At 41.4% G+C, this 72,089-nt stretch overlaps 1 protein-coding gene across 1 annotated transcript; it reads right to left on the bottom strand.

Annotated features, from left to right (window-relative positions):
• Positions 1 to 31,766: 31,766 nt before the first annotated feature.
• FOXG1 (forkhead box G1) lies at positions 31,767 to 33,239 on the bottom strand (the record flags this gene model as incomplete). The annotated part of the gene is made up of 1 exon (XM_080706749.1): positions 31,767 to 33,239. One exon carries the CDS (start codon positions 33,237 to 33,239, stop codon positions 31,767 to 31,769), a length of 1,473 nt encoding a protein of 490 aa, XP_080562875.1.
• Positions 33,240 to 72,089: the final 38,850 nt, after the last annotated feature.

Raw genomic sequence — 72,089 nt, 5'->3', positions numbered from 1 at the left:
GCCCAGGCCTGTAATCCCAGCATTTGGGAGGTAAAGGTTCGCAGACAGCCTCGGCTACTTAGTGAGGACCTTTGCAACTCAGTGAGACTTTGCTTAAAATAAAGAATAAAAAACATGGCTGGGGGTGTAGCTAGGAGGTAGAATGCCCCTGGCATCAATCCCCAGTACCATAAAAATAAATAAATAAATAAATAAATAAATAAATAAATAAATAAATAAATGTATGTCAATTAGTTTACCATGATGTCAAAAACTTAAAGTAAAAAACAATTGTGAATTTACCAAGGGGTTCATATCACTTCTGTGTGTTTTCATGTGTGACTGATTTCTGTCACATATTTGCAATTCTGAACTATGTTAGCTCAACTTAATAAGATTAAAATAAGGAGAGGTAAATTCAACTGGATAATTAGGCATGCTATAATGTATATGATGATACATGTGTGTGTTTGTGTGTATATGTATAAGATATATAACTTTAAATATGTGATATGGATGTTTATTGGAAAGCCAAGGATTGATTTTATCTTTAAACTTCAAAATATAAAATAATAGACTTGCTGTAGTCACTCAAAGGACGATAGTGAAAGTCAATTTATTTTTACTAAGTTGTAGAAACAAATAAAAATAAAAAAGTAAGGCCTGACCTAATCAAAGCCATAAGCTGTTTGTTAAAACATGAATTGTTAGCATCTTAATTATCTCTATTTGTGTTTGTTTAGTTAGATAAACAGATGAAAAAATTCTGATCCAGATGTGACAATTTCTGTGCTGTCATTTACCTTTCAAGGATCATAGAAGTTTTGCTTTTAACACATTCCCTGGAGTACCTACATGTTTTCATTATAAACCAGTAGTTGAAAAAACATGTCAGGTGCTAAATTCAAAATTCACCATGCAGGAAACATGGAGAAATGTAACAACTGTTTTGGAAGAAAATGTCTTGAAGTCGACTTACATAAAATCTTAAATGATTTGCCAATGAATTTTAATTAGCATTTACGTTGCACTCAGCTTCAAATGCTGAATTATTTCTGCTTAAAAACTATAGGACTGAAACCATTTTTGCCAAATATGCATAAAACCTTAAGCTAAAATGTCTATGTTCTAGAATATAAAAGTTCAGGAATAAAAATGTGGAATTTGTAATATCAATTAAGAAATGAACAAAAGGAATAAAATAGTTTGTCTAGAGCACTTAAACTTTTTCAATACTTAATAAATTGCTGGAAATTTCATACAGAACATGTGACCCTCAAGTTAATAATTTCTCACATGAATATCCAAATACTTGTATGTCCAAGTAGACTGCAAACTTTAAAACTCAATAATAGGTTCATATTCACTACAATAAACGAAAATAAAAATTTGGGGGTGGTTGTGTAAAGGCTAAAACAGTTCAAATTGCTTTCTCATTAAATGATTTCACATTTTCACCAATTACTATTCTTAACTATCAAGGAAGTTATTTATATAATACAAGCAAAATAACTAATAAAAACTATATGTGATATTACATAATACAAAATGTTAAATCGGGCTTAGTGGCACACGCTTGTAACCCCAGCATTTGGGAGGCTGAGACAGGAGGATCGCGGTTCGCAGGCAGCCTCAGCTACTTAGTGAGGCCCTTTACAACTCAGTAAAGACCCTGTTTACAATTCAGTGAGACCCTGTTTCAAAATAAAGAATAAAAAATAGGGCTGAGAATGTAGCTCAGAGGTAGAATGCCCCTGGGTTCCATCCGTAGTACTGAAAAAAAAAGAAGAAAGGAAGAAAGGAAGAAAGAAAGGAAGGAAATAAAAGAAAGAAGAAAGAGAGAGAGAAAGAAAGAAACAAAGAAAGAAAGAGAGAGAGGAAAAAAGGAAGAGAGCTGGTTGGTATAGCTTGGAAGTAGACTGCCCCTGGCTTTCATCCCCAGTAGTGCAAATAATGATGATGATGATGATGATGATGATGATGATGATGATGATGATGATGAAACAAAATGTTGAGTTCATAATGTATAATGCCAAAAAATATCTCATTATGATTCTTATATGACCATCTACTTAATAATATATTTCCAGTTGATAAAATAGTTACAATGTTAATTTCTACTTTTTTTGTGGTACTGGGGTTCCTGGAAACCCTTCTACCTCCTGGCAACACTCTCAGACCTATTTTATACTTTTTAAATTTGGGAACAGAGTCTCTTAAGCCAGTGCGGCTGGCTTCGAACCTGCGCCATCCTCCTGTCTCCATCTCCCAAGCGCGGGGATTACAAGCGTGCGCCACCACGCCTGGCAATTTCTACTTTTTTTTATACTGGGGATTGAACCCAGGTGCATTCTATCTCTGAGTTACATCATCAGCCCTTTTTACTTTTTTAAATATACTTTTATCGGTACCTTGTATTTATACATAACAATGAAGGTCAAGGAGATAGAAACATGCATGCGCTCAGCACTTGGTGTGCTTCCCTCTGATCTGTCCCCACTCCCTCCCCTCTACATATCGCTGAGATTGCTATTGGTAACTTCATATTTGTACACAACATCATTTGAACTTTTTCTCTAAGCGACTCTTCCCCACCACCCTCTCCAAATCCTCTTCCAGTATTTTACTGGTATCTCTCCCCAATTATCTGAAGTTCCTTTTCTTTCCCACTTTCTGTCTTTCACATATGAGAGAAAAGGTATGACCCTTCGCTTTCTGAGACTGGCTAATTTCTACATGATATTCTCTACTTTCATCCATTTGCTTACCAATGACATAGTTTTGTTCTTCTTTAAGGCTGAGTGAAATTTCATTCTGTGTATACATCCCACTTTTGAAATCCATTTATGTGCTGATGGACACCTAATCTAGTTCCCTAATTTGGGGGTTGTGAATTGTGTTAAGCCTGCATTATGCATGTCTCATTGTAGTATTCTGACTTCAACTTCAATTCCTTTGCAAAGATCCCCAGGAGTGATCGATGACCCAATCTTCTGAGTAACCTTCATACTGCTTTCTCTAGCAGTTGTACTCTCTGCAACCCCACCAACAATGTCTAAGAGTTCCTATTTCCTCACATTCTTGCCAGCATTTATAATTAGTTGTGTTCTTGATGACTGCCATTCTTTCTTGAGTTAGAAAGAATCTAAATAAATTGGGTGCGGTGGCGCCAGTCTCAGCTACTTGTGAAGACCCCTGCAACTTAGTGAGACCTTGTTCAAAATAAAGAATAAAAATTAGGGCTGGTCTGTAGCTCAAAGGTAGAATGCCCCTGGGTTTGATCCCCAGTGCCTCACACACAAAAAGAATCTCAATGTAGTTTTAATTTTCATTTCCTGATTATACATTTATTGTCTATTTGTATTTCTCTTGAGAAGTGTCTGTTCAGTGCAATCACCCATTTTTTAATTTGGTTGACTTTTAGCGTTGTTTTTTTAATTATTTGTATATTCTAGATATTAATCTATCGAAGGATCTCCTTTTCATTTTGAAACAGCATCTTGCTAAGTTGCTGAGAATCTTGACAAGTTTGAGGCTGGCCTTGAACTTGAGATCCTTATGCCTCTGCCTCCCAAGTACTGAGATTACAAATGTGTACAACTGCATCCGGTTTAATTTCTGCTTTTTTAATTTTTAATTTTTTGCGGTACTAGGGATGGAACCCAGGGGCATTCTACCTCCGAGCTACACCCCATACACTATTTTTTATTCTTTATTTTAAAACAGGGTTTCACTGAGTTGCAGAGGGCTTCACTAAGTAGCTAAGGCTGTCCACGAACTGCGATCCTCTGGTCTCTGCCTCCCAAATGCTGGGATTATAAGTGTGTGCCACCACGCCTGGCTTTAATTTCTACTTTTAAAATACATATCTCTCACTGGGCGTGGTGGCGCACGCTTGTAATCCCTGTGCTTGGGAGGCTGAGACAGGAGGATCGCACAGGTTCGAAACCAGCCTCAGCTACTTAGTGAGGCTCTCAGCAACTTAGACCCTGTTTCCAAATAAAGTATAAAATAGGTCTGGGAGTATAGCCTGGAGGTAGAAAGCCTCTGGGTTCTACCCCCAGAACCACACACACACACAAAAAAAAAACATATCTCTCTAACATTTTCTTCCACAGAATTGTTCATTTAAATAATATGAATTTTCAATTATAGAACTGATGGACAAATAGACATTCAGTTTTTGACACTTATTTGTTTAATAAAGGGAAAAGATAAGCCAGGATAAAAACAAATATTATGATGTTATTTTTAACTTTCTAATTTTCCTTGTTTGCAAACAGGAAACTATATGACAAATTATAAAATGCACCAAAAAATGTAGTTGAAAAACAAATATGTAGATTAATATATAATCATCTAAAAATGTCAACCTTTAACTTTACTTAATAACTAAAATACCCATTTAAAAACATACCTTAGCTAAGTGTGGTGGCACATGCCTGAGTACTTGGGAAGCTGAGACAGAAGGATCTCAAGTTTGAGGTGAGCCTCAGCAATTTAGTGAGACCCTCAAAAACTTAGTGAGACTCTGTTTTAACATAAAACAAACAAACAAAAGGGACTGGGGGTGGAACTTGAAGGTGGAATGTCCCTGGGTTAATTCCTAATATCACAAACACCTTTTTTGACAAATAATGGATGAAGGATAGTTTGATTGCTAATAAAAATAGCAAAATGTAATATTGTTTTCACATATACATATTAATTATTAAAAATAATTTAAATATTTATTCCTTATAAAATAGTATGGATATGAACAAAAACACTGCTAGTGGAAAGGAAACTATTAATATACACAGTCTCCAATAGATTATTCATTGTGTGGAATGCTATTTATTATCATTTGTAGTTTATTGGGTAAAGTGTAAAATAAGCAGGAAATTTGAACCTATTTTCTTAGCCATGACTTCATAAAAACATTAGAAGTTTTAAGTTTGGAGAGACCCTGAGACTCTATATGCTGAGTGGGTTTTAATATAGAAAACTCTATCACTGGTGAAGTGGAACTCCTTTTAAAAGTAATATTTTGGAGTATCATAGCAAAGCTTCCACCGTGTGTAAAGTTTACCGTCAAAGCAATTCTTTTTAGAGAAAAAAATCTTAAATCTAAGGTTGTCAATCTGATTCTTTTTGAGCATTGTAGTCCCTTAGAAATAGCAGTTAACAAGGAAAAAAATTTCTTAAAAGCATTGACTTTTATACTTTATTCCAACAAAACAATTTGCTATTTACTTATTTTACAGTTAATCTCCATGCTAAATCTGAAAGTATGCTCTCAATAACAACTATAATAAAAGAATGTTGGGATAATGACACATGATGATAAAAGCAAGGAAAATGCTCATTTGAGGATATAATCTCTCGCATATATGAGCTTTATGTAGAAATGAAGTAGGATGAGTGCTTCACAGAAAGTTACCAAGAAAATTCCTATGGCACGGAAGCTTACAACAGGTGGTAGGAAGCCTTCCTAGACTCTAGTTCCTGGGGACAAAGGCTTTCTCATATGAGATATGTTGCCCTATCAAATGATGCACAAGTTAATTGTATCCAGGTGTTTCTTGCCATCTTTTACTGATTGATTAAAAATATAAAAAAGAATTATAAGACTTAGTTTACGTAGTGGCCATATTTGGTTGGTTGGCAAGACGGAGATAATTCTATGTAGTCAACAAATCTATTTCTTTCTAAGTACGCAGCTGAATGATACTCCCAAAACTTCCCTGCAATTTAATTGGGCAATGCAACTGACTTCAGCCTAATGAAATGAAAGAATTATCTTGCAGGAGCCTCTATAACCTTTCTTCCCTTCCTACCCAGGTAGAGTATAAGGATGGAATAGCCCAAGACCCTAAAGAGGGTGGAGCCTTTCTTTCATACCTCTATAGCTGAATGGAACAGAATGGAGCTAAGACCCACCCCCACTCTCCATCCAAACTATGATAGAATTAAGCAATTAAGACGGAGGAGGCTAGAAGATCATTCATTAATTAATTCCTCCAACATTGTGAATAGAAAAAAACTTTATTGGGGGTAAAAATAAAATCTGGGACTTCAGGAAAATGCAAAGGCGGTAATTGCACTGAATGTAAATATTAGAGTAGGGATAGTTTTTAGAAACTATATGATCTCAAGTATTCAATTGGTACCTGTCAAAGTCTTGCTTCTCCAATCATATCCTGAATCTATATCATCTTTTATGATAATATTATCACTCTTTGTGATAAATGCTTAATGGCATTATTTTCCATTGATCTCTTTTTCAACATATTTTTATTTTTAATTGACACATGGTAATGTTATAGCTATATGATGTACAGTGTGACATTTCAATACATGTATACAATGTGTAGTGATCAAATCAGGGTAATTGGCATATCCATCCCCTCAGAATTTATCATTTCTTTGTGTTGAGAACATTTAAAACCACCTCCCCTAGCTACTTGGAAACATACAATTAATTGTTGTCAATCACATTTATCTTACTGTGGTGAAATATGTATGTATATTAGGAGTTGTTTCTCCTAAACAACTGCACCCCTGAACCTGTTAACCAACCTCTTTTCAAGTTTTGGTAACCAATATTCTACTTTCTTGTTCTGTGAGATCAACTTTTTAGATTATATGTATAAGTGTTATTAAGTATACAGCATTTGTCTCTCTGTGCCTGACTTCTTTCCTTTTTTTTCTTTTGCGGTACTGGGGTTCCTGAAAGCCCTTCTACCTCCAGGCTACACTCCCCAGACCTATTTTATATTTTTATTTGGAAACAGGGTCTCTTAAGCCAGCGAGGCTGATTCCGAACCAGCGTGATCCTCCTGTCTCCGCCCCCCAAGCGCGGGGGGGGGGGGGGGATGACAAGCGTGTGCCACCACGCAGGGCGACGTATTTCCTTTTACTATAATGTTCTCTTGTTCTAAAGATGCCACTGCAAATGGCAGACTTTATTCTTTTCAGTGGCTGGAAAGTAAGTATTCCATTTATGCAGATAATGATAGAAAATAGATGATAGATCTGTGCACTTGTGTGCATATATGTGTGTGTGTGACATTTCCTTCATCCACTTAGCCATCAATAGAAACCAAGGTTGATTCAGTATCTTAGCCATCATGAATAATAATGCAAGAAACAGGTAAGTTCAGACATCTCTTCAACATACTGATTTCAGTTTTGGGGGGTATATATACTCAGTAGCTGGATCACGTGGCAGTTCTGTGTGAGTTTACCTTTCTCTGCACTTTTACTAGCATTTATTATCTTTTTAATTTTTTTGGTAACTGCCGTTTAAACTGGAGTAAAACTTTATCTCATGTGGCTTTCATTTGTATTTTTACCATACTCTGAGCACAGTACTAAGTACTTTTTGTGAATTATCTCATTTAATTTCCTGTATGGGAGTTTTAATAACATAACCATTATACAGAGGAGATTGCTGCCTATAAAAATTAAAATGATCTTATACCCAATGAGCTAATAAGTAGAGAATCCAAGATTCAAATGGATTTTTGGACTCCATGGCCATTTCTTAAGTATATAATATTGTACCTGGGGTAATATTTGGTCCATATAAGTTATTGTATGAGCAATGGTAAATTTATCTCAATTATTCTCCTTCCATAAATAGAATCATGTAGTGGTATATAAATTTTTTATGTCACAAGAAAGACCGACCGGAAGGGCCAAATTTGGCAAATGTAATCTTGGATCTGCCCCTCATACTGGATACTGCATACACTGATTTTATGGACTTGCCAGAACGTCATCCTTTTATAAACATAAATATATAATAAATAAATCACTAATGTTTTGACCAAAAAAATCATTTATGACAAACAATATAAATGAAAAAACTTCACCAAAGTTCCAACACATCGCTCAATTAAAGGTAGTTAACATTATATAAAGAATGTGAAATTTCTGTAGTGTACTTTCTAAGAAAGCCAAATAATAAGGCCGAGCGTGGTGGCGCACGCTTGTAATCTCCGCGCTTGGGAGGCTGAGACAGGAGGATTGCGCAGGTTCGAAGCCAGCTGGCTTAAGAGACCCTGTTTCCAAATTTAAAAAATATAAAATAGGTCTGGGAGTGTAGCCCTAAGGTAGAAGGGTTCCAGGAACCCCAGTACAACAACAACAAAAAAAGAAGAAGCCAAATAATAATCAGAATATTGCCTAAAACACCTGATTTTTGAATAAAAATGTTCATAGATACAATAATTAGTAGCATCAAGTTTAAATTGCCATTCACAATAGGATTGGTCTTTCCATTGTGACTGAAGTCAGGTGAAATTAAGTCCCCTCCTTCATGTCTGAACCATATTTGTATAGGTCTTTCCTACTTGCTTCTAACTTTCCTTTATCTGGCCTTCATAGATAATATATTTTCTGAGAATGTGTGAATACCTTCAATTAGCTTAACTCAAATCTGGCTGGAAAGGATTCAATTCATTCTCTTAGGATACCTGCATATGTTTGTGTTGATCTAGTTTGTGTTGATCTTAAAATTTAACAATTAGAAGACATCTCTTGTGCTCTCTCTTTCAAATTCCTCTCTGGAATCACCAAGAAATGAGAACTCATTCCAGAATAAGATAACACACACTGAAAAGGGCTATCTATGAGAAATGCGTGAGGGTAAATAACAGTTGTCTTCATTCTCTTTTGCTTAGGATAGAACTGGTATATCCACAGGATTCGGATGATCATCTTCATACACATCTTGATCGTGAGGATAAAGCTCTCCAAATCCCCATACAGAAGGTATCCTGCCTCATTGTAACACTACAAACCCTCAGAGTAAGCAAGAACTGTTACTTGGGAAAAAGGTGAGGCCCAGAATAAGTAAAGGCTGAAATACAATATCAGGTAAAGATGGCGTTGTGGTACTTGTGCCCTATCAATGAAAACCCCACATTTTCCCGGCTTTAGGTCAGCACAGAGCCTTGTGGAATACCAGTGTCAGAGCCCGTCCTGGTGTTCCTTTTTCTTACTAGGCAAATGTCAAGAGGAGTGTACGTGTGTGCGGGATGGTAAATATAACAGTAAGGTAATTCATGTACCAGGTGCTCCAAGACTGGAATGACTCACTGAGGCAGAAACAAACCACTTTTATTACTTTATTATCATTTATTTTTTTATCTGTGGAGTCAAACTGCAGGGGAGGGTGGGGTGACCAAGAAATCAGATGGCTGGGCAAGGTAGAAACCACCTGTGTAATCCCAGCTACTTGGGAGGCTGAGGCAGGAGGATAGCAAGTTTGAGGCCAGCCTGGGCAATGTAGTGATACCCTGTCTCAAAATAAAATAAACCAGATGTGGTGGTGCATGCTGTTAATCGTAGTACTTAGGTGGCTGAGACAGGAGGATTGCAGTTTGGAGGAGAGCCTCCGTAAGTAATGAGACTTTCATCAACCTAGTGAGACTGTGTTCCCAAATAAAAATTTAAAAATAGGGGTGGTGTGTGGATTGGAGGTAGATCGCCCCTGGGTTCTATCCTCAGGACCACAAAAATAAAAATAAAAATAAAAATAAAAATAAAAATAAAAATAAAAATAAAATGGGATGGCGGTATCATTTAAAGGTAGCATGAGGAAGGCCCAGGTACCCAGTACCGCCACCCCCCACACAAACACACAAATTCAGAGATGGAAGAATCTCCAGCTAGTAGCTTTAAGTCTAGAGGAGACTTTAAAAAAAGCAATTTTTTTTTTTTAGAAAGCTGATAGGTCTGGGGACATGGTTCAGTGGTCAAGTGCATGCATAAGGTCTTGGGTTCCATCCCCAGTATTGCAAAACAAGGAAACGCTGAAACCACTTTCTCTGGAAACACATAAGGAGAATGGTGAGTGCTGTTGGTTCAAGATGCCTTTCTGCTTGGAAACTTCCATTTGATATCAGCAATAGCGGGTAAATATCCTTCGACGAGAAGTGGATGATCACACCAATCTTCGTAGTACTGACCAATAAATAAGACTCTAAAAGAAAAATAACGGAAAGGAAACAGACAATCAGTACAGAAAAGGCAAGATCTCCTTATGAGAGATGAAGACATAAATAGATTATAAAAAGCAAAAATAAGGCCAGTGTGGTGGTGCATGCTTATAATCCCAGCATTTGGGAGGCTGAGACAGGAGGATCGCAGTTCACGGACAGCCTCAGCTACTTAGTGAGACCTTTGCAACTCAGTGAGACCCTGTTTCAAAATAAAAAATAATAAGAAAATAGGGCTGGGAATGTCCCTTGGAGGTAGAACGCCTCTGAGTTCCATCCCCAGTACTGAAAAAAAAAATCTAAGGTATGTTAATACTATATTTTCATATTATGTTATTTATTTATTGGATACTGGAGACTGGATTGAACCCAGGGCCATTTTACCTCTGAGCTACACCCCCAGCCTTATTTTTATTTGAAAACAGGGTCTCACTAGGTTGATAAGAGTCTCACTACTTGCTGAGGCTGTTCTTGAACCTGTAATCCTCCTAGCTCAGCCTCATAAGTTCTGGGATTATAGGCGTGCACCACCACATGTGACAGCAGAATTAATTTAATTGATAATAAATAAAGAACTTCCATTAAAATATATGACTATGGTGGCACTGCAAAACTTTGATGTGGTATGAATACTCAAGTTACTTAAGTAAAGCAAACAAGAACATGTATAAATAACCTGTTATGCATAACTGAGCATATGCAATGTTACCTCCTCTAACAATTAAAGAAGTTAAAGGAATTTAAAAGAAAATAATGCCAAATGAGTCATTTGGAGGAAGAATACTACAGATCTTAAAAGTGTCATTATCTTGCTCTATTCAGTTCTTAGCAATTGTGTAACTGCAAAAGAGATAGCAAACAAAACTCACATACTTGGCTTTGCACAGTAACAGTTTCTAATAATCAGCAACAGGATGAACCATATTAATGGAGAGAAATCAAGAGAAACAGAACATTTTGAAAAGAAAAAATACACATTCCAAAAAAAATGAAGAAACATCTAGTTAAGCACCCATATTTAAAGGTAATTATGGGCACCAATGTGGTAATGCACACCTGTAATCCTAGCACAGAGAAGCCGAAGGATCATAAGGTGAAAGCCAATCAGGGGAACTTAGCTAGACCCTGTCTCAAAACAGAAAATGAAAAGGTTGTGGATGTAGCTCAGTGGTAGAGTGCCTCTGAGTTCAATCTTCAGTGTTATAAAACAGAAAGTGTAGAAGGGGGCAAGAGAGAAAGAGAAAGAGAGAAGAGATAGAGAATGAATGATAATGAATGAATGAATTACTATGTGGCAAAACTAAGGAGCAGAGGGGAAAAAAAATCAGAGAAGAATGATTACTTCATTATGTCTCTACCACTACTGAGCAGCAGCTCCGGGTTCTGGTCCAAAGCTCAACTTTGGGACAATGATTTTTATCTAGAGGGTTTTTTCCAAACACTCTAACTTAATAGTGCGTGCCTAATAAATAAGTGATGGACCATTAAACTTTTCCTAAGACTTTTTAAAAAAAGATTATTTTCAAGAAATAATCTCAACTTGATTATAACAGTGAGGAGGTTTCCTTTTAGAGACTTCTTTGTTAGTCCTCACTCATTATATTCTGAGAGACAGGAGTTAACTTCCAAGTCCTAAGAAGTTATAGTCATGAAGCTCTATTTAAGACATATAACTGCAAATTAGATAAAGGCTTCATTTTCTAAAAATGGAGTCTGAAATAATGCAGGATTAGCCAAATTTACAATCTTTTCCTTTAAAGTTATGGGGTATAGGATACCTGTAGCTAAAATTCTAAGTGGGACAACTGCCTACAACAATTAAATGGAGGAATATACAAAGATGAAGGCCCCTTCAAGCTTTTGCATTTTTCAATATGAAAAAAAAATGCTTCCATCCTGAAAGTCACCTGTCCTGTTTCTCGGGAGCACCTGTACTGCTACCACACATCTGTGGAAGCACAGAATCAGCCAACTGTTAATCAAGGATCACTTCCCTTCAAAGTGACTGATGATCCAGTTAAAACAGCTCATAAAAATAACTTCTTCAAAAAAACAAAAAGTGCTTCAAGGGCTTCAGACACATCTTACCAGTCCTGCTATCTTAATGCACATTTGAAAGTTAATTTCTCATTAATATTTAAAAAAAGAAATGGCTTCAGAACAAAATTCCAATGATCCGTGATGTTTTAGAAATAAAATATTATTGGCATTATTTTCATTTTGATGACAAAGAATGATAATGTCCAAGATTGGCTTTTAAAACTGTTAATGAGTCCTGGCAATGTGAAAAAGATATGGATTAGGTAGATGTAATGAGATCTGATTAAAGGCTACAGGCACTGGAGGGTGTTGGAGAAATTCTTTTCAGAAAGAGTATAATTAGTGTCTGATAAAAGTACTTAGTAGATAAAATTTTTGAAGAAGAAAGGTTAAGATAAACATATACTTTCTGACAAACCTTCTTAATTTTTCCCCCTTTGGTTCTCTTACATACTCAATATTGTGGCGAAATTTCATACATAAATAATGTTTGTCGAATAGCTGATGTAATTCTACCAGACAATTAGAGTGTTTTAATTGCCAGACACGAAGAGCAGAAAATGTGTTGAAACATCTTATTCCATTTTCAGTGTACATTTCTTTGTTGATTTATGTAATGTAGCTAATAATATGCAACCTACCCTGGTTTTAAACAAACAAATGAACTTTTAGAGAGCTTTCCATAAGTTGCTAAGCAACTCCAAAGGCACATTTTATTAATTCAATAAATAACATTTAGATGACAAATCTTTACAGATGATTTCTAACTCCACTGCATAAGACACAGAAAAATCCAAGCAGGTGCCTTTCTGATCTTTCTGGTCCTAAGGCCTCAGGGTTGGGCAGAGATACTGGCATTTGGGAAGTTATATTTGACTCAGTAAGCAAAGCATTTTTCAATTGAAATTGTTACAAGAAAAGAAGTAATGTCTTGGGACTCATCATGTATAGCTCTCCAGAGCTAGAGATCATGCTTCATTCTTATAACAGAAGGGAGCTCAATCTTAGCACTACTGACATTTTGGACAGGATACCGTGAAGTTCTGTGGAGTGTGGGGGGGGGGGGCAGAGTTAAACCACCCACAGTTGAAGACCCCTACAACTGAATATGGGTAGATCTGCTCAACACAACAAGTATCTTGACTTAACAGGTAAGAAAGAATCCTTGAGGTTAGTCACCACCTGTCAATAGCTAACGTGCACTGTCAATAATGGAGAGAAGGGGCAGGACCAGTTCCTGTGGCACGGCATCACTTGCTGTCTCTTGCTCCCCTCAGGGTTCAACCCCACTCCATCCCTGCAATGTCATGCTCCTGCTCTGCGAATGGGGAAAGGGGGCCTAATGACAGCTCTCACTGTAAACTTTCCCTGCCAATATCATGTTTCAGAACTGCACTGAAATATTTCCTCCTACTCTTTCAATTTCCCCCATAGTCAGTAGCTAGCTAGAATCATTTAAAATATAAATTTCAGTCTTAATCATGGTGTCCTCTGCTCCCAGGGCCATCACAGGTCTCGAATACTTTTCCCATCAAACACAAACTCTTCTGCTGGGTCTTCAGGGTTTCCTACAATTTACCACCAAACTCCTTCTCCTCAAACATCTCTGTCATTTTCCCACTTAGGCCACCTTGATCCCTGAAGCACAAACAGTGTGCACAGTCTGATCTTTATATGTGACATATAAAGGACAAATTCATTTCCTCCATAAAAGTTTTCTTAATTAATCCTTCCTTTACTTATTAGTATTATATTTCTGTTAGAAGAACGACATGCCTGCAAATTAATGTGAGGCAATCATTGACTGAGTGTCTTCAATATGCCAGACACTGAACATTGCTTAGTAGCTGTTTCTTTCAATTTACATTTCATTATTTATGCCCAACTAGATTGTAAGTTCCCAGAGGATAGGAACAGGTTTTATTTGTATCCCTCTGGCACCTTTTAATAATGATGCTAATAAATATGCTTTACATTTGATGATTAGCAATTATAACATTTCAAATTACTTTCATGGTTGTTAGTTCATTGGTTATATAATTCCACTATTTTACCATCAATGAAAGTGGGATGTGAAATGCCCCAGGGAGGAGTCTATGGGTGACACAAGTGCCACTCAGTAGCATGTGCATTTAATATATGCTGACTGAATTCAGTTTTACAAGTTCATAACCCTGAAATTTCTCTCCTAGTGATAAAGAAAAGTTCTTATGGCACTTAAAAAAAAAGTTATTGTGGAGTACAAGAACTGCTGAAAGACACAACATAGAAGTGAATTAAGGTAGACAAAGGTGAATAATAAAGCAAAAGGAAAGTAAAAGAGAAAACTCTTAGTACTGCTTCAAATTGGCTCCAAGACATGAACTTCATTTCATAAGGCCTTGACCTCTTATTAGGAAAAAGAAAGGGAAAACCTTGGAGGAAGGTTATCTCCCAAATCCTAAAAAAATAAAATAAAATAAAATAAAATAAAAATTTAAAATCTCAGCATTTTGCCTCATAGGTAGGAATAAATTCAAGAAAGTATCTTCTTCAACAGTTCTTAGGGAGCCCCTCAGCCGTTTGGGGGACTCGAAATAACATCAAAGTGCCTGTGAAAAGCATTTATCAGCCTCTCCACAAAATTCAACAAACGCCACAAGTCCAGTCTGATTTGAGGACCCCCCCCCCACTCACCCCTGCAATGCTTGCGACAGTCTAGGAGTCACAAGGGCAGACAATTGGGGGGGGGGGGCTAAACTCAAGTTGCCGGTGCGAATCTGTACGGGGCGGGGAACGAGCAGGTGGTCTGAAAAGACAAGAAGAAAAAAAAAATCATTGGCCATGGGGGGATCTCTCTCTCTCTCTCTCTCTCTCTCTCTCTCTCTCTCTCTCTCTCTCTCTCTCTCTCCTCTCTCTTCTCTCTTGCCTTTACTGCCCTCCACCCCCAAACTTAAGGAATTTGAAGAAATCAAAGAAAATCCAAAATAAGGAGAAATCCAGAGAACATATCAAGCCCCCATCAGCCACCCAGAAGATGTGGCCGGGGCTCCAGGCCATCCCTCATCCACGTGGTGGGGCGTGGGCGTCCTAGCAGGAGGGAGGTTGGTTGGCTGCAGGGAGGGGGCTGGGAGCCCGGGGGCTCGGAAGGACAGTTCCCCTAGGGGGGCTGCAGGCTGGGCAGCGGGCGCAGGCTCCCGGCACCCGGGTGGTTCCGCGCGCTGGGCTGTGCACTGCCTCGACCTGGGGTTTGCAGCGGGGTCCAGGGCTCGGGGTGCAGCGTGCGGGACCCGCCTGGGATGAGCAGGGCGGGCGGGCTCAGCTGCCTCCTTCTCCGCTGGACCTCGAGGGCCGGGCGCAGGAAGGGCTCCGCCTGCCACTGAGCTCCCTTCACACCCCAGGAATAAGGGTGCCTCCAAGTTTTTGTTTTGTTTTTCTTGAAATCCAGGGTGTAGAAAAGAAGACGGAACTCCGGAATGTGAATCTGCCTTCCCTCGCCCCGCCCCGAATTAATCCTAAAACTCTAAACTGCCGGGCGCCGGCGGGCTGGAGCGGTGAGCGCCTCCTCTCCGGTCCCCCTCACCGAGCATCCCTGCTCCTCCCGCATCCCGCACGCGCCGGGTCGCCGCAGCCCCCTTCCAGACGCCACGGCGCACACCAGACCTCGAGCCACCGCGCTGGCAGCGTGACATCAGAATAGAGGCGGAGGTTCCGGCTGGTCTTAATATAATTAAGATTCGCCATCCTTGAGTGTCCCCGTTTGTTCGCAAAGACGTGGACGGGAAAGTGTTCGGACTTGGCCGCGAAGCACCGCGGGGTTTACGCGATCACTCTTAAGCTCTCCTCAGCCCCCGGCTACCGAGAATTTGGTGGTGCGAGAAAAAGCCTTTCCAGAGAATTTAGCTTGTTAAACCCAAGACTTTTTCTCACCCTCTATCCCATCTGCGTGTCCAAAGGTGAGGGAGAAACTCTACATTAATTTCCAAAGGTCAAAGGCCCTAACTCCTGGGGTTCTGTCCGCCGGCCCCCTACCATGCTGGGATCCTGGCTGCAGAACTGAGTTCCCGAAGGACTTAAGATTGTTGACTGGGGGGGTGGGGGGGTGGAGGAGAGAAATGGAGAGGAAAAGGGGGAAAATAAAAAACATTTGTGTTCATTTACACATTTCCTGTGCAGAACAAAAAAGTCCCACCATCAGCAAAAGAAGTCTCTTCCTCCAAAATAGCAGCCAAAGAGAGAAAATTAGAATATGCATAAATTTCTTCATTTTCATTCGCATGGTGCATGATTTCCGGCAGATTTGTATTTAAACTGCTCGATTAATCCCAATCTCTGAACAGCATTTTAGTTAGCATCTTCCCCAAACTCACCTAAAAAGTGTAACTCTCCTCCCACTACCCTATTTTGGAGCTTCCCTTTTTTCTATTCTCTCTCTGCCAATGAAAATTTCATTGATGAGACTAACTTTATTCTTCCTGTCCGTTGTTTTTCCTTTTTAAACCGGACTGCTACATTGAACCACACGATAGTGCGAGCTAGCTGCCTTCTGGGAAGCCGAGACTGCAAATGAGAGCCCTGCAGAAAGCGTACTTTTGAAATGTGTATGTAAAAGAGAATAAACAGGATAAGGCCAGTGGGCTTTGACAGAGCCTCCTGTCATAAAAACCTTTACTATTTTACGTCTTCCACCCACACCCACACACACCCGCACACTATTGCTTATACCTAAGGGGCTTGGATATATCTCCCCACCAACCCTTCCCCCCTCCTCTTTTTAAGGACTATGAAAAATCATTACCGCCCTGTTCAGAGGAATATTCATTCTTCACAAATACTCAGAGTGCCGGTCCATTAAATGACTTACAGCCCATCACAAAAAATATTTTGCTTTGCCCTTGCACAACAGAGCCGGTTGTATCTGTCCTTAAAAAAAAACAAAACAAAACAAAACAAAAAAAAACACCTCTTTGTTGGAAAATGCATTAGTGAACATTATTTGAAAACCATTCCTTTTCTGAAATGCCATATCTTGACTTGGACTCAGTTCTCCTGTGTTTGTAAATGTATACATATGTATACATTTCTTTTATTTAATGGTAGAAAGTGAACATTTCAAGAATGAGACTTCTATGTTTTGACCTATTGAAAAGGTTATATAGATCTTAAATCCAATCCTTACTCTGTCACCTCCCAGCACAGAAAATCTGTACTTGCTTCACAATGCACTTCTAAGCAAAATGCAATCCTGGCTTTCTTCCAGTATTAGCAGTTTATAAGTAAATCTCTATATATGGCTAAAAAGTTAGAAATGCTAATATTTGTTTAGCTTTTAGTTTCTATTAAAATAATATTTGAACCATATGCAGCATGGTATATATACTCTGTATGCAAAAGCATTTAAATACCTAGTTTACATTGGCTAAATATTTATTATTATGCTGGGCTATAAACCAAGCATGGTGGCACACACCTATCTATAATCTCTGTACTTGGGAGGCTGAGACAAGAGGATCTCAGGTTCAAGGGCAGCCTCAGTAAGTTAGTGAGACTCTCAGCAATCTAGCAAGACTGTTTCAAAATGAAAAATAAATAGTGGTCAGGGGTATAATTTGGAGGTAGAATGCCTCTGGATTCACTCCCCAGTAAGTACAAAAAAAAATTAGGCTATACAATCTACAAATTTTGCTAAATGGGTACATAAACTCTGCTTGCATGACTGGTACTACTCTGAAATAACTGCTCGCATTATTTATTTTTCTTTTCATCGAATATCCCCGTTAAAACGCATTAAATTTGGTTTCTTTTACTTCTGTATCTATTGTGTCAAATGTTCTGTTATATACAATTAAAACCAAATTGTTAAAAAATTAATTCTCAAAAGTACATGGAACAGGGTTGCGGGTCATTTTTACTGGCAATGCTAACTTTCAATTTTCCTATTGAAAATGATAGTTTCTTTAAAAAAGAAACTACCCAAACAAATAAACAATCCCAGTAACTGAGAATATTTTCCCTAACTGTCATTTCAGTTAGAATTAAATTACATATAGAAAGGTCCAGTTTAACTTCAGGTTACAGAACTATATTTCCAGAAGTGCTGGAGTGCATTTAGTCAGTGTATTATCAAACCCCAGGCCTGGAGAAACTCCAGGTGCATCCAGGTGGAGGAAAGATACACAGTTGTAGCCAGACCTTTCTCTTCTTTGTAGACTTAGAGAAAGTCCAGATAAGACTGAACATCACTTCAGTGAATTTGTCCTCAGAAGAGAAAGGTCCTCACTTTTTGCTGATCTTTAGTGGAATGATATTCTCATAAACTTGTTCCTATTTTAGAAATAAGAAAGAGAAATTTAAAAGGGTTGTCCAGCCTCCCTGCAGTGAAGGGTGAAGAGATAAAGCGCAGTACCAGAGTGAGGAAGTTGCATTTTTCCATTTCCCCGACCTATTTTCCTTAGACTACCACTTTGTTTTGTGTTATGGGCTATTCATATAAGTGAACTGGAAGACAATATCTAATAAAAATGTTTTACAAAGGGAAAACTGGCCATTGATTTTTATGCCTTTCTTTTGGTAATTTTTAAAGTATGCAGGCTGCGTGCTTTCATACATTTTCAGGGTTGTGTTAACTTGCAGGAAAAATGAGCAAAGCAAATGCATTTGGCAGTTGGTTGGTTCCTTCCCTTTCTCCAAACTGTCCTTGTTCCTTAGCTAGGGCCCCGCTCCCCTTAGAGCCAGGGCTGTGTCTCAGTTCTCCCTCCCACAACTGTCCTCAACTCCTCACACAGAGGAAAGCACTCACCAAACAATCTGCTTTGACCCTAACAGCTGCTTGATCAATACTGAATCGAATCCCCTCGCTGCCCATTCTTCTCCTTCAGTTTTTTTTTTTTTTTTTTTTTTCCCCCTGGGAGGGAGAGTGGAGTTGAGGAGATGGGGCAAACTTTGGGCTGAGAATTAGAGTGTTGGAAGTCCAGACTTACTGGCAGCTTCCTCCCAGCCAGGAACTGGAGACTCTTCTCTCACCTTGAACAATAAACCTTGGCAGGTTTACAATTTGCAGAAGCATGTCCTGCTCCCGAGGAAGTGAGCTTTGCTTACTTGCTAGACCACCACCAGTTACCAACAGCTCCCTCTTGGTCTCCTCCCTTCCCTCCATTGTCTTTACATCCCCCTCTCTCTAAAGGAATCAAAAGAGTTCATGGGGGTGGGGAGGGTCTCTACTTTTTTGTGGCTTGCTCTATGGCTGGATTTCCTTCTCAGGCTCCTTTGGGTTTGTGAACATGCCTTCCAAACATGACAACTTGCCTGCTCACCAGAGGAGCTCCAGCCAGGAGGTGCCCCATCCCTCTTCCCAAGCACCCCTTCACTTCTCTGATCTGCTCCCATTCCCTTCCAGAGTTCACAGACTTGGGAATGACATCATCAGGGGGACCCGTACACTGCAATGATGTGGAATGGGGACAAAAATCCTTAGTGCCATTAAGAAGACCCACCACGTTAACCAAAGGGATCTTTTGGAAACTTGAGTTGGGCTGAAAGGAATGGTCCTTTTAACCACCCAGACAAGAACTCAGGGGAATGCCCTGGCTTCAACTGTGAAACACAGATTTCAGACTGAAATGGCTTCTGTCCTCATCCTGTCAGCAGCATGGAAATTATTTTAAGGTGGTTTCTGCGACTGTTATTTGCATTATTATTATTAACCTTATATTTTGGTCATTATTGCTGCAGTTTGGTTATTTTATTTTTGTTGTTGCAGCTATTATACTTTCAACAGAAGTTTAGGAAGATTAGTCAGATTAATTAGTTTATTGGTAATTTAAAGCTGAAAATTAGTAATTAAGCCAAAAACTATAAATGATCAGGGATGATTCATACAAATGTAGGATTAGGGAAGAAGATAATCTAAATGTTGGATATAAAATTTGGCAACTGTAAAACAAATAAGACTTAGGAATTTTAAAAAATAACATGATAAGTGAAATGTTTTTAGTTATTCAACTACTCCCCCTCCCCCCAGTTCAGCTAAGAACATTATGTGTTTTGCTCAGTTGGAAGACAAAATATATATCTGATTCCCTTTTGCTGACAGAGAACAAAGATCCCATGTATGTTCTTCATGTTATTTGCACTTTCATATGAATTCTCTGTGCTCAGGACCATCCTAGCATCTAAGATCACTCCTCTCCAAGTCTCCTCCTTCATCTATTCTCTTTTGCTGGGACCTCTGAAAAGGGTGCATCTTATAAGACAGGTATACAATTTCATCCCCCTCAGACAGATTCCATGGAATATAAATTCAATAATGTAATTCTCTCCACAACAAGCTCTCTGCTCTTTCAAATATAATTAATGTTTTGATAGTGTAGTTCTTTAGCTACATATATACACACAAAAACAGACGCACCCTCTAGCTTTGCTATTTGTGCATCTAAAACAGAGATGGATACAACTCTTTCAGTGAGTCCTAAGATTCTTCAGCTCAGCCCATAGAGAAGAAATCTGCTTAGGTAATAATTGCACAGTTTACGGTGTGCCTAAAAATATTTTTAAACAATTAAATAATGCATGCTTCCATTTTTAATCATTTTTGTCAATTTTTTAGGAAATATAGTATAATCTCAAGTGATATTCTGATAAAGATATTCATGAGATAATACTCAAAAAACCACTATGCTAAACCTCTGCTTGTTTTTCCCAAGTTTTGGTAATAGAAACACAATTTTGATATCTTATATTTCACCTAAATGGGGCTAAATTAACATAGACAAAAACTAACAACCTTAATGACAAAGCTGCTATGACTTCCACAAAAAAAAAAAAAGTCTTACTCTGTTAAACACTTCAGCTCTATGTGTTAGGTGAATTCATCCACTTAATTGCTATGAGTTGTATATAGATAGATCTATATAGATAGATCTATTGATATGTGAAGTAGTTGGTCAAAAGACAGACACAGATATGTAGAAAATAATATAGCCAACATGAATTAAAGTGAGCAAATTCCGAATTTCTATATTCAAATGTCCTATATCCCTAACATCTCATCTCTCCAAACTGATTGCAATTTCAGGAGGACAAATGATCTTGCAGACCCAAGGGTATTCCCTGTCTTCTATCTTTAATAAAGAGAATATATAAGATTTAACCCAATAAAAAAGCTTTGTCTATGATGTTACTCAGTTGTAGACGCTACATACGTGGAACTAATACATTGATTTACCAACATCATGGCCATTTTGTTTGATATGTGAATTTCTATATAGTGCTGGCAGAGAAACATTTTACACATTTCTCTTTACAATTTTTTTAAGGGAGAATGTGTCAAAGAGGGTTGCATTTAAAAAAAAATTCCCTTGAAGTTTTACTTTCTTACCTCTTCATATTTAATGTTTGAAATTATGAAAAAAAATATTTTAAAAATAATAGCATGGAAGGGAGCATGTGTGCTGATTTTGAGCAGATCCTTTTGCTGAAAGGGAAACAAAAATATTTCCCCAGAGCAACTGTGCAAAGAGGAGGAGGATGTGATTCTTGAACAGCTCACCCATAATTTTTGTTATTGTTTTAGATGGTGGCCCATCAGGGTTCCTCGCTCATTACTTTCCTCCAAACTGTTTTCCTTGAAAGCGTTAGTGTGCAGCCAACTTATCCTTCCTTCTTTCACAGGCTAACATATACATGTCAAATATTCCAGTTAAATTTCCAATAGGTAAAGTCCTTACAGGCCCACGAATTCAATCTTAGTACAAGACTAAATTATCAACCCAGTTGTTTAAAAACAGATAACTACATACTTGCCTCTGGTGATCTCTGAACAAGGAGATAAAGGCAAGATTTTTACAATAATGCTCACCAATGATATGTGAGCCATAAAAAAGAAATTCTTCTTCAGGCTCTAAATAATGTTCTGATTTCTTTCTCTCTCGTGTTTCCTTTCTGTTTGTTTGAGACAGACACGACTAATTCTCTGATTCTCAAATGAGGTTTTGTTTGGCTCAGATTAATATTAAGGAAGATCACACACACGGTTTAAAAATATTGTTATTTTTCCTTAATGGGGAAAATTGGACTCCCGCGTGTCAGATCTGTGGATTTCCGAAAGGCAATGAAAATGGTACTGACATCACTTTGCACTTTAACAATCGGATTTGGTCAGGGTACAAGTTGTTTGTTTAACCCGACAGCTCGGTGCACCCCCGTCGCACGCTTTGCACACTCATTAAAACGATTATTCACGACCTGTCGAGTGTTTTTGGGTTCATTCATAGGAAAGGCTTGGAGCGGGCAAGAGCAATTCAAGTCAACACTGTCCACTACCCCGATGCACGTGAGGACGAGCTGGTGCTTGTGGGGGGAAGACTGAGGGAGGGGTGGTGAGCTAAAACTCCTGTCCACCCATGCCCTGGAATCTCAATGTCCAACAGAACCCCTAGAGTGCCTGGTCCTACTGGGCCATTTTGCTACGTTAACCTCAAGGGCACAGAATAGAAAAATAAAATCAAACAAATAAAGAACCAAACTCTCCCACTGCTTCTCCTTTCAACCTGCAGCAAAACTTTAAGTCTCAGGACTGGCCCACCTGCCTGTAGCCTGGAACCCCAACCCCACTTCTCACAGCCGGCAATGCGGGCCTAGCTCTGTAGTTTCAGGAACACTCCCCTGGGTGAGGCAAGTCATTCCGTTTCCATCTCCCAGGGCCTTTTTGTTTCTAAAAAGAATTTGGTTAATTTTCTCTTTCCTCTCTATGACTGGGGAGAGGAGGGGCATCTCAACCAATAGTAGGACCCTGAAACATATTTGGTAGATGTATTCCAAAACTGTTAGCATGGATACATTCATCCTCCGCCCTGGGAGAGAAGTCCCACAGAATGAAGATTAAATAGCCCTCAATAAATTTAGGCTGCTTTTGTTTATTCAATTTCAAGTAACCTTTCAATATTTTGTAGTGACAATAAGAGAAGCACAAACATAAAATTGTCTCAACCTCTCACTATTGCCTTGTACTTAAAGAACACTATATAGTCTTCAGTTTTCCTGTTTGTTCAAATGAGTCTGAAACCTTCATTCTGGTGAGTCTTAGCTCAAGAGAAATACCTGTCTTCATAAGATATAACAAATATATCACACTAGTCAACAGGATATATGAGTGTATATATGAATTTACTATATATTCAAAGACTTCAAAATGCCTCGTTCATCATAAGTACCCTTGTATCGATATTCAAATGATTGCTATTTGATTTTTCATTAACAGCATTAGTGAACACTACTGATGATCAGCTTATTGTTATGAGGATAACCTAGTCCTGCCAACTGAAAAAGATACCTACATCTCACTCCACCCTTTCATTTCATAATATCTGACATCATGAAATCATGTTTTACTATTTCACTGAAACACATCAATACAATGGGTGAAGAGAAAAGTGGAAGTTTTCAAGCAGCATGAGGTTTTAATCAGAAACAGTTTCCTAATTGCTAAAAAGCAAGTATGAATAAGTAATTTTGTAAACTCGTTGGGATGCTATAATTCACTATCAGGTTTACTTAAAATGGATCTGTCAAGTGTGTTTCGCTTCCAACATAAGCTCCTTCATTAAAAGCAACCCACGATAATAATCAAGAGGCAGATGCAGAAATATGTAAGTAAATAACTGAAAGCCTCTGCATAAATAAACACAAATCAATGTAGTAATAGACAACACTATTGATGCAGGAATGATCGATTTTAGTTCCCAACCTGCAATCAGAGCTTGCAATGTATAATTAAAAGTATATTTTTCAACTCCACTAATACTATACTATTGAAAAAATAGATAAATAAATAAATAAACAATACCTGCTGCCAGTTCTACCTGATTCTACTTTACTTTTTCTAGAGTATTTTTGACGGGGTGGGAGGAGTGCTCTGTTTTTTTTTTTTTTTAAGAAAGCTTTGCCAGCCTTTAAAACGACATCATTAATTATCAAAATTATTAAAGTATCAAATAATACAATTACCACCTTATTCTTGCTCTAAAATTTTCAACCTTCATCCCAGCCTCTAATTATTCATTCAGCACATTTTAATTGGAAAAATACACAATGGTGCTCATTATTTTTAAGGATTTTTCAACTACTGTAGTACCTTTAGGTTTAAAGATTCTTTGGGCCTTTTGTTAAAATAAATGAGAAATATGTCATTTCCTCAGCATACCGTGAAAGCTTTCTTACCTATGCCTCAATATGCAAACATCACAAAATAAGCAAGGGGGGGAAATCTACCTTATTCAAAATTGTTTTAAATAATTACTGCAGAAAAAAACCCGTAAGTGTCTGCTTCAAAGAAATAAATATTTTAGATTCCTAGAAATTCACATAATCTAAAACAATGGTCCAGGTTCTGCTAAGAGTAAAAGTGTTTTTTTTTTATTAAAAAAAGATTATTTATCCCTGGAGGGCAGAATTTATTTAGATTAGTAAGTACAAGAGTATGAGCTTGAGTATTTAGGTTCTGGAGAATATTGAAAACTGTGTTCATATTCTTTCTTCATCCACAGAGATGCTTATTAACATTCACCCTTGAGACTACATTTCTCAAGCACAATTCTTTGAAAGAATTTCCTATTGATGAAATTCAGTCACGTTGGAAGTGACTGTGCATTCTATGTAATATCGCCACGCATAAATATCGATTTGGATTATCTTTATAAAAGTGCATGGCCAAGCATTCTCCTTGACTCTTCTCTTCCCCATCCAGGGCCAAGAATTCAAGGGCAACCAGACCCCAAAGGAAAATATCAGTTATTGTTTAGGGCTAATTTAACAGATAATTTAACTTCAAACAACAACGATCAGGTCATTACATTTCAGAGCAATGAGAAAATGAAAGAACTGAGGGACACCTCTCCCTAACCCCATTACAGTTTGGAGTCTCCCTGCTCAATCAACGAAATAAAAAATGCCTGCGGAGGAAGACTCGCTCGCTCTTCACCCGCACTGATTCGAAGCCTCAGACAATGGGAGGAGAGGCAGAGGGGGACTAGCACTGGAGACGACTCCGAAGCTTAAGTAAGCGCTAGCTAGCGGTGTAGGAAAATTCAACCGCAGCCAGAAAAGGAATTTCCAAGCACTTCTGTCTGAACACGCCCTTTGGTTCTGACAGCAACCTCCAGACCTCGCGCTTCCCCCCTTGCGGCTTTTCCGCGAGGCCCAAGACCCGCAAAAGGCTCCGGAGTAGTAGGCAACCCTTCTCAAAACGTGACCTTCACTCACAGAATTTTGACAATTATTTGTTATGACTGCAAGTGTCTTTTCTGATCACAATTTCAGAAATTCTGCCTACCTTAAGTTTTGATAGATGACCGAGTGGGTATGGCGATGAGGCTGAGAAATCGGGTATGACAGACGAGGGAGGGGAGTGAGAGCGGAGTCGGAGGCCCCGAGCTGGGGCTGCATCGCCGGGTGATCTGCCCACCCGAACCCCGGCCTGCGTCTCCCCAACCCGGGCCCCCGCTTAGCGCTGCCCAGGGGCGTCCTACCCCGGGCCACTTCTTATCTGTCCTCTGACACACCTCGCCTGGGCCACAGGCCTGGGCCACACCAACAAAGTGGGGTAGAAAGCCATAGGTGGGAGAACCGAGAAAAGACATCCATGGGGGAGAAAACAGTGTCATCCACCAGCAGATGTAGTGCCGAGATCTGAAACGGCGCCCGCTCAACAGAAAGCTGCAACTTTCAGGAGCAGAAAGGGAGGGAAACAGAGGAGACTACGAAGAAAAGGGAAGGGCAGGGCGCCGCCAGCAGGTTCGGGGCCGGGCTCCCGGCGGGGCCGCTTGTCCTGGGCAAGAGCGCCCTCGCGTTGCGGGCCCCGCGCAGCGCTCGCCTCCGCCGCGGGCTCGGGCGCCGCGTCCGGCCGCCGTCCTCCCCGGCTCTGCAGCCGGAGGAGCTCGGGTGCCCGGGTCCCCGGCCCGAGCGAGCGGGCGCCCCGGGAGCCGGCAGGGCGCGCTGCCAGCCTGGGCCAGCCCAGCTCTCCAGCGTGCGCCGCCTTCGCCTAAGTGTGCATTAACAATCAATTATTTGCCTGAGATTTCCGAAGCCGGGAGCGGAGATATTCCCAGCTGGGACGCCGCGGAGCCCAGAGCGGTGCTCTTTTCCCGAGTGTTTGGAAGAGACGCTGCAGAGAGACCCGAGCCCGCCGGGCGCGACCCGGGGCGGGCAACTCGCCCGACTCCGGCCAGGGAGCTGGGGACCGAGGCCAGCTCTGGGAGAGACTGGCGGTGCGGGTGCGAAAAATAGGCAAGGTGGGGGGGAGCTTAAAAAAGGACTTTACGAAAATTTAAAAAAAAAAAAAAAAAGGACTTTACAGAGGCAGGTTCTGGGCTTTGGAGCAAAGAGCTTTATCTCATAGGCAGAGCGAATAATTCCGGGCTTGAACGTAATGAAAGCCCGCGTTTCCCTCTGCAGCCTCAACGACTCAGAATTTGTACTTCCATGAAATAAAATACTTTACACTTTAGGGCCTACTGCAGTCACCCACTGCTTTCTCCACATAAATACTTGTCTTCTCTCCCTTCTTTAGGCTGTCTATATCCCCCTCTACCCGCCGATCTACTGTGTGCTCTGTCAACGTGGATGAAAAAAAAAAATCATGCATTCTTTCTCCTATGGCTGTGGAGAGCGCACTCGCTAGGGACATTTTCCAAGAACAGAGGAACACTTAAAGCTCTGGAACTCACAGTCGCTTTGTCAAAGCAGACAGTCCGACCGACCCCACCTCCCCCGTCCTCCCCAGGAAGGCGCTTTCACTTACCAGCCTTTGGGTAGGAGCGCTGTAGTCCTCCAAGCTTTTTTTCCTCCGCATCTTGCGGACAGCCTCAGGCGGGGCCTTGGATGGTTGGAAGAAAAAAAAAAATACAAGACAGAAATCGGGTGGGAGAAAAAAGAGACACAAAACACCCCACTGCACTACATATTCCCGGGCCCCAACCCCCCCCACCACCACCACCACCGGCCTACATCCCCGAGGCCCAGGTCCCCAGGAGCTGACCGCTGGGATGGGGAAAGTGGCAGTTTAGGGGCCTCGAACCTAGAGATGGAGGTAGTTTGGATGCGGGCCCTGAAGGGAGGGTGGGGAAGAATGACTGGAGTGCGGAAAAGAAACCCTCTTTAGAAAAAATACTCAAGCAAAAGAAAAGCGAGGATGAAGCGCCGAGAGATCGCTAGCGCCGTTTAACTCCTACAGGTAGGTGGTTCTTAGGAAGAACGCAGACCTGTGTGAGTGTGAAAAGAGAGAATCTAGATGACCCCCATTCTTTCCATATCTCCAGGATCTGGCCTGGAGTAGATACATAAAGAAGAGGGGGGGGATTTTAATTCAAGTTTCATTCACCTACCCGGCTTGTTGGAATGGCTGCGCAGATTTTCCTGTTGGAGAGTTCCATCTGTCTGGCAGACGCTGGAGTGGTGTTGGGGGCAGGTTATCTGGTGAAGTAGGAATGTACAGGAACCCCGCCCTCTAGGCACAGTTATACCACCCCAGCAACCCGTCTCAGCCAACTCTAAAAACCTCTAATGATCTTCACCTTCACCCTTTGTAAGCCTAATTCTCCAACAGGCTTTGCGCCTCAAACACAACGAGCCACTTTCGCTATTCATAAAATTAATATCTCAAAAGCAAAATTATTTCCAGCCATACAAACCCCTCGACAATGATGCAGAAAACACTTTTCCAAAAAAAACCCCACACTTTTATAAATTCTAAATATAGTCAATTTACCCACCTATGTGGTTGAAAAATGTACCAATTTAAATATATATATATATATATATTAAAATCAATACAGTGCAAGACCCATTTTTTTTTTTTTGCTTCTCTGCCCTTGATCTGATGTCAGTCACAAAAACCACAAGAAAGCTACCATGACCATAAGGTTCTTTGTGTTAAATACTGTTAAATCTAGACTTTATGTTCATTTGATTTCCAATTCTGTAACATAGTTGGGAGAATTCTTTCACTGCTCCTACTTAATATCATTTTCTCAGCAGTTTATATATTAATAGTTTTAAAATTAACTTTTTACCGGAAAAATTCAAGTAAGATACCTTAAACCTGTAAATAAACTATATTTCAGAATTTCAAGTTTTAAATTGCGGTCATTTTCAGTTTAAAAGTTTCAAGAAAGGCAACCACCATTTCATTAAAAACAATTACAACTTTGAAAGTAAATAACCTTCAAAAAGTTTTGAAGTGTTTATCTGGCATGAGCTAATTTTCACTGGCAAAGGTTGGTGACAAGAAACAACACATTACAACCAATCTGACGCAAAGATGTATTAAATGTCATGCTAGACTGTCCTGTGTATTTTTGTTTTCAGAAGATACCTTGAGGAATGAGAGGATAGATCAAGGTGAATAAAATGTTCACATTAGGCTTCAGGAGGCCTTCACCAAGTTCTCTCTCCGCATACCCCCTTCATGTCTATTATGCCTAAAAAAAACACATTTCTAATCATATTCATTATATGTGTAATTTGGAAACCTGTCCAAGCACAACTTGGACTTCAATGCTTAGTTCCTATGAATGCAAAGCCATCAATTTTACTTTTGATTTCAAAATACAAAGCTAGCTGTTGGAATGCTTTTCCTCGGTTATCCAAAGAAACACTTATAATCAATCACAAAAATGTATAGTTATTTAGTATGAGGAGGGGGAGGGGATACCCATGGAAGAACTCTTTCTTCCACATCTACATCTCTTTGCCTCAGAATAAAAGCTCCAACTTTAACTCTTGGTAGGCAATATACTGTATTTCCCCTATGGTAGGCCATTTCTACAAATAAAACCCATGGCAAAAGCAAACAATAAATCATCACCTTTTCTCAGTATAAACATATGCCTTTCTTTGAGCTATTTTGGTTCACAAATGTGTAAGGAGGATTTCCTTTGCCTAACCTCAGCATTTTTACACTATTTTTATTTTTTTTAAAAGATCAGCCATAAATTTGGCTTTTAAAACAGTAATTTGTGTAATGTTCTCTTCTGTTTCATTCTGGGAAACTTGAATTTTAACAAACAGATCTCCGGTGAATCTGTTGTCATACTAAAAAAAAATTAAATCATGTTCAGTCTGCTACAGGAGAGAAACTAGCTGTCTCGGGTCTATTTTTTGCCCATTCCCAATTTCTGTATTTTTGGTTCCAGCTCTTTTTAATTTTCTGGTGTTCTCCAGCTATTCTCCTCCATATCTATCTCTCTCTCTCTCTCTCTCTCTCTCTCTCTCTCTCTCTCTCTCTCTCTCTCTCTCTCCCTCTCTCTCCCTCTCTCCTCTCAACTCCATAGGCCACCCACTACCATACACCAATATTAATATTCTACATTTCAATTTCAGATCGACTTCACTCAGCTTGCATATCCCTGGATTTCCTCCCCCTCTTTCCTGAGCAAACCCTGTTTGCTGATAACATCTCAGGGACAGATTATTTTTCATTGGGCCCATTGTAAGAAGTAGCCAGCTTATTGCATTACTGAAGAACACATTTCAGACTATACAATTGTAACAAATGAACAACTTGTCCTCCACAGACTCACCGCAGGATCCAATTAGTTACTAAACCTTTTACTCAGGTTTTCTAATTATTTTCTGGAATTATAGCAATTGGGTTGCCTAAAACAATTCAAAAAATGTTTTGATTCTGCTTCATATATATGCACATATATGCATACATATGCATATTGCAAGTTAAAACAAAATTATAATTCCACGTAAGCAAAAGGAACAGATCTCAATTAACTTAACAGACATATTTAAAAGAGAATCAAATAAACACCTAAACGAGGAAAATAGGGGAGAGAGAGAGAGAGAGAGAGAGAGAGAGAGAGAGAGAGAAAGAGAGAGAGAGAGAGAAGGGGGGCAGGCAGGCATCTGACTTCTTTGGAATATCTAGGATTATTTTAAATCGCTATAATTTAAAATTAAAATTATCAACATTGATCTACAAGTCATTACAACAGGTGATCACTTCAGCAAAATCTATTGCAACTTCAGCACATCTTTATTATAACTCTTTCATTGTGGGTAAACAGCCACAAAAATAAATGCTGACTTAGAAAGTATAAATACAAATATTTAAACAAAAATGTTTGCAGCATTCATAGCGCAAATTGTACCTGAACTGAAGGGCTCTTTGTGTCTATATATATATACATATATATATGTATATATATATATATATATTACATATGTGTTCATTATTTCACTTCTATCTAACCATATACATATATTTATTTATAATTTGCGAAGTGCTATAAACAAGATACCTGAAACAAAATATATAAAAAAGCATTCTATTAACTGATTTTAAAATAAACAGCATAAACAGCTATGCACAGAAAATTAAATATCTCTTTTTGCTGTATATCCTCACACAAAAAAAACCCTAACGATATTAGCTGGAAAGCCTATACTTTGTTTAAAGCTAGTGGTGATTATGAAATGGCCTGCTCCTGGTAAAATCTACCCACAAAGGGGAAAATATACTGTTTTGTTTTCTTTTCTTTCTTTCTTTCTTTCTTTCTTTTTTTTCTTTCTTTCTTTCTTTTTCTTTTTCTTTTTTTTTTTTTTTTTAGTCTCAGTTCCAATTAAAGGAGCAAGCAGGCTAAATCTTAAGTTTGGCTGAAAAAGCCTTGGGTTCCCTATAAAAAATGATTGGGCTTTTAAAAATTAGCTGTACTAAATAAAAGAGACAAAAGTATCAAGGTATATATGAATTTAGCCTATTTTTTATTTCTGTGTGTTCATAGTAAACATTTTTGTAAGTGACAAACACGGGCATATGACCACAGTATCACAATCAAGAAATTTAAGACAACATTAACAATCACTCAAATTTATGCGGCAGCTGCGCAACACAGGTTACATATTTGCAAGGTTTACCTATAAGTACAATAGGTATTAACATTTCACTACATTTAGAAAAAATAAAAGTGACCTGTTAGTGACCACATACATCAAAATATACACAACACAAACTGAAGGCAATCATTAATTTTGTCCCCTTCCGATTCAACTGAATGGGCAGTGTTGCCAACTTAAACAACTTTCTTTTTGTTTGTTTGTTTGTCTGTCTGTTTGTTTTAATACTTCGTATACCAAGTGCATTTTCTAGATCCAATCTTTGGTCTAAAAGTAAACAAAAGGGAAAAAAAAAACAGTTCTCTAACGAAAAGGACAAAACAATAAATGGCCAAAATAATTTCTTGGGCACCTTTACTACGAATGCTTCTTAAATACAAATTACAGTTTAACGTTTTAAAAACTCTCCCCATAATTTAGGTTGTTCTCCAGGTCTGCGCCCCCAGATCGCTCCATGATAACTTACAATACTGCACACATGGGAATCTGGCGGCTCTCAGGGATAAAGACTCGTCAGGTTTGAATGAAAATGGCAAAGCAGTCACTATTTAGATACATATTCTACTATGATTTTGACTTCCAAACCTTATATTCTACAATGTATTCTTCCCACATTGCACCTCGCTGACACTCCACACCTCGTTAGAATAATCAACAACCCTAAAGACTGAACGAACGTACAGAAACGGGGGGGAGGGGGGAGCGGGGCCAGGGGAGGGGGGAGGAGGGCTTAATAAAAAATACCTGGACTTATTTTTCTTAATTATCATTTACAATGCAAATGTGTGTGTGTGTGTGTGTGTGTGTGTGCGTGCGTGTGTGCGTGCGCGCCTGTGTGTACGTGTGTGTAAAACGTTCACTTACAGTCTGGTCCCGGGGCCGTTAATGTATTAAAGGGTTGGAGGAAGACCCCTGATTTTGATGTGTGAAATAATCAGACAGTCCCCCGGACAGTCCCGTCGTAAAACTCGGCAAAGAGGGTCTTAAGGACTCACAGGGCAGGGTGGAGGGCGCCTGCGGCGACGTGGACGAGGAGGCGGCGCGGGCGCTCATGGACGTGCTGCTCTGCGAAGTCATTGACGGGTGCGGGACGTGGGGGAAAAAGTAACTGGTCTGGCCCGCCAGCAGGTTGACGGAGCAGGGGTTGAGGGAGTAGGTCCCGGAGCAGGGCACCGACAGCCCGCAGGGCACCGAGGCGGCGAGCGCGGCGGCCGTGAGGTGGTGCGTGGCGTAGGGCAGCTCGCCGTTCACCAGGCGGTCCACGCTCAGCCCGTTGGCCGTGGAGAAGGAGTGGTTGTTGCCCAGCGAGTTCTGAGTCAACACGGAGCTGTAGGGCATGGGGTGGCTGGGGTAGGCCGACGCCGTGCCGTTGTAGCTCAAAGTGCTGCTGGCGCGGGGGTGGTGCAGGGACAGGAAGGGCGACATGGGCCAGTAGAGGGAGCCGGCGCGGTCCATGAAGGTGAGGCCGGTGGAGGTGAGGCGCGCGCCGCGCTTGAAGGCCAGCTTGGCGCGCGACGTGGTGGAGCGGCGCCGCAGCTTGCCCGTGGTGCCGCCGATGAACACGTCGTCGCTGGACGGGTCGAGCATCCAGTAGTTGCCCTTGCCCGGGTCGTCGTAGTGGCGCGGCACCTTCACGAAGCACTTGTTGAGCGACAGGTTGTGGCGGATGGAGTTCTGCCAGCCCTGCTTGTTCTCGCGGTAGTAGGGGAAGTTCTTCATGATGAACTCGTAGATGCCGTTGAGCGTCAGGCGCTTCTCGGGGCTCTGCCGGATGGCCATCATGATGAGCGCGTTGTAGCTGAAGGGCGGCTTCTCGTACTTGCCGTTCTTCTTCTCGCCCTCCTTGCCCCCCTCCCCGTCCTTGCCGCCCTCGCCCGCCCCCTTCTTCTCCTCCCCCCCGGCGCCCGCGCCCTTCTCCTTGTCGTCCGGCCCGACGGCCAGCTCGGCGGGCGCGCCCGGCTCGCCCTTGCCCAGCGCGTCCGCCTTGGCGCCGTCCAGCGCGGCCGGGGGCGGCGGCGGCAGCAGCAGCGGCTGCGGGCCCTTGTCGTCCTCGGCGGCGGCGGCGGCGGCGGCGGCGGCGGCCGGGGCGGCCCGCGCCTGGGGGGGCTGCGGCGCCGGGGGCGGCGGCGGCGGCGGCTGCTGCGGCTGCGGCGGCGGCGGCGGTTGCGGGGCGGGCGGCGGCGGGTGGTGGTGGTGGTGGTGGTGGTGGTGGTGGTGCTGGGGGTGGTGGCTGTTGTGGTGGCCGTGGCTGGCGTGGTGGTTGTCGTTCTGGACCGCCTCGGGGACCAGGCTGTTGATGCTGAACGAGGACTTGGGGATCATTTTCACCTCTTTCCTATCTCCCATGTCCAGCATCACCCAGGCGTCGGGGGGCAGCGGCGGCGGCGGCGGCGGCGGCGGGCGGCGGGGACCGGCGGGTGCCGAGCGGAGCGCGGGGGGCGCGGGCGGCGGCGGCGGCACTGAGCGCTCCGGCAGCAGCGCAGTTGGACCGCAGGCTCGGGCGCTGGCAAGTCATGTAGCAAGAGCAGCAACCACCCCTCAGGAATTAGGAAAAAAAAAAAATGGGGGGGGGGAGAAAAAAAAAAGAAAGAGAAAAAAAGAAACCACCACCGCCCCGGGGGTGAAGCTCCCGAGCTCCCAACTCTACTTCTCGGTCCCCCCACCCCCCGCCGCCCCCCCGCGCCGCTTCCTCCTCCTCCTCCTCCTCCTCCTCCTCCTCCTCCTCCTCCTCCTCCTCCTCCTCCTCCTCCTCCTCCTCCTCGCAGCAGCAGTCACAGCAGCAGCAGCGGCGGCCCGAAGGGGGGGAGAGCCGGGCGGCGGGCGGGCGCGTCCCGGAGCGGCCGCGGCGAGGCTGGGGAGACAGCGATCGAGGCGGCTATAGCCACAATTAATTTTCCAAGCTACAGGCGCACACTAGGGCTGTAAAAAAATTTTTGGTTTAACCTTTCCGACCGCTGGGCCAATCAGAGCCGGCGGCGTGCGGGAGCGTCTCTGCCTCCGGCGGCCAATCGGCGGGCCGGACCCACCCCCCGCCCCGCCCGCCGCCGCCGCCGCCGCCGCCGCCGCCGCCGCCCCCTCCGCGCCCGCCCCCGCCGGCCGCACCTCGCCGCGCGCGGCGCAGGGATACGGGCGGGAGCCGCCGCACGCCGCCCGCCGCCCGCACGGCCTAGGGCCCGGCGCCCGCGCTTCCGGCCGCCTTCTCCTTGCGTGGGGTCATTTTCGTTTGAACGTCAATATTTGTCCTTATTGATTAAAGTTTGTATCCGATTTTATTCCGAAGCGCGGGGGTGGCGGCGGTAGAGTGGGGGTGCGGGCCGGGGAGGCTGCAGAGGGCAGGAAATGGAGGAGCACAGGGGAGGAGGAGGAGGAGGCCAGGCACTACTTTCCCCGGGCGGCCCTGCAGGCCGGGCTCTGGCATTTCTGAGCCCCGTAGGAAAATGGTACCTTCGTAGGTAAAACGCCGCGGGAGCTCTGGGTTTGGGGACCGGGTCGGGGTCGGGGAAGGCCGGCCCGCGGCCGTGGGTGGGGAGAGCCGGGCCTGGAGGAGCACGGGTGCGGGAGGCCCGGGAGCACCGCCGGGGAGCAGGGCGTGGGCCGCGTTACTTACCTGGCTCCTGCGGCCCGGGCGCCGCCGCGGGGAGCCGGCCGGGCTCCGGGCGCTGCTGCTGCTGCTGCTGCTGCGGGCAGGGGCGGCTCAGTGGTGGGCGCCTCTGATGGCCTTCCGAAAGGAGAGGCGCCCCGAGAGAACACAGTCCCAAACAATCTTGAAATAAATCAGGTAACACATGCTCTATCTGTGTGTCTCTTCCTTCATCTTCTCTCCTGCTCCAGACCTCCGATCACACGCGGGGTGACTCGCCGCCGCCGTCTCCTTTTCTCTCCTCGTCGCTCCAGCTTCTAATCAGAATTGGAAGCGGCTAGGCGCCGAGCGATCACCCTGGAAATATTTTCATTTTGCTTGTTGACATTGGAGGGAAAGTCAGGGTGGGCGTCTATTTCTTTCCGGTTTTTTTTTTCAAGTCCTTCCTATTTTCACTCCCTCTGCTTTCTTCCCACTTCTCAAAAGCTTTTTATTTTGTAAGGACCTTAGTCCTGAAATATCAGTCAGCGCAGCCGCCAGCCGTTTCCCACCCTAAGCGCTGCTGGAAGGCTGGTAGGAGCCTCGGGAATGTGAATCGCACCAGCCCGGCGTCTTGGGCTTTGAGACTGGAAGGTTTGGTTGGAGGTGGAAATGAGTGGGAAGATTGTGATTCCGGGCTTTAAAAGGATCCCGTGGCCAGGGGCAGGGCTAAGGCCCAGTATTTCCCAGGGATTGGAATTTAGTGCGGAGCACACTGATCAAAGGCTGGTTCATCCCACATGGGCACGAAACTAACTGCATTTTACTGAGGATGTAGCCCCAGAGGAGAGGGAGGTGGAGGAGCAGAAATGAAAAGCGCCTTTCCCCTCCACGGTAAGGCAAATAATCATAAAACATAAGCATTTCTCCACTTTGGTCAACTCTCAGTTAAAAAAAAAAATCTGGCAGTTTTGATATCAAAACGGAGGGAAAAAAGTGTGTCAGCGTGATATTGCAGTTAAATTCTGACATAAAAATGCAAACGATGAATGCGCAGAATAACAGAGGGTCATTCCACTCTCCCCATCCCCAAGCTTGTGAGAGAGAGAGGGGGGGCACTTTGGAAAGATAATTACAAATGGCAAACGAACTTTAAATAGGAATCCATCAGGAATGCCTTAAAGGCGTTTTGAATATTGCCCCAAGCCTCAAACATCCCTCCACTGTATGGGTGTATTCCCTAGGTCTACACATCTCCTTACTTTAAGAGAACTGACTTTTGCACGTGGAAAATTCAAGGGTTCCATCAATCAATATTGATAGTGACCTGCCCCAAAACGTCGATTTGTCAGCTCGGTGTTTCGGACCCGGTGAACTAAACCCTGTGAGCTAAAGGGCTCCGCGGAGAGCTGGAGCGATATGTGGGCCCGCTTCGCCTTCTCTACTTCTAGTACTCCTCCTCAGGCCGGTTCTCCCTACTTTTTCTCAACTGTCTTTCCTCCCTCTTCCCCTCCTTCTCCCTCCTTCCCATACCACTCCCCCCACCCCTTTCCTCCCTCCATCCCTCTCCCTCGCTCCACTCCTCCACCTACTCCTCCCCACTTCTCCCCCCACAGCCCCCCCTTCTCACCGCCACTTATAATGGCACACGGGGGCTCCCTCTGAGGTGGACGGCCCGGTACGTTTTCGTAGTCGGTCTAGCGTGAAATGATTCGGTGTAACCGGATTCTTGGGAAAGGACAGGTTACGTAAACATTTACTGATGTGGAGTAACTATACTATTTGTACTCTGATATGCAGGAAGGAAAGTGTTGATTAACACAGAAGAAAAAAAAAGCGAAATTAGCTGATTGCATGCTCATAAGTGCAAGCTGTCATTGAACTGCTTTTAAAATAGACACAGCTGGGTGTTTGTGTTGAAAAATTTCTTGTGTTTTTGCTAATACTGAAATAAGCATGATTTTGTATACCAAACATTTTCAGATCATTAAAATTTGTAATCTGTGCTGGTTTTAAACACAAAGAAAAGAAACAGAATCATTTCGATGTAAAATTTGCTGATATTATATTAACTCAATCAGGTCTGTACAAATTGTGCATTGTGCCTCCTAAAATCTGTTTGATCAATTTAATACACAAAGTGCCAAACGTGGGTATTGTTTGTTAACATTGGACATTTTATTCAAATCTGAGCTCAGCAGCAAACTGGAGGAGCATTCCTTGAATACAACACCAGCTCTGACTGATGAATTTTTAATGTTTTAAGGTGTCCTTTAGGTCAAAGCTGAGTGTGCATTGTTTTGCAATCCTGAGTGAATTTTTTTTTTTTTTTTTTTGCAGGTGAAAACAAGCCTTTCTTCTGTATACTTTCAAGTAGCAAAAACTAGGGTTAGCTGATAAGAGTTGCAATAATCTCATTTTATATGCCAGGAGCTCATATTGGCTGGGAAAATGCTTTGCATGCAAACCAAAAATGTGTTATATTATTTTAAGGATTGCATGAATGCAAGCCTCTCAAAATAGGATGTTTTATAAGAATGAGTAGGATATATATTAATATAATAATATGAAAACATATTCCCTTAATTCAAAGTTTATTTTCAGTTTTCAAGAGAGTTTGAATTTCCTTTAACAATTTTAATTGCACTTTATGATAAGATAGGAAGATGTGTGTGTACACACACACACACACACACACACACACACACACATATATATATATATATATATATATATATATATATATATATATATATATATATATGGGTTAAACAAAACCTTCACTGTTTACTCAGCAGCTCTGGGTTGTATCAGCAATGGCTTCTTTTTAGAACTGCTAGTAGCTGAAATAGAGGGGGAGGGGTTCATGGACAGAGTATTGTGCAAGCTCAAAGTCCCTTGATGGGGCTTTGTATACCCTACTGGCCAATTTGGGTGCAAATTGGATTTGAAGGCCTGCCCACGTCCACCTCGGGCCTCTTCCCTCAACACATAAAGCCCTATTTTCAGCCCCCTCAGACTCTGTGATTACCTCCAGAAGACTGAGGGCAACCAGTTGTCTCTGACTGGAAACAATTATTTCATCATTCTAATGTTTTCTCATAATTTAACCTTGATCTCTCGTATGCATAAAGCTACAAATGTACAGTCTTAGCCAATAAAATCAGAAATCAGAGCAAATGTATTGCTAAACTCGATGCAGTGCTAAACCTCTCTGCAGGCAGGCTTTAGCAGCACCCCTACCCTAAAGAGGACAGGCCTTGTGAAGAGCTAGCAGCTTCAAGGGGGGAATTGATTGGAAAATGAATTAGCTTATTTCTTCTCCAGTTTTATTTAATAACCAAGCCTCCACAGCATACTTCATGTGAGTAGGAAGCAGCACATTTTGTTTCTCCATTTGGGGGTGTTAACATTGTCTTTCCTGGGGCTCATTTCTGTCTGTCTCTCGTCTGTCTTCTTTTCTCCTTGTTACCTGAAGGTAAAGAGGGCAGGTCATAATTACCTAACATCCACCATGCTTTCACTCCCTAGGATGGGTGTCCTTGGAGATGCCCAATGCCAAAGTCTAGCTAAAGTCTCTCTCTGTGTATCTTTCTGAAGATACACAGGGAGTGTCTGACCCCTTGATGTTTGGGAACCAGAGGATTCCTTTCAGGCACATCCAGGTATTTCTAGAGATCCTGTAATAAGTAAGCTCTGCCCTTGCTAGAGCCAACTTGTCTGTAATCTCTTCCTAACAGCAGGTAATGGTGCTAACATTTAGTGATTAGAAGTTACTCTTTAGCGTGTTGTATCCTTGTTCTGTGGGTTTTGGTTACAGGTTATACGATTAGGTTTGCGAGAACAGTAGTGAACTAAACTTCCCAGTAAGAGGTCTTCACACCAGGGAAGTGTTACTTTTCTGCAGCAGCCCTGCCTCATCACTCATTAGGAAGCTGCAGGTTGCCAGAGGCTGCTCTCAGCGGCGTGCACACGCGCACCCTTAATGTTCTCGGGGACGAGCACATGTGCACAGTGCGTGTGTGTACACACACACACACACACACACACACACACACACACCCCAAAAGCACTAAAACTAAATTAAGAAGCCGATGATTAAGACAAATGTCTACTAGGCCTGTCATTTCAGCATCCTTCCATCATAACATTGTGGCACCGGCAATTTTGCTTGAGAACCTCAAGAAAAAAAAAATTATGGGAGAGCCTCGTGTTTGAGAGTCGAAATGTTTAACTTGTGTAAGCTAGAGAACCACTTTGGAAGCTAGCAAGCCTAGTGGAGGAGGAGCAGGAGGAAGGTGGTCTGGATAGAAACCCTTTGGATTCTGCACAAGTCTCTGGCGGTGCCAGTAGTTCCAAGTTCCCTGGAGCCAAATGCATATGCATCCCGCCGCCGAAGAAGAGTCCAGAGATCCTCAGCAAAATACGCACAGGAGAGGCTTTGTCCCAACATTAGCCAGAGGAGAGCCAGGCTCAGCAAGTTTCATCACAACATATTACCAGCTGAGGGCCAAGGGCTTTTTAATCCTCCCGAGCAACTTCTCACATCACTCTGCACTCCTCTTGTAAATAGGAAATCCCACTGCCTTTTTATTTGTTTCCTTTATTTGCCAGCAGCTTGGGACCTTAGTGGGAAGACAGTCTGCAGAAGTTGTGTCCTCAGTAGTGTGAACATAGGCTTGTTCCATTTATAGATCAGATCCAGTTGGGAGAAATGGTCCTATATTGCCTGGGCAAGTGTACCCTGAGAGGCCAATTTCTGTTTTTCCTTTGGTTGCCCAAGGAAATGGTGCAGTCCATCCTTCAAAGGGGACAAGGAAAGCTCGTGAGAAAGACAAAGAGTTGGAAGGGGTCCTGAACTAGAAATGGAAGCTAATGCCCAGGTACTTAGACCCAACCTTCCCTTCAGCTTTCTGAAGAGGGAGGAAGTAGTGAGCCTTTGAAAACCAGCATGCAAGACTATGTATGGAACCTTAGATTTTCCACCAGTGGGGGAGGGGGGAGGGAGAGAGAGAAGAAAATGACTTTATAAATATCTCTCAGACAGAAACAAAAGCTTATAGGCCCTCGGATGCTGAGCCCCTAAGAGCCAGATCGCCTAACTGTCCCACCACTGTTGTTGATTATTTGGAGAATCAGTGTGATTTCCAGTGAGAGCCTGGAATATCTACTTTGGGGCTTGGCATGAGCAACACAGTACCCTCCGTTTTGAAGCACCCTTCCAAATAGTTCCCCGAAGTCCACAGTGAGAGAAAAGATGGATGGATTGTGACTCAGTTGCAACTACTTGGTGGTGGTCAGCCCAAAACATGTCACCTCTCAATAGTTGAAGCACACCCAAAGCACTGCACAGCCTGAGGTCCGGTCCCTATGTGATACTAATATAACAGTGGATATGCAAAAAACAAGGAGAGAGACAGCTGCGCACAGGAGCGCGAACCAGCCGAGAGGCGCTTAGAGAATCTTCCATCCCAAAGTCTTTCTTAACCTGGGAAAAGTCAGAGTCTGTAAACTGTTTACTAATCGGATACATCTGCTTTCCCAAAAACCTGCGAGCACGAAACCAATGGGCCAGTTTTTACTTCGTGCACAACTCACACCCACCTGCCCCCTTCCTCTCCGGAGCTGGTTCCCGATGGTCCTCCCCACCCCCACCCAACCCGAGGAGGTGGAAGATGTGTTGGGGCGGTGTTCCCCCAAGGTCCCGCCCGCCTCCCTCCCAGCTCACCCACTTGGGGCTGGGACGTCTAGGGTTCCCGCAGCCCAGCGTTGCGCAGCGACCCGGGGTTTCGGGGCCTGATTCTCCGCGCTCTTCCCGCGCGCTCCCCTACGCTCCATTGCGGTCCCTGCCTGCCAAGTGCAGTCAAGCCTGGAGAGAGGCCTTGCTTCTAGGTTTCCTCTCCAGACACCCCCCCCCGCCCCCTCCTGAAAAGGCAGCTCTGCAGTCTAGATGTCTCGAGTTTTTGCACACGAGCACGCACACACAGATAAATATTTTGGGGCTTATAGGTCATCTGCCACGGTGAACGCGAGGGAGGAGGGGAAAGTTAAAGGTTTTAAGCTTGTTATTGATTGGTATAGTGCGCAGCTCAGAGCTAAAATGCCAATGCGTGCAAGTGAAGTTAATTCGGATATTCAATTACATTTAAGGAATACTGAACCCCGTGGGAGACAGCAGTTCTACCCCCATTCCTCTCCTGATCTTTGGTAGGAGCCGTGCTGGAAGGAGAGCGTCGGGCCGACTGAGCAGCCGAAGGGCTTCAGGGAGAAGTTACCGTTATCACAGAACAGAAAACAACCCAACTCTTTCTTTGCAGAATCAACAACAAAGGTGGGGGTGGTCGCTTTTGTTTATAAAACAATCCTAGCCAGGTTCTTGTTTACCCGTTGTAGCATCTTCCCGGTTTTGTCCCGCGGCTCCTAGGAGAGAAAGCCACGTCGAAGCAGCAGCGCAGTCTGCAAGTTTGGCTCCTTGGAGCCTGTGAACTATGAATCACCACCGTGAAGAGTTTTTTATTTTTTATTTTTTTTGTCCTCTCCACGTTTTCTTTACCCTCAGAGCATGAACTTGTTAGATAAGATAGGTGAGGCCGCGAGGAAATGGAAACGCCGAAAAGGCCCAGCTCCTCTGGCGAGAGCGGCCGTGAGCGGCAGCGGCGGCCGGGGCGCTGAGCTCCCAGCTAGGTCTCCGCGGCCGCCGCGGGCCAGACGCCGCGCTGGGATTGCTGCCCAAGGCGCGCAGCCTTTGGCCTCAGAATAAGCACCCCCAGAGACGAGAAATCGGCCCCCAATTAAGCAAGAGTGTATGCTCACCGGCTCGGAACACAAAACTGGGCCCGGTAGTTTTCCTAGAGGAAGTTTTAAGTCCCGACCGCAGAATAGTCGGTGGGTGGGAGACTGGGGTTTTAAGGAGGCCTGGAATGACAAATGAAACATTATTTTCCTAATTAATTAAACGTCCTTCCCTATTTCTATGCACGTACGTGCTATTGATTACACACCCCTATTTAGTTGGGAAAATGCTTTGAGTGTCTCTAGCACACACCGCTCACTCTGTCCCCTCGAACATTTACAGCTGATACCATGTGGCTGGTGGAGATCAATTAGCACTGGATTTTGCCCCAGGATTGCTCCCCAGGGCAGACAAATGGAGCCAGCTCATCACCAGAGACTTCCCCCCCCCCCCCGCCCGTGTGCGTCTCCACGCCAGGGCTTCTGAAGCGGTTCAAAATCCCCAGCCTTGGTTTCACTTGATTTTGTTGTTGTCGCTATTGATAAATATTGGGTCCTACACAGCCACCTGTCAGAGCCTTTGGCTCCGACTCGCAGCTGCAGCTCCTATCCGGTGGCATTTTGAGTCCTGTCCTAGAAACGGGAAGGATTTTACTGAGAAAAGAATTACCCGTTCCGCTCCCCGCTCCTTCCGTTTCAGAGATGGTCCCTAAAGATTACAGTCCTGCCTGTCTGCTGTCACGTTTATTTCTTAATTTGTTACAATATGGGAACAGTAGCGTGTGTGTGCGCGCGCGCGCGTGTGTGCGCACGCGCGTGTGTGTGCGTGTGTGCATGTGCGTGCGTGTGTGTGTGTGTGTGTGTGTGTGTTTCCGCAGAAAAAAGATGAAATGACCTAAAAACGAACGGAGGGGGAGAAACTATCGATTCCGGTCCTCGAGGTACAGTGGAGACCAAGAGAACACAGGCAGACAGATAATGGTTGTCACTGCAGGGATGTGGGGGCGAGTTGGTAGGTAGGGCATCTGGGGTTTGTGTAATTGGAGTAATGTATACAGTTTATCTTTCCCCTCTGCTGTATATATTCTTTCCCTTGATAGGTACAGCACATGCACTCAACCCGTGGTCGGCTTGTCTTGGCATGTTGGAAGCCCTAGACACCTAACAGTATCATTACAGGAAAGAGACAAAGCCCCAAAGGCTCAGGCAGGGAGGCGGCGGGCTGCTGCCTTTGAGACGAATGGGGCGTTTATCTCGACGTTGAACTTATCGGGAAGCGCACCCACTCCATCAGACTCCCCGGCTGCGCAGGGTTCGGGTCTTCCCCGCCACGAAGTGGGGGTGTGGGAAAAAAAACAGCTGATATTCGACTCTTCTAAGGGACTCTATTTATCAGTGTTACCGAAGTGTACGTTACTGGAAAAACAACAAAACAAGCACAGAGCTGCAATTTTCAAGAAAATAGGATCCCCAAATATAAAAATAAAAAAGTAGCAGATAAGATGTATAATTCAATCAAATTACACAAAATTGCTTGAAAATCCAGAACAGTAGCGATCCATTATGCCTCTGTTTTATTAGTGACAAGTACAATTACTCTAAAATAAAGAACACTGGTGAATATATAATTGGCTGTAATCATGTTAGTGTTTGAATAAAAATGACGGGAACATTTAACACTTTGACAACAAAATGTTCAGAAATAACTTATTTATTCAAACAGTTTTTATTTTCCACCAAGTGAAGGAGAAACACAGTTTGCTTAGGAAAATCAATGACTTTCCCCTGCAATAAATAAATATCCAAAAGGGGAAAAAGACAGCCCCACACCTCTATATTATTACTATTATTATTTTTAACCAGCAAGAAGCTTAATCTGGGTGGAAGTCAGCTCGGCGCCGAGCGCCCGTTCGGAGCCAAAGCCCGCCACCTAGAGGAAGAGCGCCGCAGCTCAACCCAGCGCGGCAGCCTTTCCCGCGGTGACCTCCGGAATCCACTTTGATATTCCTTTTGCAGATTGCTCTCCAAACTCACCCCACCCCACCCCCTCACATCTCCTTCCGCCCTCCAACATCGTCACAATATTTTCTTAGTAATTGCTCTGTGCAATTGACAGATGCACCCCGGCTCGGGTAGCGCGGTGCTCCGCTAGCAATCGCGAGGGAGCGTCGGGGAAGCGGGTCCGGGAGGACGGGGCTCTGGGGAGGCAGCTGCTCTCGCCCAAAGTTGGTCCAGAGCAGTCTGGATTCAGGCCTCTTAAAGGCTGATGGCTGGCTCGCCACGTTCCAATGTTATTTTGCCCCCTTCCTTCCTTCTTTTCTTCCTTTTTTCTTTTCTTTTCGGCTCCTTTAGCAAAAACACCCCGGGTCCCGATGTCTGCCAGTTAGTAACCTCGAGCGGGCTTTCCCCTACTCTTCTCTCGTCCGCAGCCTCCTCCCCGCAACCAGAAGACCTGAGATCCGGGTTTTATCGATTTATTCTCGAAGCCCACTGGGTGCTTTTCTTGTCCCAGGCTGCTTGAGGTGCTGAGTGGAAGGTGCTAAGCGGAGGCCGTACTGTGAAGCCCGGGGAGACCCACGCAGAAGTCCCAGATTTTTACAGGGACCATTGGAGCGTCAAGAAACGTCGAGTGTACAGGAGAATTGGGGCCTGGATTTGGAGGGACGACGAAACTTTTCGCATCGTAGTCTTGGTGGATCCCATCAGTTCTTCTGGCAAACACAAAACAAAACAAAGCAAAAAACAATAACAAAAACAACCGCTTTCGCTTCCCCTGTCTTGCCTGGCTGTGGAAACAGAATGAACTATTTTGTGCGCTGCGTGTTTAGTTATCACCCCTGCGGCCGCCGCAGTTTCCCCTTGTCAGGGCTCCAGGCGGACTCCCCTCGCGTCCAAAGTTTTGATTTATTTTCCTTTGGGGTGCCTAGAACACTGTTCACGCTAGAGTTTCTGCTAGAATGGCATCGGAGGAGCAAGCAAGAGGAATTGGTTTTGGAAAAATAGCATTTTTTTTTTAAAAAAAGGTGATAAATACTCGGATTCCCTTTGGGGTTTATCCCTGTTATTCCCTCTTTTTTTTTCTTCTCCCTTTTCTTTGATAACTTCACCTTTCCTCTCCCTTCCCTCTTTTTCTCTCCCCCCCTCTATCTCTTCTCTATATCTTCACTAAGTGTTAGAGAAGAAATGGGGCAGGGGTGTTGGAAGTAACAAGTTTTATTCCAAGTTTAAAAAGCTCTTCAGTGGGTCAGCTCTTAGTCTGGACATTGGAGTTTGAGAGGGAAAACTGAGACGATTCTGCCTCTCCCTCCTCTCAAAGACATCAAACCAGGGACGAAAAAGCTGTCTTCATACCGTAGACATTATTTTCGAAGGCAGTTGCAATGAATATATATTGAACAAATAACAAGTCTCTGAAACTGATGATATCTCAGTATATGTGTCCCCTTTACAGTGGGGCAGACCCCAAACCTGCCCCGCCCGACCCCCTAAGAGCTGAAGTCCTCCACGCGGTTCCTTTTGTTTTATGTAAAGCTAAGCTCCCAGCCTCCTCCACTCCCAGGCCTGTCATCCCTCTCCTGCATGATATTAACGGCGGCGGGCCATGTTAGCCTTCCCCTACGTGTTTAGGCTGCTAATGCGGCCCACTTAACGCCACAAAAATGCTCATCTGTGGAGATTTTCCCAAGGCTGGCCGTGAAGTTGGCTCCTTTTTCTTTCTTTCAAAGCTTTTCAGATCACGTCCATTCCTCCTGCCCCCACCCAACCTTCTTCTTTTCTTGAGACCAGGGACTGGAAAGGGAGTCGGACAACCTTGAGCCAGTGTGGGGAGCTCCCTCCCCTTCCTCCAGCCTGCCAATCCACCCTCAGCTGCAGGCAGGGAATTTTTGGTTTTCCCAGGGACAGCAGTAATATCAGAAGCTGCAGGCTGGGCTAGAACTTGGTCAGTAAACTTGCCTCCAGCCAAACCTTTTCTTTCTTTCTCCTCCCTGGAGCCTGTGAGGGCAGTTGGGGTCACCACCATCAGAGCCCAGCAGAGAATGGCACTGGGTTCTTCTGTGGACAGGGGACCTGGGTTGGAGGTGCTCTCTGCGTTGAAAGGCTGTGTGTGTGTGTGTGTGTGTGTGTGTGTGTGTGTGTGTAATTTTACACATTTTTAACAACTTTACAGGGGTGCCTCTTTGAGGCTTGCTGACACACCCCTCCCCTCATGGGAAAGACTCTGAAGGAAGACACATGAACTTAGGTGATTGTCTTTTGTCAGGACTCTTCCTCTTTCAAGTCAGCCTAGCCTGGGAAAGGTTTGTGTCCATATAATTCCTATGTACCTGGTTTCCAAAGAGAAAGCCATTCTTTAAAGGGCAAAGTAAAAGTCAATACGTAGTTATTATTATCCAATTTATTTTAGTTTTAAAAATGATGGTCATCTTCATTCCTCACAGACAAAATGATTTTGCTTCTTAAGAGCTGGTGCCATGAGAACTGTTTTCCAATTCTGGCTCTGCCATTCCTTTTCTATGAATCCTTAGGAAGTTACTTCACCGGAATTTCTAGTTCTTTCTTGATCTGAAAAAATAAGTGACCTACTGTAATAGTTACTATATGAAATGTTAAACATATAAACATATTCTGTTGTACACATCACACACACACACACACACACACACACACACACACACACACACACTCCAAAACCCTCTAAGAATCTCCATATTTTTTGAACTGGGATTTGTCATTCCTGTCACAGCAGCGACATCTAGTGACCAAAATGCTCTATAGTAGTGATGACCGCGTGAAAGTGTGGGATAATTTTCTGAGCAGTAGGTTTTCACTGGGGAGAGCCACAGTGATTTTTCTAATGAAACTAATTCTAATTTCTAATGGTCTGTGTCAAAACCATTAGATATTGTAGAGTGATATTGTAGAGTGTTTTATTCAAAAGTTTGATTATAGTATTAAGATAGACAAACTATGTTTTACTACCTCTAGTCTGTGCACAGAACAACTAAAGTTTATAAGAACATTATTCCATTGCTTAAAGTTCCATGTAAAGGAACTGGTTCTGAAAATGTTATATGAGTTGTACTTTACTTAATTAATTTTACAAATTATCATCAACTGTATTTCTACACAAATGCTTAACAAAATTGAAAAAGGTAGAAATTTCTGATATTTCTTTTTATCTGAACCAACCATTTAGTTGATTGGAGATTGCTATCTAGTCAACATCAGGGAACTGACTAAAAATAACACTATGTTTTAGATAATTACATCTATGCTTGGTCTGTATCACATTTGCTCAAAATATTTTGAAACTCAAATAAGTGAAATTCCTATGCCTGAATGGATTCCATCTCGTCTTTTTGCAGAAAGCTGAAAGCTACTATCCAGACCCAGGTGCAGTATTAGCAGTAGCAGTCTACAGAGTCCAAGACTTTTTAGAATAACAACTTTAGCATTTGCTTGGCATTTAACACTTTCCACTGAGGTAGTAGAAGGATCCATCTCATTCCCTGTGACTTTGTAAGGTGGCCATGTGTGTGGGTGTAGTTTAGACAGGCACTTTCTGAAGAATAAGTGTGTTTAATTCCCTAATAGCAAAGCAACAGATGACTACTGAAATCTATGGGCCCAAGTTTGATAAGTTTAAAGATAGCAATTTTGTCTATTCCATTATATTTTCCACTGACACTTCCTTTTTTGTTACTGGGGATGGAACCCGGTGGCATTCTACCTCTGAGCTACACCCCTAGCTCTATTTTTTATCCTTTATTTTGAAACAGGGTCTTACTGAGTTTCAAAGAGCCTTACTAGGTAGCCGAGGCTGTCCCCAAACTGGGAACCTCCTGTCTCAGCCTCCCAAATGCTGGAATTACAAGTGTGCACCACCACACCAGCTTTCTTCTTTTGTTTGTATTGTGGAGTTTGTCTGGCTTGCTAACTAGGTATTTCTAGAATAAGGTAATTGGATTACTTCTTAGTACGTGGGAGAATTTGAGCTCATTATACCACTTCTCTGGACCTTCGGTTTCTTTTAAAGAAAGTGAAAGAAACAAAGTTGAATCTCTGTATTGTCTCATATAGTTCAAATATCTATGCTCAAGTGGCACATACCTGTCATCCCAGGATGTGGGAGGATGAGACAGGAGGATCACAGGTTCAAAATCAGCTTCAGCAATTTAGCAAGATCCTCAGCAACCTAATAAGACTCTGTTTCATAAGACACTATTTCATTTTTTTTTCATAAGACTAATAAAGAGGGAGCCGGGTGTGGTGGTGCACGCTTGTAGTCCCAGCATTTGGGAGGCTGAGGCAGGAGGATCCGGGTTTGCGGCCAGCCTCAGCTACTTAGTGAGGCCCTTTGCAACTCAGTGAGACCCTGTTTCAAAATAAAGATAAAAAGAGGGCTGGGGTGTAGCTCGGAGGTAGAATGATCCTGGATTCTATCCCCAGTATCGCAAAAAAAAAAAAAAAAAAGAAAGAAAAAAAGAAAAGAAAACTAATAAAGAGGGCTGGGGGTATAGCTCAGAAGCAGGGTGCCCTGGGTTCAAACAAACTAACAATCAATCAAACAAAAAAGATCTATGCCCATTAAATCAGGAACCAGCTTTGGAGAAGGCCCTCTCCTGGTGCCTGCACTGTCATTTGCAGCTCTTGAGTGTTGGTTCTGATTTCTCCAGTTAGGCATCTCATCAGAAAAGCCTCCTTCTTCTCCATGACCCACCCATTTCTCTCTTTTCATGTTTTAAAAAACATAGCTCAGCTGTAGTGCACACTTGAGACAAGAGGATTGAGGCTCCAGGACAGCCTCAGCTACTTAGTGTGGCCCTTTGCAACTCAGTGAAACCCTGTTTCAAAATAAAGACTGAAAAATAGAACTGGGGTATAGTTTGTAGGTAGAATGCCCCTGGGTTCCATCCCCAGTACCACAAAAAAGAAATATATATATATACATAGTCTCAGACTCTGCAGTCAACATTGACGATCTCATTGGCATGCACTTGTCTCCCCCTTGCTGTCCACCCAGAACAATCATTATGTGGGAACAGGATTAAACAGAGTACAAAGCAGAGGCAGCTGGATGTCAGCTTCTCTAACATGTTCCCATGTGCTCTGGGTGATGATTAATTATTATTATCATTACTAATATTTTTAGGAACCAGAGCCAAAGTATTCTGGCTTCAAACAGCTCAATTTTCTCCCTGTTTCTATGACCTTGTGGATAAATTCTCCCAAGAAGTGACAATAAGATGCCTCCAGATTCTGCCTGACCAGGAGCAGCATTGAATGCATTTGGCAAGGAGAAGACTGTTCACAGAAGGCAAGTATACCCCGTGGTGTGTACATGGAGGCAGGAGACATGTACAAAGAGAATCGTTTCTACATGGATCTGAAAAGATAGAAGAAACAGGGTTCCTTAAGAGGAAAATTCAGAATGGATCACATCCTCCTCCTCCTCCTCCTCCTCCTCCTCCTCCTCCTCCTCCTCCTCCTCCTCCTCCTTATTCTTATTCTGTACTCAGGGTAGAACCCAGAGGCTTTTCTACCTCCAGACTATAATCCTATATTCTAGGAGTATAGTCCTATTTTATATATATATTTTTATTTGGAAACTGGGTCTCACTAAGTTACTGAGAGCCTCACTAAGTAGCTGAGGCTGGCTTCGAACCTGTGCAATTCTCCTGTTTCAGCCTCCCAAGTGCTGGGATTACAAGCATGTACCACCACGTCCAGCTGATCATAGGATTCTTTCTTGTCCATCTTTCTGTTGTTTTCTAGATATCTTTCTATTACTTGAACTAGTCATTAAAATTACTAGTTTGTACAGATTGAGTATAGCTTATCCAAAATACTTGGGGCTGAAAGTGATTCATTCAGATTTTGGATTTTTTTCTGAGTTTGTAATATTTATATGGATTTTATGCCAGTTGTGTACCTCAAATCTGGTAATCTAAAAATCTGAAATACTCCTTGATCCCAATTTTTTTTTGAGTGGCATATCAGTGCTCAAAGACGTTCGTACTTGGCAGCATTTTAGATTTTAGATTTTAAATTAGAGATGCTCAGCCTGTATAAAATGAGCATAAACGCTTTTTTTCCCCTTTTCCTTCTACAAATTCCTTCCTTTCAGACCATATAAAGACAGGTATTATTTTTTTAGAACCCAGGAAACTGACCCATAGAGGCTTAGTGTCTCACCTAAGGTTATACCACAAGGGATATGCAGAGACAGAGTGTGACGTGTGGCCTTGGATGGGTTGCAACTGCATTTGTTCATTCCTAGGTTTCAGTGTTCAGTGGTCCCACTGCTGCACACTGGGGCTACTGGCTGATGGCTGCTGTTCATTAGGCCCGCCAGGATTCCACTTCTATGGCATTCTTGGGACCCCTGATAACACAATGGAGTCTGTGCTTGTTACTCTTCTTTCAGTTTAATTCCTTCCCGCTAATACTAATATATATATATTCACAGGAGAAATAATTTTTGCAAAAAGCTTATACTCAAAACATCTTTGTTAGTGATTTTAGGAGACCCAGTTTTGGAATTGGAAGGAATCTAAAATGTCTCATTCAGCAACTCTGGAGACAGATGATTGTCTGGATCAATGCCTCCTGGGAGCTGAGCTGAGTCAAGTCCAGATCCTTCTAAGTGTCTTTGGTACTGCTTCCTGCCGACCTCCCTGTCTTCTAGACTTCCTGAATTCATGTATTTGATTGCTGCATTCTTGCTGCCTGCCCGGGGGATTGGTTTTTACAAACCGGCTGTCTTCAAGTGCTGTGGACCTAGCTCAGTACCCTCCTCTCAGCTGGGAGCTGTTTAAGTCTACATGGTAGTTATTTTCTCCCGAGTAGCTCTCTGCTGCCCTCATCTGGTGGTCAGCACCAGAGCTAGCTAGCATTCTGTATTCACATGAATCCTGACTCTTATCTCTGACTGCAAATAAGATGTGGAAGCATTATTAATCACACTGCCATACCGCTTATGGCTTTTATTGCACAGAAAAGCAAATAGAAGCCAAGCCCCTTAGATTTCACTAATATTTTGTTTTCTCACTTCTTATATGTTTGCGTATGGGCCACGAAGGTGGGTTTTTTACCTTTCTACCACTGATTTACACTCTGAGACCTTTGTATTTTTTCTTTTGAGACCGTGTCTCACTAGGTTTTCTAGGCTGGCCTTGAACTTATTATCCTCCTGCCTTAGCCTTTCAAGTCACTGATAGACCTGTGCACCACACCTGGCATGAAGGACAATATCTACTTTGCCTATTTTCAAGTATTTGTTCCAGAATATTGAGGAGTACTATTCGCTTATCAAGCTGAGATATATTTCAGCTGATATATCTTGCAAAACTTTCTAGAATTGCTGTACTTAGCATTTATTTATTCATCTATTCATTTGTAGTGCTGGAGATTGAACTCAAAGGCATTCCATCTACGAGTTACATCCATTCCAATTTATTTTTTATTTGGAAACAGGTTCTCCCTAAGTTCCCGAAAGCCTCACTAAATTACTGAGGCTGGCCATGAACCTTCTATCCTCCTGTCTCAGCCTTCCAAGTACTGGGATGACAGGTGTGTCCCACCATACCCAGCTCCTTGGACTTAGTCTTAAGTAATATTAAACACGTAATCTTAATATTAACAAAATATTATATGATGTCCACAAATCATACGTGAGCTTTCTCTTTTATTCAGTAAGTGTGTATTGGGCACATACTTTATGCCAGATGCTCGTCTTGATTCTGAGAATGAGGTATTGGATAAAGGAGATCTAAACAAAACAAAGCAAAACAAACTTTTCCACCTTTATTGAACTTGCTTCTGGTTGTGGAATAGACAATAAACAAACAGATAAGCAAAATTCCCCTGAAGGGAATGTGGCATCCCAATATCTATTTCTTCCTGCAAATTAACCACAGAGGTTCTATGTACTAAGGTTATTACACCCAGATATTAGATTAGGACTATGTATGCTACAGGTATTCAACATATTTTTTTTCTTTCATTCATTCATGAATTTATTGTGAATATATCATAGACATGTAAACGTGGTTGATGCAGATGAGTGAATGAATCCTCTGGCTGCAGGGATGTGTCATCTCTGGATTCAATCATGGCTTTCCGTTGATATCCCTGGTAGAAAGTAACTTTTATTTTTAAATTTATTTTAGAAAATATTTTAATGGAATGTCACTTGCTGTAATATCTGTCATGGAAGTTCTATTACTGCCTTTGGTGATGGGCTTTATTAGTCTCTTCCTATTGTCTTTGCTGTTATTCTGTTCTTTTTCTGTGTCTTTTGCTTCTACTGCAGATAAGTGCTGATAGATACCATTGACTGAATGGAATAAATGTTTCCTTTCTGATATGGCAGGAAGAACCACAAATCATAACTAAGCAGCTGTAATGGCCTGGTCTTCTCTACCTGTCTTTTTTTAAATTTTTTGTGCGGGTCTGGGGATGGAACCCAGGGGCATTTGACCTCAGAGCTACACCCCCTGCCCTACTTTTTATTCTTTATTTTGAAACTGAGTCTCACTGAGTTGCAGAGGGCCTCACTAAGTAGCTGAGGCTGTCCGCGAACCGCGATCCTCCAGGTCTCAGCCTCTTGAATGGTGGGATTACAAGCGTGCGCCACCACGCCTGGCTTCTACCTGTCTTTTTGAAATAGATGTTTGACCCAAGTAAAATGTAATTAGTTTGGGAAAGAAAACCAAAATAAAGTGGCAAAGGCATTGGTTACAGAGACAGGCCTTTAGAGTAGTAGACCAAAGGAAAAAGAAGCCTATATTTTGATTTTTGAAAACTACCTTTATATATTTCTATGACAATTTAATAATATGCATTAACCATCTGCTTTAAATCTCATTTTTTTCTTGTTTATGATTGATTACTTGAGATGTACATCTTTTGCACATAAATATATTTATCTCTCTGGCTATATCATCATCATCATCATCATCATCATCATCATTATTAGTCATCCTGGGAATTGAACCTAGGGGTGCTTTACCACTGAGCTTCATCCTCAGCCCTTTTAATTTATTTACTTTATTTATTTTTTTAATTTTTTGGTGGTACTGGGGGTGGAACCCAGGGGCTTTCTACCTCTGGGCTATACTCCCAGACCTATTTTGTATTTTATTTGGAAACAGGGTCTCACTAAGTTGCTGAGAGCCTTACTAAGTCGCGGAGGCTGGCCTAGACCTGTGCAATCCTCCTGTCTCAGCCTCCCAAGCGCAGGGATTACACGCGTATGCTACCACACCCGACTACATTTATTTATTTTTTAAATTTTGACACAAGGTTTTGCCCAGGCTGTTCTTGAACTTGTGATCCTCCTGCCTCAACCACCCTAGTAGCTGAGTTACAGGTATGAACCACCGATCCCTGTGCAAATAGGTTTTTTAGAGGAAGAATTTGTTGGGTTACAAAGTATGAATTTTGAGAAGACAGTTGCCACATATAGGTGAATTATATTTATTTCAGTAACATATATATGCATCCTGCACTGTCAATTGATGAGGATTCCTGTCTTATTGAATTCTCATCAAACATTCACTTTCTCTTGCCAGCTTAATAGGAAAAAGATAATGCCCCAAACTAGCTGAAATGTACCTTTCTTCATTTTATTTATTTATTTATTTATTTATTTATTTATTTATTTATTTCAGTACTGGGGATGGAACCCGGGGGCATTCTACCTCTAAGCGACATCCCAGCCCTATTTTTTATTTTTTATATTTTGAAACAGGGTCTGACTGAGTTGCAAAGGGCCTAAGTAGCTGAAGCTAGCTTTGAACCTGTGTAATCCTCCTGTCTCAGCCTCCCAAATGGTGGGATTAGAAGCGTGCGCCACCAAGCCCGGGTATCTTTCTTCATTTACCAACGAGATTATTCATTAGCATTTAAATTTTTTCTTCTGTCATCTTTTGATTGTACCTTTTTTCTATTTTCTATTCTTTTCATTTCTCTAATATACATTTAGGATATATATTTATATATTCTCTATATTTATATTTATTCTCTATATTTATATATTCTATTTATATATTCTCCTGGGAATTGAAATCAGAAGCATTCTACTTCTGACCTACACCTCCAGCCCTACATTGTCTTTACTTTTTTTTTAAATGCTCAAAGTGTTTATTAGTAGCATAATTGCATTTTACAACACAACTCAAAAATATTTATAGAAATACAAAAAGATCTAGTACCCAACATGATAATACGGGGTATCTGGCATCCAATCAAAGATTACCAGACATGCAAAGAATCATGCATTGTCTTTACTTTTGAAACAGGGTCTCATTAATTTGCTGAGGGCCTTGCTAAATTACTGAGGCTGGCCTTGAGCCTGTGATCTGATCCTTCTGTCTCAGCCTCCCAAGTACTGGAATTACATACATGCGCCACCAAATCCAGCCTCTTTTGTCCATTTTCTGGAAGAATATTCTACTTTTCTTTGTAGGTGTGTGTGTGTGTGTGTGTGTGTGTGTGTGTGTGTGTGTGTGTGTTACTAGAGATTGAACCCAGTGACAGTCTACTTCCAAGTCACATCCCCAGCCCTCCCTTTTAATTTTTTTTTTTATTTTGAAACAAGGTCTCACTAGATTGCTGAGAGTCGTCCTACATTTCAAGGTTGTCCTCAAACCTGAGATCCTTCTCTATCAGCCTCCCAATCCTGGAATGATAGGCAGGAGTCACCATGCCTGGCTCCTTTTTAGTTTTTAATGACTTCTAGATAAGAATATTAGCTCTTTGCTGTCTGGCTTAAGTATCTTTTACAATTTCTTTATTGTGTTTCAGTCTATTATGGTTTGGTTGTGGACAAATATACATTTTATATATGTCAGATATTAAAAATATAATGAAGTTAAAGCTTGAAATTTATTTTTCTTCTCACTGGGGATTGAACCCAGGGGCATTTTATCTCTGAGATACATCCTCAACCCTACTTTTTATTCTTTATTTTGAAACAGGATCTCACTAAATTGCAGATGGAGGCTGGCTGTGAACCTGTAGTCCTCCTGTCTCAGCATCCCAAGTACTGGGATTATAAGTGTGTGCCACCATGCCTGGCTTTTTTTTTTTTTTATTTTGAAACAGGGTCTCGATACATCACTTCCTACCTATCTTAGAGAAACTAGCATTTGAACTAAACATCAAGGGGTTGAGACAGAGCCTTGTGAGCACTCGGGGAAGAGCAGTTCATGCAGAAGCAGCAGTTTTTGCAAAGCCAAGCCATGATTGAAGCATTTGGGACATGTTTAAATAGCAAGAATGGGGATGAGGGTTCTTAACTGAACAGAATTACTGAGAGGAAATTGGGGAGGAATCATAGGTAGGTGATTATGTAGGCTCTTGTAGATCATTATAAAGACTTTAGCTTTTACTATGAGTGAAATTGGCATGTGGATGGGGCCATTATGGAAATCTGAGCAGTTGAACAATATATCTACAACTTTAATTTTCCTACTACCCTGCTGAAAAGAAACTGCTGTTGTTTATAGGACATTCATAGACAAGTTAGAAGGCTACTGCAACAATTTAGGTTCAAGAATGTAGCAGTCTTGAACTAAGTGTTTCAATTCACAGAGAAGATGAGAAGGCTTTATTCTGTGGTCATATTGAGGGTAGTGTTCATAAGTTTGCTTGATGGGATAAACAAGAACTGTGGAAGAAACCGAGAGACCAACATTGATTAGAAGAATTTTGGTCTTTTTGAACAATGGGAAATATTGAGTTCTAATTTACTGAGAAGGGGAAGACTTTGGGTGGCCAGGATGGACATGACATTGGAATATTGGTTTGGGTTTTGGTAAGATGTGGAGTTTCCCATCCAAGAGGAAATATTCATTGCAGAGTTGAATAGGTGACTCTGGATTTGAGAGGAGAGGTCTTATCTGGAGGTATAAGTTTTTGAGTTGTCAGCATAAACAAAAAGAACATCACCAAGGAAGTGGTATGTTGAAAAGAGGACCAAGGACTGAGTCTTACAAGACTTTAATGCTAAGAGTTTGGGGAGAAGAAGAAGAACTCTCAAGGAGCCTGAGAAGGAAGGAGTAGCAACTGAGGTTAGAGGAAAACCCCAAAGTGTGAGGTGACCTGAAAGCCAAAGGAAGGAGTGTTGTGATCTATTGTGACAAATGTTGCTGATAAGGTAAGTGGTGTGAGAGAAAATTGGTTTGATTTGGATCTGGAGGTCACTGGTAATTAGAAAGAGATCAGAGTCATTAGGGTGGTGGAGTTGAAAGCCTCTTGGGTGATTATGAGTAATCAATAGGAATAAGTTGAGATTGATAGATAAAAGTAGAGATGGAGATAGATAGATGATAGATAGATAGAGAAAATTAGAGGGGAGGTAGAGAGAATATCATTTTAAAAAAATATTACTGTGGATTAAACTAGGAACTTTCTACAACTGAGCTGCATCCCCAGCCCTTTTTAAATTTTGATATAAGGTCTCACTAAGTTGTGAGACCTTGCAATCCTACTATCTCAGCCTCCCAAGTACTGGGGTTAGAGATGTGCACACCATCACACTCAGCTTTTAAACTTTATTTATTTACCTATTTATTTTTGGGTGGGAGTAAAAGTATGTTTAATTGCTGAAGGAAATAAATGATCCAGTAAAGAAGAATATCTGATGGTATGAGAGAGAAAAGAGAAGACTGCCAGAGGCATGTCGTTGAGTGGGGAAGACAGAAGTCAAATGGGGCTTGTAGGAGGGACTGGCTATGGATGGGAGGACACACAGACATCTTTCATTACAAAGGAGGCAGCAGAATGCATGAGTACAGAAGGTCATGGATGTTCTCTTCTGATAGCTTCAATTTCTCAGAGGACAAGAGGATAAGGTCAAATAAGACTGACCATGATGATCAGAAATGTGAGGAGAAAGGCTTAGGTATGACACTGTCATCTAAGAGAGTGGAAGAGTAAATAGACTAGACACAGGTGATACAATTTCCAGGCAGTGTTAAGGACCTACCTGTGATGCATGCTTATGAATTTAACAAGACCAGATTACATATTATATATTTTCTTCAGCCGGGTTAGTTGTGGGGTTCCACGAAGAGCAAGATGTGATTATATATATAACCGATGCTGTGTTTTAGTCAAGAGAGTGTGATGAGCGATGGAAGGGGAATGAGAATGTAAAAAGAGAGACAGCCATGAACCTCAGGTAGTAAGAAAGGACTAAAGGGTATATCAGAACTTGGGCATGATGGCACATACCTGTAATCATTACTTGGGAGGTTGAGACAGGAGGATCGCAGGTTCAAGGCAAGTCTCAGCAACTTAGCAAGACTCAGCAACCTAGTGGGATCCTGTTCCAAAACAAAACAAAACAAAACAAAAAAAAAGGGTCGGGTTATATCTTGGATGTAGATTGCCCTGGGTTCAATCCCTAATTACACTCCCACCCCCCTCCACCCACCCACCCACAAGGAATAAAGAGTATATCAGAGAAGACAGAAGTAAAAGGCACATGTTGAGGGCCAAAGTAGGCACTGTGGGAGAAGTTTTAGAATAATTAATAGAAGCCTTTCTTCAAAACTGGCATTCTGACGACCCTAAGGTTTTAATGTATCATGTGGGAGTTGAGTGATCCGAATTCCTCACTCCTGGTGGGCTGGAGGTAACTCCCACAAGGGTGACTCATTTTGACAGACTCATAGTACTTTTCATAGATCCCATCCTCTGGATAAAAAAGAGGAAAGGGCAGGAAACTGAAATTTTTGCTTCATGTCTAGATATGTTACATCTTTGTTTTACATCTTGATATTCAGAAGTAGGCAAACAGAGAGAATTCTTGGAAAAAGCTGTAAAATATACAAAGTTGAAATTCACTGCTAAGTCCAGTTACTGTTTCTAGGTGGCTGCTTCCCGTTCCTGGAGGCTCAGTGCACAACAGCTCATGCCGCCCCTCGCTGGTTCCCCGTCCCCGACGTAGCTTTCTTCTCACATTTCCAGACAGCACCCAGGCACAGTGATTTTCTCTTCTGTTGAACTTTCTTTATTGGGTGATGTGTGCATGTATGTCTCTACCATCTTGCATCCCATTAAGATGTATGAATACAATGCACCAATAAAAAATAAATAATACAACAAAACAAAACAAAAAAGAAAACTGCATGTGGGGTGTGAAGTCTTCCTGAGTAATCCATTTACAACTTTGGTAAACCAGTTCCAACTTGGGTTGAGTTCTTGATGTTATTACCTATCTTGGAGTGGTGGCTTTCAGAATGCCCTTCCTCAACCCATAGGAAGAGACATGGTTTAGATCATGAGTTGAGTCACAAACACTTCTACTCTATACACACCCACATATACCACTGAAACAAAAATCTTATGGAAGTAAATGTTTACTCCCCGCGTTGTACTCTGATATTTTCTATTCTATCACATTCTATTTAAGAGAATATGCACACCTGTAATCCCAGTAACTTGGAAGGTTGAAACGGGCAGATGCAGGTTCGAGGCCAGCCTCAGGAATTTAGGGAAGCTCTCAGAAAAGTTAGTGAGGCTCTGTTTCCAAATAAAAAATAAAATATTTTCAGGGTTTGGGGTATAGCGAGGAGGTAGAATTCTACTGGGTTCCATCTCCAGTAACACACACACACACAAAAAAAAAAAAAAAAGAAAGAAAGAAAGAAAGAAAGAAAGAGAAAATAAAATAAAAAATAAAAAGGGCTGGGTATGTGGTTCAGATATATATTGCCTCTAGATTCAATCCCCAGGATCAAACAAAACAAAGGAACTTATTGGCTACCTACTACTCGTTATAGTTTAACAAGAAGAGGGGCTTTTGATGCCCTGTTGCAGTAGGTTATAAGTAGGTTATATAGAGGAGATTTAAGGGAAATTCCAAGAAGGCATATCTTTATAAAGAAAGGTCTTTTGGGTCTCCTTAAACTGTAGCATATTATGGTAATAAATAAATGACCATAGGTAATATGTTAATGAAACATCCTAGTATGCTCAGGAGAAATAAGACTGTGGTCCTAGTTTTATCATCTTATTCAAAACAATGGAATGATACTAAGAGGAGTAACTAAATCACACTGTATCTAATTTTTTTTTTTTTTTGGTGGTACTGAAGATTGAACCCAGGACATCTACTTTCATGCCACACTGTCAAACTTTTTAATATTTTTAAATTTTGTTTTGAAACAAGGTCTCAGTAGGCTACTGAGACCTAGGTCTTGCTATGTTGCTGAGACAGTCCTTGAAGTTGGTCTCATCCTCCTAATGACTGGGATCACAGGCGTGCACTACTCCACCTGGTTTGTGTCTAATCATAAAGGCAAATATTTGGATGTGTGCAAGAGGAGAGCAACAGTTAAAAACCTGTTGGCTCTGGTTTGGCTAAGCCTTTGTCCCCCAAAGGTTCCTGTGTCAGGGTGTGGTCTCCAATGCAGTAGCTGGGCTGGGGGCTTTGGGGAGTGACTGGATCAGGAGCTCTCTGACCTCATCACCCTTGGCTAGTGGACAAACTACTGAGAGGTGAGGAAGACCAGGTGGGAGGACTTGGCTGAAGGGAGCCAGTGGGTATTGAGGCCATGCCCTTGGGGGCTGTATCTGTCTGCTGGCTTACCTCTTCTCTCTCTTCTCTCTTCTCTCTTCTCTCTTCTCTCTTCTCTCTTCTCTCTTCTCTCTTCTCTCTTCTCTCTTCTCTCTTCTCTCTTCTCTTCTCTCTCTCTCTCTCTCTCTCTCTCTCTCTCTCTCTCTCTCTCTCTCTCTTTGCTAAGCAGATTTCCTCAGCCACATCTTCCCACCATGATGTTTTGTTTCACCAGATCAATGGAGTCAACTGGCTTTGGGCTGAAACCTCTGAAAATGACCAAATAAACCTTTCCTCCTGTTCATTCATGTATTGTGACCACAGGAACACAAGCCAAGCACAATATTTGCTTATTTTAATCACCAATTTCTCTCCTTTAGGCATCGATACATCCTTCACTTATTTGTTAGTGTAAAGACAATTATGAAACAATGGGTTGCAGCCACTCCTCTAAAGAGCTTTAAGAGCAAGTCATGTTGGTTGCTGCTCTATTCTAGTATATATATGTATATATACATGTATATACACATATATATGTATATATACATATATACATATATGTATATATGTATATATTTTAGTATATATACATATATATGTATATATACATATATATACATATATACATGTATATATACATATATGTGTGTATATATATATACATATATATATATGAGAAAACTGAGGCAAAGGTAAAGTAACTTGCCTTAGGTATGCTGGTAAGTCAGGGTGTCAGACAGTTTGGTTCCCAATGCTCTTAACCAATACAAGATGGCCACTAGCTGTCATAGGGACGGCTAAGTGAGTTTTTTATCTTCTTTTTGGGTTTCCTGTGTTTTGTAGGCTAGATTGATTATTTATTTATTTATTTATTTGTTTGTTTGTTTATTTATTTAGTGGTACTAAGGATTGAACCCAGAGGCACTCTACCTCTGAGCTACACACCAGCCCTACTTTTTTATTCTTTATTTTGAAACAGGGTCTCATTAAGTTGCAGAGGGCCTCACTAAATAGCTAAGGCTGGCCTTGAACCCAGATCCTCCTGTCTCAGCCTTCCAAGTACTGGGATTACAACCATCACACCCAACTTTAGATTTTTTGTTTAATGAAGTATGATGCTAAACTCCAGGACATTCTACCTCTGAGCTATATGCTCAGCCTTATTTTTTATTTTGAAACAGGGCCTCACTAAATTACCAGGGTCTGGCCTCAAACCTGTGACCCTCCTGTCTCAGCCTCTCAGGTACCCCTGGGATTGCAGGTGTGTGCTGCCACTCCAGTCTTTCTTTCTTTCTTTCTTTCTTTCTTTCTTTCTTTCTTTCTTTCTTTCTTTCTTTCTCAGGTCTGAGGATGGAACACAGGGGCATTCTGCCTCTGAGCTACATCCCTGCCTTAGATTTTATTCTTTATTTTGAAACAGGGTCTCAAGTAGCTTAGGCTGTCTGTGAACTTCAATCCTCCCCAGTGTCATCCTCCTGAATGCTGGGGTTACAAGTGTGAACCACCATGCCCAGCTAACACATTCCTTTTTTGTGTGACTACATCCTAGCCCTGTTTTTAATTGTTTTGAATACAGGGTCTTGCTTGGTTGATGAGTCTCATCTAGCTTTCTTATTAAGCTAAAAGAGACTCAATGATTCCCTGATATGTCAATAGCTACCTTGTATTGAGTTCACTTTGCTATTTATTTTTATTATTATTATTATTTTTTGGTGTGGTGCTGGGGCTAGGAGCCAGGGCCTTGCACATGCTAGGCAAGCACTCCACCACTGATCTATTCCCCCAGATGTTAATTATATCTTAATTTTTTTATGACACCCATGTAACAAATATTTTTATTATTCTTTTCATCATCTTTTACTCTTGACTGCAGAGGAGAAAGCTGAAGTTAGTTGGAACCGAATAACCTGGACGAAGTCAGGAGGTTGGTAGGTGTTGGAGAAGGCGTCCTTCTGGGCTTTAGTAGTGATACTACCCAACACCTCCACCTCTCACTTCATCCTTTTGCCTTTGCTCTGGAGCGCTGTACTTACAACTTAGTATGTGGATTCTCTGTGCATCGAGAAACACCAGGTTACTAGCCTACTGCTTTTGCTCTCCCAGTCTTCTGTCTGTTCTAAACATGTAACCAGCCTGCCCTGACTTTTCAAAACAGCTGTTCTTCTGCCACTGAACTCACACCTCTGTGTGGTCAGCAGTCACTGGCTGCCTAGCGACCTCTCCTGGCTTGCTCTTCTGAAATTGTTTCGTAACATAATGTAACTGGGCTTGTGTTTTTATTTGGAAATTGTGTTGTTTTGGTCAGAAGTCTGTTTTTTTTGTTGTTTGTTTGTTTTACTGGGGATTGAACCCTGAGGCATTATACCTCCGAGCCATACCCCTAGCCCTATTTTTTATTCTTTATTTTGAAACAGAGTCTCACTAAGTTGCAGAGGGTTTCACTAAGTAGCTGAGACTGGCAGCAGACTTCTATCCTCCTATCTCAACCTCCCAAATGCTGAGATTACAAACATGCACCACCACGCCTGGCTCAGAAGTCTAGAAGACTTTTTTTTTTTTAAGAAAGTAGTACCATTAGGAACTTTACCTGAAACTATTAGTGCACTTTTTTCATACTGGTTACTGGTTACTATCTTTCTTCTATGAATCATTCCTTATATGGAGCAGAGCGCTCTCTCTCTCTCTCTCTCTCTCTCTCTCTCTCTCTCTCTCTCTCTCTCTCTCTCTCCCTCTCTCTCTCTTTCTCTCTTGTATATTGAACCTAGGGACATTTTACTTCTGAGCCACATCTCCAGCCCATTTTATATTTTATCTTGAAACAGGATCTCATTAGGTTGTTGAAGTTAGCCTAGAACCTGTGATTCTCCTGTTTCAGTCTCTCAAGTACAGGAATTACAGGCCTGCACCACCACACCTGGCTCAGGCATCTGCTTTTCTGGCTTATCATGTGTGGATTAAATAGTTATGTTTTGGGAATGCTTTGATGGGGCTTCAGATTTAAGGTTTACAGTGTTGTAAAAATCCAGCTCAAAGTTCTCCCTGTCTGGCATGGGTTACATGAATCTTAGGGTACCTGAACGTCTAGCATCAAACACACTAGATAGCTCTAACCCAATCATAAATACTGAGTTTTGTTTTCCTCCTTTATTTTTTAAAATGTGGGAATGTATCTTTTTTTTATTAGTATATTGTAATTATACATCTTGCTGAGGCACAGAGTGATTGGGACCTTGTTTTCTTTGGCTACTTCTAACTTCTAGAGATAAACTGTTCTAGGGTAAAAGTAAAATGCAGCCATGTGCCGTGTAATGATGTTTTGGTAAAAAGAGGCTACATATATGAGAGCAGTCCTTGGAGAGTGTAATGAAGCCGAAAACTTCTCGTTGCCTGATGAGTGTGTAGCTGAAGAGGAGGCAAGAAAGCAGGAAGCTAGAGTGGGGGAAAAAGAGCACAGGAGAAAACCCGCAGTGAAGGGTTCAACAGAAATATCTGCAGACCTTAGCCTTATCCTTAGCACGGGATTCAAAAGCATGGAGGCCAGAGCCCTTTGGGCTTCAGTAACAGGAAAAAATGTGCACAGTGCGTGTCTACGAGTACAGAGGAACAAAGCAGAGCCAACAACTATGGGCACATTTCTGAAAAGAGTGATGCCCTCAAGAAGAGCTTTAGGCAGAGCTGGGCATGGTTGCACAGGCTTATAATCCCAGGACTTGGAAGGCTAAGACAGGAGTATCACAGGTTCGAGGAGAGTCTCAGCGAATAGTGAGACTTATCAACCTAGTGAGACCCTGTTTCAAAATAAAAATAAAAAATAGGGATGCCAGTGTAGCATGAAGGTAAAATGCCCCTGAGCTCAATCTCCAGTAACACACACACACACACACACACACACACACACACACACGCACGCACACACACGAAAAGCCTGAGGCAGATTCTTTGGGAGGTGTTTCAGAAGGGTTGTTATCCCAGCGATGGCAGCTCCGTGTCCCTGAATATCTTCCAGTGGGTAAAGCTGTAGAGATAGATAAATCATGCTATCGACGATCCCAGTCTGTAGGCCCAGGCTAATATATGTGTTTGCGTCTTGGTTTTGAAAACAATTTAAACAGTAACAAAAGAAAAGAACAGAGAAGAAAAAAAAACTTTAGAAGAAGCATATGAAAAAAACCTTTTCTATGCAGCTGAACAATGTGTTTGTGCTTTAAGCTACATTTTAAAAATAAAAAGTCAAGTAGTTAAATATTTAAACATATAAGGTAAAGCAGTAAGAGGTATAGTAAGGAGCTAGGGTTAATTTGTTATTGAAGAAAAATACTTTTTAATCAATGTAGTGTAGCTCAAACCCCAATGATTATCAAGTCTATAGTGGTGCCCAATGCTCTCTAGGCATTCACATTCAATCCTACTCTCACTGACTCACCCTGACCAACTCCTAGTCTTGCAAGTCTACTCATGGTGCACACCCTGTTCAGATGCCCCACATTTTTAGTTTTTTTTTTCCCCTGTGGCACTGAGGCATTCTACATCTGTGCTACCCCCCCTCCCAGCTGTATTTAATTTTTTTTTGTTTTTGTTTTTGAAACAGGGCCTCTCTAGATTGCTGTGTGTCGAGCTAAGTTGGTGAGGCTGGTTTTGACCCTGCAATCTTCCTGTCCCAGCCTCCCAAATACTGGGATTCAGGCTGTGCTATCATACCCAGATAATTTTCTTAGTCTTTTATATAATAATTTTACTGTGCCTTTTATATATTTAGATGTGTTAAAAGACACAAATACCTCTGTGTTACAATTGCCTATAGAAATTATGCATATAGTAATATGCCACACGGGTATATAGTCCAGAAGCAATATGCTACATCATGCTGCCTAGGTGTGTAGTTTGCTATACCATCCAAGTTTGTGCAAGGACATTCTATGGTGTTTCCACTATGATGAAACTGCTCAATGATGCATTTCTTAGAATGTATCTCTGTCACTAAGCGAGGACTCATGACTGTATACTCTGCCTCCCCTGCCCCATACCCCCAGTACTGGGGATGGAAGCCAGGAGTTGTTGTCCACTGAGTTCTTCCCCAGGTCTTTCTTTTTATTTTTAGACAGGTCCTTGCTAAGTTGCCCAGGCTGACCTCAAATCTGTGATTTTCTTGTCTCAGTCTCCTGAGTCATGATCGTCTTCTCTTTGGAAGAGATCTTACAATGACTAAGTGAGATAAATACAACCAACAGATGCAAGAGCTTGCTAGGTTTTAAAGCAACTCATAGGGTTCCACTTAATGCTTCTTCAAATTATGCAGATCATTTCAAGTCTATGGACAGCATAGGTAACCTTCCAAATGTAACTTATAAGATTTGTGTCTTTAAACTTCTTTTATAACCTATTAGAACTTCCTCCCTGTGACTTTCAACTGCTGTATTGGGCAGTTGTAGGGTGTCGCTATAGGTCTTACCTGAGACTTATCTCTTGTATGGCTTTACTTTTAGTGAGGCGTCTTCTGGAATGAGGGAGTAGAAAAGACTTTAAAAAATTGCCTGGTTTTGAAATGGCCATTACACTTACAGATGTGTTTTACAAAATAGCTCCTGAAACCTGACAGGATAGGTGTATTTTATTAGCTTACAAGGTCTAAACATCAGCATTTGATGGGAATCCCTTGAATATCAAAACCCTTTGATTGTATTACTTAATAACTGATACTGATTTTGAGTTTTTCAATCTAACCTCCCTCATGTTACTTCTGTCTAAAATGCAGCTCAAGGCCGGGAGTGGTGGTGCATTTTATAATCCCAGCGCTTGGGAGGCTGAGACAGGAGGATCGCACAGGTTTGAAGCCAGCCTCAGCTGCTTAGTGAGGCTTTCAGCAACTTAGTGAGACCCTGTTTCCAAATAAAATATAAAATAGGTCTGGGAGTATAGACCAGAGGTAGAAAGCCCCTGAGTTCCACCACCAGTACCACACACACAAAAGAAATAATAATAAAGTGCAACTCAAGCTGGGCACACTGGCACAGGCCTGTCATCCCAGCTACTTGGATGGCTGAAGCAGAAAGGCCACCTGAGCCCAGGAGATTGAAGCTAGCTTGAACAACACAGTGAGAAATCATCTATTTAAAAATGTGGTTCAGCCGGGCGGTTCAGTGCTTGTAATCCCAGCACTTGGGAGTTGAGACAGGAGGATCTGGGTTCAAGGACAGCCTCAGCTACTTAGTGAGGCCTTTTGCAACTCAGTGAGACCCTGTTTTAAAATAAAGAATAAAGTTGGTCATGGTGGCACATGCTTGTAATCCCAGTGCTTGGGAGGCTAAGACAGGAGGATCGCACAGGTTCAAAGCCAGCCTCAGCTACTTAATGAGGCTCTCAGCAACTTAGTGAGACCCTGTTTTCATATAAAATATAAAATAGGTTAGGGAGTTTAGCCCAGAGGTAGGAAGGCCCCTGGGTTCTACCCCCAGTATTACCAAAAATAAATAAATAAATAAGTAAATAAAGAATGTAGCTGGGCGTGTGGCTCACACTTGTAATCTCAGCATTCAGGAGGCTGACACAGGAGGATCACGGTTTGTGGACAGCCTCAGCTACTTAGTGAGGGCCTTTGCAACTTAGTGAGACCCTGTTTCAAAATAAAGAATAAAAAGTAGACCAGAGGGTGTAGCTCGGAGGTTGAATGCTTCTGGGTTCCATCCCTAGACCCGAAAAAAAAAAAAAAAAAAGAATAAAAAATAGGACTGGGGCATAGCTCGGAGGTAGAATGCCCCTGGGTTCCAACCCCAGTACTGAAAAAAAAAAAAAATTGTGGTTCAAATCACCTGCCAGATCAAAACTCTGAAGTTTATTATCAAGAACAAGTGAAATGTAATTGATGGAGGCTTATAAATAGCAAATGTAAGATTTTAATTTTATTGCTAAATTTGGTTTATGTTGGAACTTTTAAAGGGCATGAACCCTCCAAAAGGTGAGAATATTTATTATTAATGACTCTTACCATAAGTGATTTTAAGTCCCCAGATATTTTTAAGCATGTTCAATTTTCAATATTATACTATCCTTGAAATATTTGAAATATAGTTTACCAAAACTCTTCCCAACTTAAAAACTTGATAGAGAGCCTAAAACCTTTCATGCATTTTAATGGAAATGAGTCATAATGGGTTTTTTATTAGGTTTTGGTATAAATCCACACATCAACTTGAAAGGCACAGCTCTACTGGGGCTGCTGTACATTTTCTTCACAGCTTTTTTATAATGTCATTAGTCATTGTTAGGTCTGTTAGTCAGAAGCTTCAGATCTATAATGAGACACACTTGTGGTCGTCATTTTTGGCAATTATTTTCTAAAAAATGTTGACATACAATTTAGTGTGCTGAAATTTAGCTTTATTCACAGATGTATTCTTCTGTTCTTTTGCAAATCAACATGGATAATCTCAAAACAACAGTGCCTCTCTACATTTTAAGCATTTTGGATGCGTCATCATATTAATTTTTTGCCCTTTTACTCTTTCCATTAATTAATTTTGCCCTTTAACTTTTACTGATCAATGTGGACTAAATTGTAATTGCAACATTTCTATGAAATAATACCAAATTAAGGCTGATAGTGGCATGCTGTGAGTTGGGGAGGAATATTAACATTTTTTAACACAGTACGTTGATTTAAAACCAGATAGATTTTGAGCCAACTTTTGATTTATGTTTAAATTTTAGTTGTGAAAATTTTTGAATATTCTTTTATAGCTCAAATCTCTGACATTGTCTGACAAAATTCTGGTGGATTGAGAACAACATGGCTTTACATGATCTCTTTCCCCTTCTGCTGTTATCAGAAAGCTAAAATATATAATGAAGTAAGGAAGAAATTAGATATCTCATGAATGTCTATATCAATTTCCATAAATAGATAAACATATGACTTAAATATAGATTGCCCAATATGGTTGACTATTTACTTATTAGGTATATATTTATTAGGTATTATTAGGTATATATTTATTAGGTATTTACTTATTAGGTATATTTACTTATTAGGACTATATAATCCTTAACTACTTTATAACAGCTTCTATACCAAGTGATGAAGATAGACTCATGAATAAAATTTGGTTCCTACTCCAGTGGAGCTCAGTGGAAGAGATGAACACAGAGAGTCACCTGTGTGCCATAGACACTTCAGATGTGTGCCCCAGCACTACGGAAATGCAGAGAAAAACTGTTTGTTTCGTCAGGCTTAGAAAATCACCCCCAAAGAGTTGTTGCTTAAGTTTTTTATTAAAAAATTATTTAAAAAATTTCTCAATGTACTACATGAAAATGGAATAATCAAATAATTTTTTTGTGTTACTGGAGATGGAACTTAGGGGCATTCTACCTTCAAGCTACACCCCCAGCCCTATTTTCTATTCTTTATTTTGAAACAGAGTCTCACTAAGTTGCGGAGGGCCTCACTAAGTAGCTGAGGCTAGCTGCGAACCCAGATCCTCCTGTCTCAGCCTCCCAAATACTGGGATTAAAAGGGTATGCCACCACATCCAGCTGGATAATCAAATAATTTTAAAGCACTTGTGAAAAAGTGAGCAGAACCATTTTTTTTCAATTCCTGTTGCCTTCCAAGAGTCAAATTCTTTTAAATATTTTTGTATGCATTTTTTTTGGTTCCACGATAATACTCAGTCATATGATTATACTACCTTTGATCACTTAGCAGTTAACTCATCATCTCTATTTTGTTAAAATTGTTTTCATAAATCTGGGCTGTGGTGGTACATGCCTGGAATCCCAGTACTTAAGAAACTGAGACAGGAGAATTGCAGGTTCAAAGCCATCCTCAGTAATTTAGTGACTATTTCAAAATAAAAAATAAAACAAGTCTGGGAGTGTAGCTTAATGCTCCAGGTTCAATTTCCAGTATAAAAAAAGAATAATGATTGGGAATGTTAACTATCTTCTCAAAATGAACAGTGGAGCTGGGCATGATGGCACATGTATGTATTCTCAGTGCTTGAGAAGCTGAGACAGGTGGATCTCAGGTTTGGGGCCAGGCTCAGAAACCTAACAAGGCCCTTGGCAAATCCGTGAGATCCTGCTTCCAAATTAAAAGTCCAATTTTCTATTTTTGTGGCTGACTAATCTCACTTAGCATAATGTTCTCCAGTTCCGTCCATTTCCCTGTAAATGATGTAATTGTGTTTTTCTTTATGGCTGAGTAAAATTCCATTGTGTACATATCCCACAGTTTTGTAATCCATTCATCTGTTGATGGACACCTTGGCTGGTTCCATAGTTTGGCTATGGAGAATTGTGCAGCTATGAACATAGATACTCATGCATTATAATGGTAGTTTGGTTTCCTTTCTTTTGGGTGGATACCTAGAAGTGGTATTGCTTGATCAAATGGTAAGTTTGTTCCCATTCTTCTGAGAATCCTCCATACTGTTTTCCAAAGTGGTTGCACTAATTTGCAATCCCGCAAAAATGTTTTAGAGTTCCCACTTCTCCACATCCTCGCCAGCATTTGCTGTTGTTTGTGTTTTGAATGATTGCCATTCTAGTTGGAGTTAGGTGAAATCTCAGGGTAGTTTTGATTTGCATCTCTCTGATTGCCAATGATGTTGAGCGTTTTTTCATGCATTTATTGGCCATTTGAATTTCTTCTTTTGTGAAGTGTCTATTTATTCACTTGCCCATTTTTTGATTGGGTTGTTTTCTTAGTGTTGAGTTTCTTGAGTTCTCTGTATTTTCTAGACATTAGTCAGTCACAAAAAAATAAGAAATCAGATGCTTTCCCTAATATGTGAAAGGTAGGGAGAAATGGGTAACAGGAGGAACTCTAGATGAAGAAGGAGATCCTATAGAGGACCAAATAAGGCAACCTAACTGAGGGGATGGTAGGAGATATGAGGGAAACTCTCTAAAGCACATGATGTATTTAAGTCAATCACTAAGCCAAGCATGAGGAGGGATGAGGAGGGAATGGGCTGGATATCAGGTAAGAGCTGATTGGGTGATGTGTGCATGTATGTCTCCACAAGTCTTTTATCTCATTAAGATGTATGACTACAATGTACTTATTAAAAAAGAAAAATAAATAAATTTGAATTTCAGATAAAAAAATTAAAAATCCAAATTAAAAATAAAATAGGGACACACACACACACACACACACACACACACACACATACCACACAACCTCCCACCAAAACAGAAACAGTGGAATACAGAAAGAATGAGCTGATAATCATAAAAAATTAAAATATAATAAGATATGGCACCATTTTTAATTATAGTTCTACTTTAACTTTTATCTCACTTTTTTTTGTGGTACTGGGGATTGAACCCTAGGGCATTCTACCTCTGAGCTACACCCCCAGCCCAAATTTTATTATTTAAATTTTATTAATAATAATTTTATTATTTAAAAACAGAGTCTCACTAAGTTATTGACAGCCTCACTAATTTGCTGAGGCTGACTTTGAACCTGTGCTCCTCCTATCTCAGTCTCCCAAATACTGGTATTACCTAGTGTGCTCCACCACAACCAGCTATGTAACTTTCTATGTAATAAGTAATGCTACTGTTCACTATGACAATATTTTTCTTGAATGTTCAGCTCTATACAAAAATAAAAATATTTCATAGAGAAAAACCCACAGAACTAAATTCAGAAAATTTGTTGATCATTTTGAAAAAGCATAATTTAATTATTAATTTTGCAAAACAATGGGTTAGGCAGAGTAACCCATTTAAATGCTTGCTGCTTAATATGTCCTAAATAGTTAAGGGTCATGGCACATTTTGAAGTAAAAAGTGAACTTGCAGATTTTTTAACTCTCTGCAAATATAATATTTTATAGTTTCTAAAATGTCCTTTTTATTATACTTAAGAAAGTTGATTAGTTGTGGCAATATTTGATAAATACACTAAGCCCAGCAATATACTGAAATAAAACTAATTATGAATAGAAGGTGGTTTATAAAACATGGGGATTACAAAGAAGTAGGTTCAGAGTGGGGATTTTTAAGAACTATTAAATAACATGTATTAAAATATGACTGTGCAATTTTATGTTCAGGCAGACTATTGTGAAGTAAAACTTAGAACCCTGGGTTCTAAAACTATATTGTTTACCTGAGAACTTCAGCTCTTCCACTGACCAGCTGTTTGACCATGTGAAGGTTTTTAATCTATCTGAATTTTTAGTATCTACATCTGTAAAACCTTTTAAAGACTGTAGCATAAACTTTTAAGAATTCTTCAAGCATTACTTATTATTATGATGATGAGAAGTTGGCAGAACAAGGCCAGCATATTCATAGCAATTGTATTTGTTGGATTAAAAAAAAGTGAGTTAAGCAAAGGAAGTACATGAGAAACTTTGCATTTTATATAATCAAACAATGAAAAGAAGAGAATAACACAATAACAACAAAAATTACTGAGTTCCTGCTGTCTGCTAGGAGTCCTTTGACATTCCAGGTATATAATTTTTTAACTCTAAAATGAGTTTTTAAAGTAGGCATTATTTTTGTTATCGATAAAAACAGGCTTAGATATATTAAATATTCTGCATTATTGTCAATTTAACAAAATAATTTCAGCTGGCAATGAGCAAGTGATATAAGTCTTAGTGAGGAGAATTAATGTCCTCATACGAATCATAGCAAAATCATAATAGGTGGTAACTGCTTCTATATAAAGCCGATGCTAACATGTAGACTTAACGTGTTTCCTGTTAAGAATGCTTTGCTCCACCCTCTAGCTGACTATTTTGTCTCCTTTCTTGTCTTTTTACTGTCATTTAATTTTTAGTAGAACCAACCATGTCTAGACAAAATTGAAAGGTAGATGAATTATACCTTTTCATCTGAAGAAGTGTTTGTGTCATTTTTTCACTGTACTTTTTAGTAAAACTATTTTTTGAAAAATATTTGAAGTTAATCATTTATTACTATATATAAATTCAAATTATTTTTCCTTCTTAAAATATTATCTCAATCATTAACTCAAACTGAGTAGTAAAAATATTTTACTCAATTAAAGGAAACCTAGGGCCAGGGGTGATGGTGCACACTTGTTATCAGCATTTAGGAGGCGGAGGCTGTAGGATCACAGTTCACAGACAGCCTCAGCTACTTAGTGAGGCCCTTTGTGACTCAGTGAGACCCTGTTTCACAAACAAACAAACAAAAAATAAGCTGGGCAGAGTGGCACACACTTGTAATCCCAGCAATTGGGAGGTTGAGACAGGAGGATTGCGGTTCAAGACAGCCTCAGCTACTTAGTGAGGCCCTTTGAAACTTACTGAGACCCTGTTTAAAAAATAGGGCTGTAGGGCTGGGGGGTATAGCTCAGAAGTGGAATGCCTCTGGGTTCCATCCCCATGACCATAAAAAAAAAAAAAAAAAAAAAAAAAAACAAACGGAAACTTAGGAGTGTAGCTTGGAGGTAGAATGCCTCCGGGTTTTATCCCCAGTGCCATAAAAAAAAAAAAAAAAAGGAATGCTAGGCAATTTTTAGTACATAAGGGAGACATTGGGAAAGTTGTTAAGAGTGATCTTTTCAGGAATTCCTTAATATCTTAAATTAGCTTTAGATAATTCACCTGTATGCCTTGCAAACCTAAATTAAAAAAAGAATTAAGCTGGTTAATGATATCTGCTTGTCAAAAGAGATTTAAATGATTTTTAAAATGTCAAGTGTTAACTTTAAAATCTTTCTTTTGTTGGTCATCCTATAAGTCATTTATGACTTCTGATTTTTTTATTTATTTATTTTTTGTGGTACTGGAGATGGAACACAGGGGCCTTCTACCTCCGGGCTATACTCCCAGACCTATTTTATATTTTATTTTGAAACAGGGCCTAAGTTGCTGAGAGCCTCACTAAGTAGCTGAGGCTGGCTTCGAATCTGTGTGATCCTCCTGTCTCAGCCTCCCAAGCGCGGGGATTACAAATGTGTGCCACCACACCTGGCTGACTTCTGATTTCTATATAAAGATGAATTATGCAATGATTATAGCTATTGAATGTAAGAATCATTACCATGTTTGGGTTATTTTGGTAGAATAATATCTTAGCTATGCACTTTCAAAGATTTCTTATACTTGAATATATGAATGTTTGGCCACTCCCAGTTAGAGCCAAGCCTGTACTGATGAAGGATAAGGAAAGGCAGTGCTGGGGACTGTATCTGACTGTTTCAGTGAGCAGAAAACATTGGTCTGCTTTAGTTAGGATATAACAAAGACACCAGTGATTCACTAAATTAATGAAGCAAGAGCTTGCTTTTCCTTCATATAACAATCCAGTCTGAGTGGTTCAACTCTGTTCTATATTTATTTGTAGATCT

The sequence above is a fragment of the Muscardinus avellanarius genome, assembly GCF_963383645.1.
Source record: "Muscardinus avellanarius genome assembly, chromosome: 12".
Lineage (NCBI taxonomy): Eukaryota > Metazoa > Chordata > Mammalia > Rodentia > Gliridae > Muscardinus > Muscardinus avellanarius.
Note: the sequence above shows the minus strand (reverse complement) of the source record. Positions and strands in the feature narration are given on the sequence as shown.